General features: G+C 34.4%; 4 protein-coding genes across 5 annotated transcripts; 1 reads left to right on the forward strand and 3 right to left on the reverse strand.

Annotated features, from left to right (window-relative positions):
- Positions 1 to 3,739: 3,739 nt before the first annotated feature.
- Positions 3,740 to 5,005, forward strand: LOC122304252 (FCS-Like Zinc finger 13-like). Its single transcript, XM_043116411.1, has 2 exons — positions 3,740 to 4,488; positions 4,589 to 5,005. Exons 1-2 carry the CDS (start codon positions 3,893 to 3,895, stop codon positions 4,746 to 4,748), a joined length of 756 nt encoding a protein of 251 aa, XP_042972345.1. The 5' UTR covers positions 3,740 to 3,892; the 3' UTR covers positions 4,749 to 5,005.
- A 900-nt stretch (positions 5,006 to 5,905) lies between these two features.
- Positions 5,906 to 19,600, reverse strand: LOC122304254 (oligouridylate-binding protein 1-like). The gene is made up of 12 exons (XM_043116412.1): positions 19,244 to 19,600; positions 17,557 to 17,618; positions 17,091 to 17,193; positions 16,782 to 16,858; positions 16,646 to 16,707; positions 16,449 to 16,536; positions 15,112 to 15,187; positions 14,980 to 15,010; positions 14,090 to 14,209; positions 13,837 to 13,922; positions 7,212 to 7,385; positions 5,906 to 6,537 (listed from the first exon to the last, which is right to left on the reverse strand). Exons 1-12 carry the CDS (start codon positions 19,328 to 19,330, stop codon positions 6,253 to 6,255), a joined length of 1,251 nt encoding a protein of 416 aa, XP_042972346.1. The 5' UTR covers positions 19,331 to 19,600; the 3' UTR covers positions 5,906 to 6,252.
- Positions 19,601 to 36,584: 16,984 nt separating this feature from the next.
- On the reverse strand, positions 36,585 to 39,813 carry LOC122304255 (protein TIFY 10A-like). Its single transcript, XM_043116413.1, has 5 exons — positions 39,457 to 39,813; positions 38,710 to 38,902; positions 37,325 to 37,629; positions 37,157 to 37,214; positions 36,585 to 36,913 (listed from the first exon to the last, which is right to left on the reverse strand). Exons 1-5 carry the CDS (start codon positions 39,608 to 39,610, stop codon positions 36,799 to 36,801), a joined length of 825 nt encoding a protein of 274 aa, XP_042972347.1. The 5' UTR covers positions 39,611 to 39,813; the 3' UTR covers positions 36,585 to 36,798.
- Positions 39,814 to 53,386: 13,573 nt separating this feature from the next.
- Positions 53,387 to 62,834, reverse strand: LOC122304256 (probable polygalacturonase). 2 transcript variants are annotated; one of them, XM_043116414.1, is made up of 5 exons: positions 62,076 to 62,831; positions 59,901 to 60,021; positions 56,272 to 56,520; positions 55,551 to 55,704; positions 53,387 to 54,220 (listed from the first exon to the last, which is right to left on the reverse strand). In XM_043116414.1, exons 1-5 carry the CDS (start codon positions 62,499 to 62,501, stop codon positions 53,695 to 53,697), a joined length of 1,476 nt encoding a protein of 491 aa, XP_042972348.1. In that variant the 5' UTR covers positions 62,502 to 62,831; the 3' UTR covers positions 53,387 to 53,694. The 2 variants fall into 2 exon arrangements, with proteins under 2 accessions (XP_042972348.1, XP_042972349.1); XM_043116415.1 differs by lacking the exon at positions 56,272 to 56,520 and having other exon boundaries at positions 62,076 to 62,834.
- Between the last annotated feature and the right edge of the window lie 9,255 nt (positions 62,835 to 72,089).

Raw genomic sequence — 72,089 nt, forward strand, 5'->3', positions numbered from 1 at the left:
TCAACAGATGAAAGATATAAAGAAATCCAAATACGAGATGGGAAACTTTTGTGAACAATTTGGCCTTCCTCCTATTGCTCCATCTGTGCAATATAGAAAAAGTTCTAAAAAGTTTTCAAAACCTCACAGGAACTATAACAGATCCTGTGAGGAATTTTACAAAAAACCTATTTCAAAACCAGTTTCGAGAAAGAAACCATTTCACAAAAAGGTTTCAAAAACCCCTGCAAATGGAACATGTTTTAATTGTAGCCAAGCTGGACACTATGCGAATAAGTGTACAAAGAAGCCACAAGGTTTTAAGAAAAAGCTTAATGAGTTAAATGTTAATGCCGTTGATCAAGAAGATTTGTTTCGTTTACTCGAACATAGATCTCTTACATCTTCGGATGAGGATGAACTTAGTTCTAGTGACTCAAATTACCACTTGGACTCTGATCATTCTAACTCGCCAAATATTAAGCTTGGATGCAATGATTCTTGTTATATTTCTAAAGTTAAAACAATCAATGTTTTAGACGAAGAAAAAGAACAAGGACCTGTTTTGAGTAGAGAATAGGAACATGAAAACATGCTCCTCTCTATTATCTCCCAGATTCAAGATCCTGAGCTAAAAGAGAAATATCTCAAGAAGCTTAAGGAGACAATGACTCGCAAAGAGTCGTCGTCCTCCAAGTGCAAGATTTCTTTTGAAGAAACTTTGGGACGTTTTCAAAAACAAAAACCCAAAGATTTTTCATTAAAGGATTGCATGAAGTATCTCTTGTTAAAAAAGAGATTACTGAACTCAAAGAAGAGATCAAAACTCTCAAATCTGAAAATGCTTCTTTTAAACAAGATTTAGCATGTTTAAAGTTGGATAAAGAATTTGATCATGAATGTCCTTCTGGTGAAGAATCAAACCAGTCAGACCATGCTAAACCCTCTAATCCAACTAAGGATATTTGCTTGATTCACCATTCTATTCCGCAGAAATGGTATTGTTTGGTAGAAATTATTGTTAATCATGAATACAAATTCTCTGCTATTGCTTTGATCGATTCAGGAGCAAATCTTAATTGTATCCGAGAAGGCCTAGTCCCTACCTCCTATTTCAAAATGTCCGAAGAGAATTTATTCTCGGCAAACGGATCTAAGATGAAGATTCGTTATGAGCTAAACACGGCTCATGTCTGCTAGGAAAATATTTGTTTTAAAATTCCTTCTGTGCTTGTTAAGAATTTAACCCATGATGTTATCCTTGGTATGCCTTTTCTTAACATGATTTATCCATTCCTTTTTGAAGCCGATGGGATCACTACCGACCCCTTTGGACAGAAAGTTAAGTTTAAGTTTGCTTCTAAATTTGAACGCGATACTACTAGAAGATCTATGTTTTTGCTTTCTGTAAAAAGAAAACACTTAGATTTTCTTAAACAAGAAATCAAGTTCAAACGTGTTTTTGATAATTTGCATAATTCCTTGCTTAGATCAAAAATTGAAGATTTTCAAAAAACTTTGATTTATAAAGTCTGTTCGGAACTTCCTAATGCTTTCTGGCATAGGAAGAAACATGTTGTTTCTTTACCTTATGTTAAAAATTTATCTGAAAACTTAATTCCAACCAAAGCAATACCTATTCAAATGAATAGAGAAACTTTGGAGTTTTGTAAAAATGAGATCCAGGATCTTCTTGCTAAGAATATCATCAGGCATGGTAAGTCACCCTGGTCGTGTGCTGCTTTTTATGTTCAAAAAAACGCTGAGATTGAGCGAGGTACACCCCGTTTAGTCATAAATTACAAACCATTGAACAAGGTGTTAGAATGGATTCGGTATCCCATCCCTAACAAGAATGACTTGGTTCATAGGTTAAGTGATGCAGTTATTTTCTCCAAGTTTGACCTTAAGTCCGGATTTTGGCAGATCCAAATTAGGGAGTCAGACAGGTACAAGACTGCTTTCACTACTCCATTCGGTCACTATGAGTGGAACGTCATGCCATTTGGGCTGAAGAACGCTCCTAGTGAATTCTAAAATATTATGAATGATATCTTTCTATCATTTACTGATTTCACCATCGTTTACATAGATGATGTTCTTGTATTCTCCAAATCTATTTATGAGCACTGGAAACATCTTAAAACGTTTTTTGAGATCATCAAAAGAAATGGACTTATTGTTTCTGGAAAAAGGATTAAACTATTTCAAATTAAGATCAGATTTAGTATTTTTTTCATATCATTTTTTTAACACTTTTAAATATTTTGAAAAAATAAATTCACAATATAATTAAACAATATTTTTTTAATTTTTCTGTAAAAAACAAATTTCAAAAAAAAAAAAGTGAGTGGGAGAAATTAACAAGATCTTCTAACAGGATTCTTATCATTTTCTTTATTTATATATGACATATTTGATAAGAAAAAAATAATATATAATATATAAAAATAATGAATAGAAATTTATTAAGGATACGTCTCCCAAAAAATATCTCCCAAAAAACACAAGTCGTGAGACAGTGACTGAGGGGACAGAAGGATATATTAGTCATTAGACTCGGCCACAACCCTTTCAATCGACAAAAGATGGGGCCTACAGTTCGCTGCGGTAGTATAGAAATGATTGAGCTTGAAACGTGCCCACGATCCACGGTGCCATTCCCCCTGGAATCTTTTCTTTTCCATTGTCCAAAAACATTGACAACTTTTGTGGGCCAGACTTCAAATATTGGGCCACGAGCATTTTTCTTTTTTAAGAGTAATGATAGTTTTAAAATTCCTTTACCGTTGTTTTAATATTCAGCTATTTTTACCAACAAATAAATTTAATTAAAAATAAATTTATTTTATAATATGAAAGTATTATTACATTGATTGATTGAATTATTTTTTTTTAAATTATAAAAAAAATTCATGTTTTAGAATGTTTAATAAAATTCAAAGAATGAAAGAAAATGAAATATATGGATATCATTACTCTGTTTTAGATGTTTTAGTTAAAAAGATTTTGTAAAAAATCATTTCACTTTATTTGACAAAGATTAAATTATAAAATTATTTTTATTATAAAATAAATTTAATATATTATATAAAATCAAATCATTTTATAGATTTAATTTTACAAAATCAGCCCCTTTTTTTCTCCCTTTTTCTTTTAAATAATCTCTTCAAAAAGTTTTGCCGACAATTCTATTTTCTTATGATTAAGAACTCGTTTGGATATAAAGATGAAACATAAAATTTTTAAAATTTTTCATAATTTCATTCTCAAAATATTATTAAAATAGAAAATATTTTTTAATTTCAAATATTTAATTTTTTTATCTAATCATTATTTAGTCATTATAAAAATATGAAAACCAATACAACTTTTACAAAACTTAAAACAAAATATAAAAATCAATACATGTTTTACAAACTTCAAAACAAAAATAATATTTAAAAAAAATTAAATTTTATAATATTTTTATTCAATTTTTTCTTTTTTTTTTTAATTTTAATAAAATATCTTAATTCAAATCATTTTACTATTCATCAAATTTTAAAATATTTTAAATATTCAAACGAGCTAAAATAATCTGCCAATGGGATCCATTTCTTTTATAATATATTATTACTAGAATAAATAAAATAACTGAGAGATATTTTGGCTCTTTTTTAATTATTCAAGCAATTATCACCCAAATAACTCCAAAAATCAAACCATAGGATTAGTCCAACTACTCCATCATATATTGAAGACGCTAAGCTAGCTTTGCGGACATTTATACAGACCCCCATATCTCCATTTCTTTCCTAACATCTTCCCACTCCAAAGTGCTTTAGCTTTCCCCTTATTTCCTCTCTCTCTCTCTCTCTCTCTCTCTCTCTCTCTCTCTCTCTCTTCCTTTCTTTCTTTCATATTTTTAAGCATGTTAGGCAAGAGATCTCATCCGATGATCGGGAAGATCTCGGAATTATTGGTTTCCGGCAACCGGTCGGGATTTCGAGAAGCCGCCGCCACAAGTCCAAGGAGTCCATTAGACATCAACATGCAATCACCAAGAGGTTTAAAGAATTATGATCTTGGTGGGGTTGGATTGGGTATTGTTGCTGCCCTTGAGAAATCTAGTAACAACGGATGTGGACACGAAATCTTGGCTAAATATGCTGTTTGGAGTTGCAATCTAAATAGATCAAATCATCCCAAAACAGTTAATTCTAACAAAATATGTGAGAGATTAAAAGGAGCATATGAGGAAATTGGAGAAGGTAGCTCGGAGAACTATACTTACGTGACTTGTCATGGACCTAACAAATCCTTCACAAAGGTGCACTGTGATGGAGTTGAATATCGACAAAATCCACAAGAAATAAATGGTCTTGGTAGATGGAACAACTTGGGTATTGCTGGGAATTCCTTGCCAACATATGGGGAAATTGTCTCAGCATATCCAACTTCAGATTTTCTCAGTTCGTGTCATTTGTGCAGGAAAAACCTCCATGGCAAAGACATATACATGTACAGGTAAAACTCTCTCTTTCTCATGATATCATTTTGTTGATGCAAAACATACGACTAGAAGTTTGTGGGTTAGATTTTGAAAGGGTCTATTTTGATTGAACAGAGGAGAGAGAGCGTTTTGTAGCACGGAATGTCGAACAAGGCAGATAGTGATGGATGAGAGGAAAGAACAGTGCAGATCGGAAGCAACGAGGTCTGCAGATGTTTCAAGCTCACCGTACACAAGAGGACAGATCTTCTCAACTGGGATTCTCGCAATTTAGGAAACATTAGAAGATGACTACCAGAAAAAAGGGTTGTCATGAAACGGCTATTCCATACATATACGAGATTTAATCAGCTTAATTCCTATATTCTCAACCAACAGAAGCAAAAATGTAGAAGATGGAAATGAAAGATTTTTATTTTATCATCCGATTAGAAAGTAGAGAGCTTATGTATATGCTTCGATGAGATTCTGTATGAACATGGAAAAGCACAACTGCGATATTCAAATGAGTCTGGAACTTTTGGGTTTGCAGCTTTCTACGTATAAAAAATTTAATGAATTTATCTGTCATGAAGAGGGTTTTTCCTTTCTAATCTTGGTTTTGATGTTCTCTAATTAGGAAACCCACCGAGGTTGTCGTCCTTTAAACCAATAACATTAAGAAAGTAATAATAATAATAATAAAATAATAAAGCGAAGAAATTGGGAAAGGAAAAATGAAGAAAAATAGGAGATATTGAAATGATTCTCATGAATTGACAACGTTCTACACAAATTATGCATCAGAAACTATTTTACAGATTTGAGAGAAATTGTCAAATTAAAATATTTAAATGAAGAAAAATTTAAGATTTGTTTATGAGGTGGCAAAATCACATTAAATAGATGTAAAAGAATTGTACCATAGTTGTAGATCAACAAAAACACGCAACATGACGATGATTAGGGCGATAAGCAATTCAGATTAGATTCAAACGAGTAATGGGTGATCAAGTCCAGTTGTTCCCGAGCTGATCTTCGAGTTCAAATTTGTTTACCATTTCCTTCATTTAAATAAAATAAATTATTTATATTATAGCTTGTAACTTTAATTTCAAATTTTAACAAATAAATTTTTTGAGTTTATAAAATATCTTTATATAGTTAATTTAGATAAATAATATTATGACCACAATGATATTCTCATTACAAAGTTCATTAAAAAAAAAAAATTAAACATGAAATCATTCTAATTCATACGAGTTAAGTAAAATGTTATTTGAACTGTATCATTTAAAAATCGATTGTAATTCTCAAATGAACTACTTGTCAAGCAATTTGCTTATTTTATGTACAAAACGAATTAAGATGATCAAAAGAAAGTAAATGGTAAAAGGTCGAGGGTTCAGCACTTTCATCCTTTAGATCAGGATGGATACAAACCATCAAACATAACCATAGAAAAGCTGATAAATAGTGCACGCAAAGCGTTCAATCGCAGTTTGAGAAGACCATCAACAAGACTAACAAAGCAAAAAATAGAAAAGCTGCCTCTGGAATAATCCTAATTAGCCCAAGTAAATGGTCACAACCACACATAAAACTGGCGACACTATTATCGCACACAAAGGAAGTATCTAACGTAAGTACAACAATAAAACCAGCAATAAAAGGTAGAGAATAAGATTAAAAAAAAATTAATAAGTTAAAAGAGAAAAAGCAAAACGTATATGTAGGTCTTTTAAGATAGGTACTCCTCCCGGAGGCGGTGTATTATGGGAGTACTTCTTCACTTATAGTCACTGGTAATACATGAGCTGCTGGGCTGCTCCTACACCCTGGAAACCACCATCATAGATAGCTTGACTGGCTGCAGCGGAACCCATTCCCATGGCTGCCTGCTTAAGTGCATATTGGCCCTGCTGATGCATTAGCGCTTGCGCTGCCCCCATTTTGCTTAATGCTATTTGTCGTTCATAGGTTGCAATGTCAGCGGCTGAAAGACCTGGCATATGTGCTGCCACTGGTGGGGGAAGAGGAGTAGAACTTGTCCCTGGTGGTGTAGGCTTGCTACCCCATGAGCACTGCCAAATAGAAGATATTAACTAACATTCAATCTAGCTGTTCATATGAGGGCGTCTTCATCCTCAGATAAATGTGTTTGCTGGTTAGAGGCTGAATCTATGGTTCACTAGCCACAACCAATACTAATGAAAGATAAGTTACAATTGTTTTATTTTTAAGTTCTTCAAAGAGGGCGCAAAAGTACTAACGAAAGATAAAATACTTGCAGAAAAGCCCAAACTCATATTATGAGTAAGAAAACCATTTCAAAGATGTAACAAAAAGCACGCATGCTAAAATGCACACAATAATACAAACTTATTCACTGCATGTAGTCAAGTAAATAATAATCTGGTAAAGCATATAATTTAAACCAATTACTTAAGTTTGATAAAGAAATTGGAGAACAGATATCTACTAAATTGTAAATAATATTGGAACCTCATCCATCCGATAACCAAAATCTATGAAAGAGGGTGCCTGATATTTACTTCTTTAAAATACATCATTGCATAAAATTAGCTATCTTGATCTTCAAATTAAAAAAACAAAACAAAAAACAAAAAACAAAATGGAGGCCAACAATTCTTATTTTTTAATAATATTGGGACCTCATCCAACCAATAACCAAATATATGACAAAAGAGTGCCAATTTTTGGGATGGAAAATATAACCTTCCAATGGTGAATGTACCTTTAATGGTTTGCCATAGAGGATCCGAGCATTCCCCTTCTGAATAGCCAGAGCTGCTTCAGCATGCGTACTAAATCTCACAAAACCAAAACCTTTGTCTCTTTGCACGCGAACATCTTCGATGATTCCAGCACCAAGGGCATGGAAATGACGGTGGAGATCAACTGAAGTAACCTGTAGGGAAATTGAAAACGCCAACTAAGAAATGATTTTAAAACATTTCAGAGACTTTCTAACCCTGGATGTGTCTTAATAGTGTTTTGGTGCTCTAGTATATCATTAGAATTTCCAGAAGATAGTACATATGAATGTTTCTTGATTCATTTACAGGGTGTATCATCTGAGAAAAATTAATCAAATGGTACAAGAAAACCTTGACCATATCATCTCATGTCCAAAGCCAAACATTCCATCAAAAAGCTGTCATACACACATACCAGCAGTTTTGAAATTTAGGTTCCTATTTTTCTGGTTTTAAAAACTTCGAATTTCGTCTTAATTTTCATAATCATTCAGCAACTGCTTTGCTGTTTGAAAGATTTAATTGGTTGTATTCAGGTGCTGATTTGTTGCAGACAGCAGACAGATGAAACTTGCCTAATTGGGTCTAGTACAGGAAAAGAAAGCTTAACAGAACTGGGGCAGGCACTAATCTAACCCAGAAATTTCAGGACTCGAGTCCTAAATCAAGGCTGCCATGATTTGAAACTAACCCAGGAAGTTGCCTACATCAAAAAAAGACAAAGTAAGCTTCCTGAAGTCCTAAAAAACCTATTTCAGTCAGCCTGAATGCACCACAAGAAAACTCAAACATTTCCTCATTAAAAATGACCCTGAATCTCATGATTTCAACTCAATCATAATTCACCCTTGATGCTACCCCACTTCAGCCCCTAAATCGCAAAGAATTTCATAAAATTCCCGTCCTCCTCCCTTGTTAGAATTTATATCTGTTGGCCTCCAGTGATTTAAGTGAATTCTTTTCCTTCAATTTCTGAGTGAAAGTCACCGCCTACCTTCCAGCAACTAAATCAGTGATAAACTAAGTTTTCAACTTTACCCTCCACAGCATCCTAAGATGAATCCAAGGTAAGTTGCATCGGGTCTTATCCCTATATTAAAAATTCCCCCTCTTTGAATCTAACATATTTCTTACTGTTTTTTATGTCAAAACAAAGAATTCTAGAGCTAGAAGAGTACAAGAATGCAGCTTTTAAGCAAAGGAAACTATGTGGACAGATTCTGTTCTTCAATGTTCCTTTAGTACACGGCTGTAAAAACTTGTTCGAGCTTGGTTATGAATTGTTAGCATAATCCTATGACAGATTGGTAATTGAAAGAAGATTTTTAGTGAGCACTAGATTTAAAGATGTCGAAGAATGAAACAAAACAGTTTTCTTGTGTTCTCAATCTTAAAATCTACATGTTAGCACGTGATCAAATCAATCATATAGGTAAGGCCCTTGGTCTTAGTGGTATGCTCCCTCCACATCTAAGGTTCGAATCCTCTTGGTGCAAACAATTTATAGTGGCCATAAAATTACACAAGGTGCACTTGCAGAAAACTCATATTGAGGGCCAGCGCACCGCCAGAGTTAGTCAGGACTTCGTTCTCAAACACCTAGAATCAATCAAAAAATAAAATATCAAATTCAAGCTTGATGCATAATTATGTGGTGTAATCCATCATCCATATTAGTTAATTGAGAGATTTGGAAGACTGCAACAGTATGACAGCTTCTAAGGGCTGCTACTTGGACGAACCTAATTGGCCACTTTTGGATTTAAATCCCACGACTTTAACACTCAATGAATCATCCCTAAATGACCCATCATTCATGAGTATGAAAATACCTAGGAGTTCCAACAAGTAATGTGGTACCCCATTCTGAGCAAGTATAAGGATGTGGTGAATAAAATCTCATATTGCTTGAAATGGAGTTGTTCTTGCTCTTTATAATGATTCAAATGGACTTAATCATACTTTACTTGCCTTTTAGAGCATGGACACAATTGTAGCTTGTGCTTTTCAATGGATTGGTACAAATAATCAAAGGGCAATCCCAGATATTAGAGACTTAAGCGGGCAAGAGTGTGATACCCTGTACTAAGTATAGGAAGGTGGTGAATAGGATTCCACATTTTTCCACATTGCTTGGAATAGAAAAATTCTTACTCTTTAAAATGATTTCAGGAGGCTCCAATGCAATTCAAACGGGAATAGGGCATTCTAAACCAAAGACAAAAGGCTCGAAATCAGGAAGCTATCTAGTACACGAACAAAGAAAAGATTGTAACCTTGACTAATCCTTTTGGAGTATAAGCCCATATAAGGGTGTTGGCGATCTGGTCCAGTCCAGTGATGGACCGAAATTCATTTTCCCCAGACCCAGCTGGATCGAACATCCATAGAGATCAGACCGGAAAAGTAGGATTAGTCCGGTCCGATCGGTCCAATCCATTTTTTTTTCCTTCATTTTTTTGCCCCAAATAAATTAATAAAAAAATTTTATTTAAATTACTAAATTAAAATTAAGTGAACTATTAATGTAGATTATGTAACTAACTTATTAAAATAAATATTTTATATAGTCAATGATAATAAATTAAATGAAAATTACATCATTAACTTATATAATTACTATATAAAAATAATATATTAAATTATTAAAAATATTTTTAAAATATATATATAGGAGTTTGGTCTGGTCCGGTCTGGTCCAAAATTTATAGACCCCGGAACCAGACCAAATGGTTTTGGTCCACATTTTTTAGGATCGGGATTGGAAGAAATGGTTTCAGTCCAGTCCGGTTGGTTTTTTCAATCCGAACCGACCGATGCTCACCCCTAAGCCCATATGTGATTTGGCCTTTTTCTTTTATTGGTTATAATGCAATTTATAAAGATGCAAGGAAGGCCCAAGTCACATTTGGGCCCATGCTCCAAAAGGATTGGTCAATGTTACAATTGAAGATCTTTGAAACCATTATGGACAAGACTTCTTCCTCCCAAGTAATGTGGGATCTCATTCGCCACCTTCCTATACTCAATCTAATTTAGGGTATTACACAAACAAATGAAACCATACCTGTTTTCATTTGGAGAACCAAATACAGAATGGGATTCAAACCTTGGCACGAGTAAAAAGGATTTGATAGCAATGATTATGGGTGTTTTCCCTAGGTTGCAAAGAAAATTTTGATAATATGTAAATTACAAAACAAGGTCAGTAGTATGATTGTGCCAAACTGCTGTAAAATGTTCTATTTGCTAACTGTTTTTTAAGTTATATGCCACTATTGACCATTCATATAAGCCCTGTTTTATGCACCTTCTATAGGATACCATGAAAATCTAGTTTGAAAATTATTTAATGAGATGCATGTGTAACAACCCGATCCAATATTATTCATGATGAAATTTTATTAGGCCTGAATTAAGTTAAATGGGCCATATTGGATAAGCACACTAGCTATTTATTCTTTTGGTTGAATAAGGATTTTAATTGGGCCCAAGAGCCCAAAAGTTTATTATAATGGGACAAAATTTGAGAAGCACAATTGAGATTTATTGGATAATTTTGAATCGGTTACGGTCCCAGAAATTATTATGGTAAATTATGGGATTTTTATTGGGCTCAATTATTAAGTTTAAATTCAATAAATTTTTATGGATGAAGTGGGCCCTATTTAATTGGTGATAGGCTTAATTGTTATTTTAAAAGCCCAAACGAGTTGGACGTATTTTGGACTCAAACCCATGAGAACTAAGGTTTGTTTATATTCTCCAAGCCCATGAATGTATTCAATTTCAAACACTAGGCTCATGCCAAACGGCAAAGCATATATACCTACATGCACAATCTGATCCTCTCATGCACAGAGAAATTCCAGTCGCTACTAGGGTTGTTGTCGACCCACCTTCTGCCAAGCCTCACGGTGTTGCCATCTCCTCCAGTCCACCAACACCCTCACGGCCTCTCCTCAACATTTGTTGCACGGAATAGCAGCCTCCAAGTTTCGAAAACCACAAAGCCACAAGCCACTAAACACCACTATCCCGCACGATGCCAACCAACCCCTACGTCCCTCTACAAAGCATCTCCACACGGCCACCACCCACTTAGTCTTTTTGGTTGCTTCCCCACAGCCCACTGCAAACCAACAAACATGCAACCGTTCCTCCCATCCAAGTGACGCTGCAGTCCAACGTCCCTCCACGTCAAGTCCCCTTTGAGGAACCACCGTGAAGACTTCGTTAGTGAACTCTTGTGCACCATAAAGAACCGAACAAGCCTTTGTTTTCCAACCAAGAAACCAGAGCATGACCCTTCCACCAAACACGACAAAACAACAACCCTGCAAGCCTCAGCCATCCAAACTCCAGAAAACACTGCTCCAACCTACAACATCACAGTAGCCTTCCCTGTAAGCCACCATTGTTGTCTATCTCTTGGTAATCTCTCTTTTCTCCCAACATCAAGCCCTCTCTCTCTCTCAGTTCCTCCCTATCTCCACATAACTCTCTCTCTACCCATGTAAATCTCTCTCTCTCTCCCTTCCTGCCTCCCTCCTAGAGATGCTAGAACCATGGGTGTTAATATACAACACACAGGTCCGGGAAGGAGAAGTATCACTTGATGAGTTAGAGCCTTGTCAATTACAGGCTGGTAAGATATATTTTGTTATGGGCTATGAAATTTGAAATGGGCCATGGGGTTGGACTTATGTTTTATGAGTTTAATGCGAAATATTATGAGAGAGTGGGCCCACAAAAGGTTAGACTGATTTTCGGGTTACGAGGATTTTAGGTGTATGGAAATATAGGTTATCTAAGCATTCCAAGTTTAATTACAACGTATGTGTTTAATTGGAAATTGACGTATGTTACATGCCTATTTTATAGGTAACCAGCTTCTCCCCAAAAATATTGGATTAACAATACAAGATAAGTAGCATGATCATACCCTTACACATATGTACAGTAAACAATAGGTCTTTTATAAAAGTATTATGCATGTATGCCCTCCATTGGAAGCTCCTTTTTACGGACCCAAGTCATGAAAGAAATGATTTTGATTGACATGATAGACTCATAAATGCCATGATTTTATGCATTGAGTTTCATGTTAGTTGCACTGTTGCATGACACATGCATCAATTTTTTTTTTTTTTTATTGGAACCAAGTGTCCTAAAACAAAGTCCCAACTAATCCCGACGGTGAACAAGCCCTCGACAAAAAGTTTCACGCAAGTGCGGCTCGGGTAATTCAATGAGAAAATCCCCCGATCCAATGGCCCCTAGATATTTTTTGCATCCAAGGGGATTTGAACCTTAGACCTAGGGGGAACATACCCCCAAGTCTTTACCACTTGAGCCAACCCCTAGGGGTCCACATGCATCAAGATATTTTATGAGAAGCCGTAAATTTATGTGAGAGTTATGCATCAAAATATTTATGACAAGTCATGATTTTATCTAAAGAACTATGCATGAAAATATTTATGAAAGATCATGATTTTGTTATGTAAGGAAACATGTATCACGACATTTTATGAAAGATTATGATTTCTTATGAAATTTATGATATGATGAGGCACGATTTCATTTGAAATATGTGGCTATAATAAGATAACACAAGATATGACAAGAAAGTATGCATGTATGATTATGTTGAAGTATGAAGGTTCAAATACATAAGGGCCTATATTATGATATGAAGACAGTACCATATGTTTATGGGCATATTGCTGGCGATGTACATGCAACTAGTGCACCCAGTGTGTCTTCCTTATATATGGATTCCATAACCTGCGGAATGTAGTGGGGGGAATATGGTGTGGGTTTTTGGAAATTTATTCGAAAGGGATGGCAGAGTTTTGAGAATCAAATCCGGTTTGTGGTGGGCGAGGGTACACGAATCAGGTTTTGGCATGATGTTTGGTGCGGTGATTGTGCTCTTCACAGGGCATTTCCAGCTTTGTATCGTATTGCAACTAGCCGTGAGGCTTCAGTGGCAAAGATGCGGGTTTTTTCCCATGGCTCTTAGCAGTGGAATGTTCGCTTCAACAGGGGCATTCATGACTGGGAATTGCACATTGTATACATGTTATCACATTCATGTTATCTGCGCATGTAACTATGAGTATACATGTTTTCAAAGGAACCCTATGTTAATACTATGTTTACTGTATGATGTGTTGCTTATTGAGTATTCAACTCATTTTTGTATGTTTTTATGTTTTAACCTCCCCAAGTGATGATCTTTATGAGGATGAAGTGCAGGACAGGACTTGGACCATGGAGGTGAGGTAGAGGCCTAGACAGTTTATGACATGCTCAGTTTCATGACTTAGTCAAGCCCTAATTAGCGTCAATCACAAGGTTTTTGATTTTAAGTTATAACTGCTTAAAATTTGTTATATTCCACCTTATCATTAGTTTGAGTTATTAATATTTATGTATATCTTATTATCTGGTGCTATGTTAAATGTAGCATTCCTAGCCTTACGAGAAGGGCAAAAATAGCTGTCCACCTCAGATTATATAAATAACCTCCCCAAGAATATAGATTGAAGAAATAATTATATGCCAGAGACAACAAGTCCAAAAAAGTTTCCTTGCCTCTGGAGCAAGATTGCCCACGTAAACAGTTGTATACTGAGGATTGTTCTCTGGAGCATCATCATTAGACTTCTCCTGACCATCGTCTGCACACGCAACAGAAAGACATACATGTAAATCAAGCATTTGTTTACCGGTTCCAATAAAAGAAGAAAAGGGTGGAAAAGCATGTAAGCAAAGACAATGCCACTTTACTTTCACAAGTAGGTTTTAAGCCAGAAAAAACTACAGTTTCATTTTAAATTTATGGCACCTGATGTTCCACTTGTTAGTTCCACAACACTTTTTAAGTCTGAACTCTGCTTGTCATCACTGGCATTAGCACCTTTTGCAGCCCAGTTGCATCGTATCTGTCGGCTTCCAAGCCACTTTCCTGGAATATATAAGCAAGGTCTTTCACTTATAAAATAACATAACATAAAATCAATGCAAGGTCTTCCACTTATATTTGTAAGAACTAGTGCGATACCAAGAGAAAACAGGGCTTCTCACATGTACAGCATCACAGATAGAACAACATTTTGATATTTCCAGGGCATACTTTTCAATAATTGACAAGGAAATCACATCAGAAATGCAAGCAAAATATTTTCCACCCTTCCCACCTACCTTCCTTTCCACTGCTTTCCTATCCTACGCAATAAATCTCATATTGTTTTATAATAGTAATTGCACTAATTAATCCAAGAGACCTTCTGGAAAAAGGTTTCATAAAAAATAAATAAATAAATAAATCTAAATGAGACACTGACTTATTTTCCTCTGACAAATTTTCACAAAGATTTTCAACTAGTTCGCAAAATTTTACCTTTCATATCTCACATTATTGAAAAGTTAGTTTTTGCGTTTCCCATGTCATTTCTCCAGTTCCTAGTCCAGTTACCATGATTCATACCACAGAGGATAGCATATTGAATAATAACTAAGTATAGGAACCCAGTTACCATGATTCATACCACAGAGGATAGCATATTGAATAATAACTAAGTATAGGAATTAATGTCTTAAGAACTTGTAATCATAATAGCTCTTCAAAAAGTTTTAATTACAGCTTTAAATTTTAGCATTGTATTACATGACACTGTTATCTCCCAAAAAAAATATAAATAGAACGGAAACAAGACTTGGAATAAATATTCATACCATTTAAGTCATTTATTGCACTCTGGGCTTCCTGATCAAAATATGATAAAAATACAATCATGACATGAAAGGGGGGGAAAAAACAACAGATACATGAAACTTTTTAAAAGAACAATAGAATAATTTTACTACCTGCTGATTCCTAAAAGAAACAAATCCAAAACCCCTTGAACGCCCAGTTTTCTGATCCCACATGACCCTTGCATCTCTGTATCCAGAATGTTGGTCAAATTAGTCTCAAGATATATGGTGCCTGTCTACCAAGCACACAAGAAAATTAAACTACCAGGGTCCAAAGGGCCCTGCCTTGGAGAGGTTCCCCGACATAAAAAAATAAAAAATAAAAATTAAACTACCACCAGAAACACATTGGCTCTGACTGAATATGATCGGTGTGGGTGAAAGTGCTAGGAGTACTTAAGCACAAAAAGCGTAGGTAAAAAGCACTAAGCGCAAGTGGGTGCCAAGATGAGTAAAGCACACATTTTTAAAAATGATATAGATATATATTTTTTTTATCTTCATAAAAATGATATATAACAATAGAAAATCCATAAAAACAAAATGAGAGGTTTAAAAAACAAGATAATAATACATTTAGCCTATTAACATCATTTATTAGAGTATGATGCAACATGATAATTTAGTAATCAAATAATTATATTAAAAAATTGATAAGTAAACTAATTATAAAAAATTTAAACACAGTATTTTATATGATCCTCTTACTAAAGAGCTTTGCTACTCATCATCCCCATACACTACACACCACACTTATTTTTATTTTTATTTATTTTATTGTATTTTATTCTTCTTAAACTAATTGAATTCTTCTACTCATTATCCAAACATCACATATTTGGTGAGAGAAAAAAATTAAAAATTAAAAAATTATGTGTGGTGCATAGTGTGAGGATGATGAGTAGAATTTCTCTTACTAAATATACACATTTATCATGCTTAATAGCCATAATCAAATTTAAGTACATGGTTGAACCAAAATATACCAAAAAGTCCATGACCTAAAAAGCACAAGAATTGTAGGTATTGACTTCCATGCTAACATATGCAAATCAAATATCAATTCATCTAGAAAGCTAACTTGGACAACTATATCGGGCTTAGAAGCATACATATCACTTTTTTTTTTTTTTTTTTTTTTTGGGATAGGTAAAAGCTTACATATCACATGTGACAACATGTGGAGCCATCATACGTAAATGATCTTCAATATCAACTAAATACTGAAAAATATTTGTTCTTTGGGTCTTGAATTGATATTTTTTTTTTCCACAAAAAATAAAATTACAAAAGAGCGATTTTCTGAACTTTAAGCTCACAAAAAAGAGTGCCAAATAGATTGCACTGCGCTTTTTAGTACACAAAGCGCCTCAACCTAGGCGCTTTGTGCTGATTTGATATGAGAAGAACATTGTAAAATAAATAAATACAAGGAAAATGGAGCTTACGAACAACTGGGGTATACAGAAAAACAAGCATATAATGTGGCATCAGTAACTTCGGGGCTAAGATCACCTACAAAAATATTGAAATGACCTGGATGACAAAAATACATCATAAGCTATCGAAAATTAATATACACGACACACTCACCACAAAATTATAAAATAAAATAAAAAGTAAAGATGCTAATGAGTATATAAACCTGATGTATCCTCTCTTTGACTACTTGCATATGCCCAATTAACTTTGATAGGCTGCCCTAACCTGTACAAACAATCTTAATGTGATATACAACAAGAGAAAAACAGGAACCAAATCTAGTTAAGGTTGACACTTACAGATGCCTCCCATTAAGAGTCACAATAGAAAGCGCAGCTGATCTACGGTCAAAGTAGTCCACAAAACCATATGATGACTGCATAAAAAGATAAGTTAAGCTGAGAAAGCAGCAAAGAAACCTATAAGATGCAAATTGAAAAGAGGTGAGGTTGTTAAAACAATAGCACAAAACTCAAGCAGCATAATTATTTTCCATGTTCTCACAGGATTGGTCATATTCAGAAGATGGTATTTTTCTGTTGTTAGCCATCAAAACCAAATAAAGACGTTAAAGAGAATACTAAAAATAGGTGTAATGCTATCCCCACCTTCTCTTTCCTGATGAGCTTGCATCCTTCAAGTGGACCAGCGGTAGCAAAAACTTCTTGAAGGAGGAGGTCGGTAACCTGCGGGTGAATGTTTCCTACATACCTGCACTCGCTCATAGACAAAAGTATAAGCCTATTAAACAAATACATGAAAAAATAGTGTACCTACTTGGAAAATGAATTACACATGTTAGATACTCATCAAATTACAGAAAAATAACTACTCCAAAGGATAAAGTGCTATGAGAGTCTATGTGCCAGAAATACATTACTGACGAATTACTTATTGCATTTAAGAGACCCAAAGAGAAGCTAACTTGGCAAAAAAGCCACAAGTTGCACCCACTTCCAAAAGGCATCCTATGAATTTTTTTTATTTTTATTTTTATTTTTATTTTTATTTTTATAGAGGGGCAAAAAATGAAAAAAAAAAAAAAAGAAAAGAAAACATCTATACAACACTCACACACTGCGGCATGTACTTGAATCAAACCCAGGAGGCAGATTTCCACTCAAGATAGGCTCTATCTGCAAAATAAAAATGTAAAAAAGCAGGAAACCAAAAAAGAAGAAGAAGAAACCCTAAAGAAAAATATATCCACTCCTCTCAAGAATTTTCTTGGGTATATGAAAAATATATCAAGAACTAAAGAATGAAACACGCAAACAACTAATGAAAAAACATGTAACACTCTAACTTGAAATGCGCATCAAAACCAAAAAAATATTTAAAAAAAAAAACAATAAATACCCCTTGCATCCTCAAACTGACATCCCTTTAGCAGTGTGGTACCCAATCTACCATTTGGACATATTGTACCCTCAAATCACCACTACTTTTTTTAATCTTTCCCTCTTTGTTAGGTAAACACCACTCATGCAACCTTCCTACTTGCTTAAGTAAACAAATAAAATCACTAACATGAAAGGGAAAAAAGGTTAGCACTAAACGAAGAATACAGGTGAACTGTTAGGCCCCGCTTGGTTATACAGATGAGATGAGATGAGATAAAATTTTTTAAATAGTAATAAATAAAATATTGTTATAATATAATTTTTGAATATTAATTTTGTATTGGGATTTGAAAAAGTTAGATTGTTTATTATATTTTGTATTGGGATTTGAAAAATGTGTAATGATGAATTGAGATGAGATAAGATGAGATTTTTGGTTTTGCCTAACCAAACAAGGCCTTAATGTTCTTAGGTCTTCTTTGAATCTTTGGGCTCATGATACGCACCAGCATAGAACTACATAGTTATGTGCCTGACTTGAAACGGGGTCATTTGGTGAAGCAGTTCTTCTCAACCAATAAACAACACAGCATTTCATTAAGAAGCAAGGGTACAAAAGGGAATCAGGTGTGTTGGTATCACGGGACGCTGCCGTTTAGGAGGAATTCTAGAAGTAGCAATCTGTCGTAGTAATTTCCATTTTTTTTTCTTTATTTTTTCAATTCTGTTATGGGAACTTTTCGGTTATTTAAGTGTGGGAGCGGGAAGAGAGAGATTATCGTCTATCTTGTATAACCCTGAAAACCCTTTTGGAGGTTGGATTGCCTCGAATCAATCCCAAGCTTATGAAAGTCAATGAATCTTTTTCGATTCTTTTCCAGCTCTTGTTAAATATCCTTTGAATTTTTACCATTTTCCGAGAGGCTGCTTACATACATCTAGCGATAAATAAACAAAAAACGGAGGACAGCAACATAGAACAAGAGTCTTAAAAGTATGCAGTCCATTTATTAAACTGAAATTAATATATGAAATTCTCAGCCTGTGCACGCCCGGATTAGTCGGAACTTTGTTCATACTCGGTCCCAATAAAAAAATATATGAAATTTTCCTGATTAAGGAAAAAGAAAAAAAGTTTCTTTGGCTTTCCACGTCTGAGGAGAAACATGTCATGTACCATTAAATCCCTCCAGATAGGGAGAAAAAATTTGTAAAAAAAAAAAATAATAATAATAATAATAATAAACTAAACAGTAATTAATTTTTCCTGCAAAAAGAAAAAAGCAAACGAACTTTGATGAACGAATGATGCCACCTAAACTCAAATAATACTATATCCCAATCTCCTATGTGTCAATTAAAATGAAATTTATCAAAACTAAGAAACCCCAATTAGGAGAAAAGGATATAAACGGAACCTGAGGGGCTGTGGCCGCCAAGAGTGCAGGGTGGTGGTACAGTGACTGCTGCATCATCGCCTGCTGTTTGAGCCTCTGCGGTTGCATCTTTCACAGGTGGTTGGGATTATTGAAGGTTAATTCTAGGGTTTGGGTTTCGATCGAACAAGAAACAACAAAAAAGGGAAACAACTTAAAAAGAAAAAACGGAAGAAGGTGAGAAAGAAAAACGAAAAAAAAAAAAGGAAGAGGAAAAAGAAAAACCCCCGAAAGAGAGGGCGAGAATGAGACAACGACGAAGATAATAGGGGGAAGAGACCGGAGAGTCCCCGATAGAGCTTTGAGTAAAAAAGGGGAGCCACGGACACGGGTTGGGTTTCACTGTTTTTCAGCAATAAATATTAAATAATAAATTTTGATCATATTTTAAATCATTTTTATTAGTATTAATTAAATAAGAAATTTTTAAAATATGGTTTAAAAAATAGCATTAATATTTCATGATAAAAAATAAAATTAAAAAAAAAACATAAATAAGTAAATTGTGTTTTTTTAGGTCATAATTGAGCTCTTAGGTCAATTATAATTGAGCTCTTAAGACCATTAATGCGCTCTTTAAGCCAACTTCTAGGCCTTTTAAACCCAAAATTGTGTTCTATTAAACCTAGTTTGTAATAAATATGTTTTAAAAAGTTTTAATTCTTGACCTTTTAAGCCCAATTAGAATAAATGTAAGCCCAGTAGCTGAATAAGTTTTGGGTTCACAAGTTTTAAGTCTAAATCAAGACTTGTCAGCTCATATTTACAAGTCAAGTATAAGCCCAAGACAGCTCATATTCACCCTCTTTCGGATCGAGTTCGGACCAATTAGTCCTTTAAACTAAATTGAACCATTAGCTATAGGTCCAATTCAGTCTAAGCTAGTACAAAATGGGTCAAATATGTAAAAAGTCCAAAATCATTTTTAATGTATATTTTCGATCCATTTATATAAAAAAGACTACAATGTTTATACTTTTAAACATAAACTATTTATTTTTATTTGCACATTTTGTATTTGAAAATAGCCTAAAAATTTGAAAAATTTATCAAAAATATTCATATTCATCCATGAGAATTAACAATCATCGTAATAAAATTAAAAACAAAAAATAGAGAAATGAAATTAAAAAATACAATATCTACCAAACTCCAAATACATATGGTCATGGTGATAAGTTAGATAAAAATTTACATAATTGACTTATACAATTATTATATAAAATAATATATATATATTTAAAAACTATATATATACTTCGATTAATTTGGTCTAACCCAATTCAAAAATACCACACCTGGGCTGTGACTAGACTGAAAATCGAAAAAGCAATTATATGGACCGAACCATTCGGTTTGGTCGGGTTTTACTTACAACTTCTTAGCCATTCATTCTCGACAAAGATTTTAGATTTCTCAAATCTTGTCAACAAAGATTTTAACTATGATGCTCTCTTTTTCACATGGCAAAATACCATCAATAATAAACCTTCAAAAAATAAAGTAAAAAAAAGAAAAAAGTCTCATAAAATTAAATAGAACGTGAGTTAAATTATTATTGACATCATCATGATATATAATCCCTTACACCCTTCTAACTTTCCCATGTGCCCAACAGACTTCTCTATAATGTTAGACACAAGGATTCAACAAAACCTGTCACCTCAGCAACAAATTAAATACAAATCTTATAGACCATAGCGATAATATAGCATGTGAGATAAGGATTATCTAACATTGATATATAAAAGTAGATGGCAACAGTCCATGATAAGATTGATGGATTCAAAACTATAGTTATCTCTTGTAACTTATATCTCGTGACTTTCACAAGCATCAATACATTTCTCATGAAAATCCTTCATATGTTCAACCTATAACATGTGATCATTATATTTTCAACCTACCATGGAACAACCCAGTAGGGGCAAAAATACAGTAAGTAGACATAATTTCAAGCGTTCTTCAATCATCGATCAATCTATATTATCAACTCTTCTTATTTATGCTAAAAGCTAGGTTTTGAGTCAGTGAACAGTTTCTCCGCATCAAGGCAAGCTCTGGAGGCATAAGAAATAATATTTTGGAGATTTAAGCAAGTGTGGTGGCTCTCTTCAAGGAGCTAACGGGCTCTCCATAAACGCTATTCGCAGGTCTCCGGCCTCCAAGAATGAGCCAATATGTTTCGCATTAATTGCCAAGTAGGCCCCTAGCTCCAAGAAGTAGCATACGGGCTCCACAGCGCTGCGAATTTCGATCTCTAGGAATGAGTCAACAGACTCTGCAACTGTCAAGCCAGGCCTCAATAAGGGAATGTTAGGAAACATGATTTTTTTATTTAAAAAAGGGGTTTTGTGATCACTTACGGTTGTCTCCCCTATATAGCACTTCGCCACATTAAAAAATTATAAATAAAAAAAAATGATGAGAGGATCACCACCTTGCATTGCTAAGAGGGGAGGGACAACCATTTGTTCTAATATTTATTTCTCATTTTGTAATTTTTTTCTTTTTTTATGTAGCTAAATGCCAACTTAAACAACCATCAATCCACAGTATTATTAATTCATATTACTTATTTGACAAAAAGATATAGCGCGATGTCGAATTGGTATGTCTTACTTTTTATTTACAGTTTGTATATAATTATGTAGAAAAATAATATTATTTTAAATTTTATTTTGACTTTATTGATGATTTGATGTGTTTAAATATAATATAAAAATATTATTATATTTAAAATTGTTTATAGATTATAAATGAATTGGTGGTATATCATTATTCATGTCCAAAACCATGTCAAAAAGTAAAAGAGTATGGGTACCTATTGTTTTTAATTTCTCTTTAAATAATATATATTTTGGGTGGTACATGTTAGAAATGATAAAAGAAAAATACTAAAGTAATTCAACATCAGTCACACACAAACACAATATTTACATGGGTTGACAATGTGCATATGTCTATAGAGCTGCAAAAGATTCTTTTAAGTTGAAAGTAGAATACACATTGTGGTAGTATAGCGGCCTTATGAAATAATACTATATATATATAGTGAAATCCAAATTAGCAAATAAATCCTAATTAGTGGGTCAAGTCAGATCGATTCAGGGATTTTATCTTCTTATTCAAAGTTGTTTTGGTAAGCTGGAACATCTTCCTTCCCCCACTTCCGGTGTAGAAACAAATCGATTCCATAAACGGCGCCAACTATTAAGGTGCGTTTTGTAATCACCAAAACCGGAAAGGAAGAGAGTCAATCCTAGCCCACGATAGTGACTTAAGGTGTGTTTGTAATCACCAAGTCGATTGAAGCTCATGAGGGCAGTTAGGGGCGACGGTACGTTATCCATATGTATGTCCATTGCAATAAATAGAAAATAAATACAACAAATATAAATAGAGATGGAGACATACAAATTTACGTGGTTTAGTAAATGGCCTACGTCCACGAGTCATTTGAAGGGAAACTACAATATAAATGGGAGTATTTTACAGTCTCTCGTAACTTACTATACAAATAGGTTCAGTGACCCCTACTGCATGAAGAAAATAATAAAACTAAAGTTCCCGTCTAGATGTTGAAGAAGTTCTCACATCCAGTTGCTCAAAAGTCACCCTCTCTCAGCCGACATGATCCATTTTAATGGCCTCTATCTGTGGTAGAAGAAGAACTCGGCTTATGTCACTTCATTGTCCTCTTTTGCATCGCTGGCCCACTTTCTCTCTCTTCTCTCCCTTTTTGTAGTCACTTCTCCCTTTCTCTTTGACTTCCCCCTAACTACCCCCTCTCTATTGTCCCATGCTTGTCCCCTGACCTCCTCTCTCACTTCCTTTCTGATGAATCCCCTCATTTGGGCTAGGCCTAAGATGCCATATAAGCTAGGGATATTTTATCCCTTCTTTTTACCGCACGATTCTTAAGTTCATCTTGCTCAACAAGAAAGCATTAAGAATCTTCAAATCAAGCTACATGTTGAAAAATAAACTTCAAAAATTGGTCATTGGCCTTCCACCTACCGAAATGATGATGATCCCTAAGCACGAGGTTTGGTTTGTAGAGCTAAGCACGATTCTTAAGTTCATCTTGCTCAACAAGAAAGCATTAAGAATCTTCAAATCAAGCTACATGTTGAAAAATAAACTTCAAAAATTGGTCATTGGCCTTCCACCTACCGAAATGATGATGATCCCTAAGCACGAGGTTTGGTTTGTAGAGCTAAGCAAGAGATGACTCAACTGTGCTAAGTGTGGGCGTGGAGCTCAACTTGTAGAACTAGGTGGAAGATCACTCGACCATGTTAGGTGTGAGCGCAAAACTCGGCTTGTAGAACTAGGTAGGAGATAACTTGACTACGCAAGATTCGAGTGTGGAGCTCAGCTCGTAGAGCTAGGTGGGAGATGACTTGACCTTGCTAGGTGATGAGTGTTTGCTTGATAATAAAACGATTGGATGGTCGTGCATGTCTATTTGACGTTAACGATGAGTGTGCATTCTTGTTAGTGTTTGTTGGAATGAGTTGTTGTTTGATGTTTTCCATTTTGGCGTTAATGTTAGAGTTTGTTAGCGATCAGGGAGCCTGTCGACCCCCTAGGTTCATCTTAGGCAATTGTCAAGCCCATCGACTCATTCCTAAAGAAAACCTGCATGAGGCAGTTGTGGAACTTGGAGGCTCATTACTGGAGGTAACTTGCTACCGGCAGTTGTGGCTCTAGTGTAACACTCGGCAGTTGTACTGGCATTGCTATCTAGATGCGAGGGCTGAGCTCAGCCTTGCACCAAGCTAAAGGTTTTCTCGACTACGCTGGGTGACAAGGAGGCCCTATGTAACAGCCCGCTAGAAATTCAATTGTGAAATTTCTATTAACTTTAAGAATCTCGTGAAAACCCCATAAGTTTTCATGAATCCATTAATCGTATAGGTTTTTGTCTAACTACATAGTTAGTGTTATTATTTACTATGGTATCATAAATGTGTTTTTGATTATTGGAGATAGTTAGAAGTGTCAAAATGTATTATGGTTTGTGCCATTAGACTCGGAGGGCTATTTAAAGTCTTATGGTGCAATAACATTTTTTCATATTTTCGGACAAAACGTCTGTTCAAAACTGTAGATATTATTGGATAAAAAGAAATATCTTGAGGTAATTTTCATGAATATTATTGGGTAAAAATATTTTGAGTTGATTTTTATAGATATTATTAGATAAAAATATCTTAAGTTGATTTTTTGTAGATACTATTGGATAGAATATTATGAGATAATCTTTTATAGATATTTTGGGTAGGAGAAAACTACACTCAACTCTCAACTCCAGCCTCATCTCTTCCATATCTCATCCATAATTATCTCCAGCCACCTCTCCCCACGAAATTATCTTCATTTACATTTTCCATTGAAAGAATATCAAACACTCTCTCTCGGACAGCTTTTAGGAGGTATTTTGCAAGCCAATTTCGAAGCTGTTGTAAGTATTTTATCATAAAGTCTCCTTCATATAAGTTGTTCCTTTTTTAGTCTAGTTTACATGGATATCTTATTTTCCCCATTTGAAGATCATTTGGTCAGTCAAATATTGTATAAACTATAGAAAGGTCATTCTGGGAGGTAAACTGGAGAATATGTTATAGTTTGGAGTTTTTGACCAAGCTAATGGATAGATATTGGTCCGAAATTTTTATGGAGTATTGTTAACATGTATATATGACTATTGGTTGAGGATTTTTGCATGATTAAAGGTTTTGATGAAAGATTTTCTTAGATTTAGAAACTTAGAAACTGGAAGAGGAAAAACAGTTTCTGTTTTGAGAAAGTTTAACTCTTTGGTGGTCTAAACCTATTCTAATGACTTTGATAATTTTATTGGAGGATCCTAAACATCTTATATACATGTTATATTATTATTTTGAAGATATTTGATGTTAATTTCAAAGATATGAAATTTTATGCAAAGAGATATTCAGATAAGCCAAAGTGTGGATATTCTTGGCTAAATTTATGTTTTGATTAATTTCTAACCATGTGATCTTGAATTAAAAGCTTGTATATGTTTTAGGACATCTTTTTAAACCATGTAATGGTTTGGTTTGAAGATCATATATTTATAAGTCATAGATCAAGAGATTTATCAAAACTAGTTGAGGAAAAAGTTTTTGTTTTTGGACTAAGTGTAAAACCAAAAAACTCCAAATGTTATTTTGTGATTTTGGTGACTTTAGTTTGATGATTTAAAGCATGGTTGATGTTAGGATGATATTATGAATATGTTAGAAGTAAGATTTAATTTTTGAAATTCTTGGAGATGTTTTGATTTAAGGTCAAAACTTGTGATTCAAGTGCTTGGATCTTTTTACAAAAAAGTTTGGTTTTGATTATTAGCTTTTTCTAAATGGATGTTTTAAGTATGGTTTTGAACTTAGGATTGGAAGATGTTTGTTGCAAAATTTTGGTTTAAGCATGAGTTTTGAAGTTGGAAGGAATTGCAACAAAAATAAAGGGAAATGGCCTATGGATGTTTCAACCATAGTGTGTTCTTCATAGTTGTGTTTTGTTTTAAATTTTTCTGAGTTGATATTTAAGTTTAGGACAAAATTTACATGAGGAATGTAAATTTTAGAAACTTTTAGAGTTAATATGCAAAATCCTTAAGTTATGGGTAAAACGGTCATTTTTCCACATGTAGAGAGTAAAATGAAAATTTTACTCTTTAAGTTAGTATTTTCCATATTTCAAATATTTAGTGATTTAGTTCTAACTTTTAGAATCACTAATTACAGTTCCTCGTGGTCGTACTTGAAGTTTTATAAGAAACGCGGAGATCGAGGTAAGTTAGCTTTTAACTTACTAGCAGTCTACTGTGTATGTGCGCTAAGTAAAGGAACTACAATGTATGTATGTATGTTATCATATATGTCATGCCATGCCAAGTTATCACGTAATTGTCTATTATACAGAATTTATTCTGTCATCAATTTTTATTTGTTACATAATATATTCTGTCATGTATTACTGTACATTACAAGTATGTCATGTTAAATATGTTGTCTATTATATATTATGCCATGTTACGAAATGTTTCTATCTCAAGTTGGTCATGTATTTTAAGTTATGTTCAAATCACGTTATGTTACGTCAGGGCTCCAGTCATTTCGTTTTCCAGTCACGTTTCATCTTGAATACATTCAGTTTGTGTAGAATACATGGGGCCACAACAACTATGGACTATGTATTTACACGTAGAATACATGGGGCCACAACAACTGTAGAGTATGTATTTTTCATGTTAAGTCAAATTTGTGTAGAATACATGGAGCCACAACAACTGTGGAGTATGTATTTACACGTAGAATACATAGGGCCACAACAACTGTGGAGTATGTATTTTTCATGTTTAGTCAAGTTTGTGTAGAATACATAGGGCCACAACAACTGTGGAGTATGTATTTACACGTAAAATACATGGGGCCACAACAACTATGGAGTATGTATTTTTCATGTTAAGTCAAGTTTGTGTAGAATACATGGGGCCACAACAACTGTGGAGTATGTATTTACACGTAGAATACATGGGGCCACAACAACTGTAGAGTATGTATTTTTCATGTTAAGTCAAGTTTCAGATCAAGTTCATGTCAAGTCAAGTTCAGTTCATGTTTCAATTTAAGTTATGTCAATTATGCTATGTTGTACGCCAAGTTATGCTTTAATTACTTATGAATTTGATTATGCATTTATGCTTTTACTGTCATGCATGCATCATTAGCTTGTGTAGAAGTTTTTTGTTAACTTACTGAGATTTGTAATCAAATCTCACTTTGGTAGTCCCAACTACCATTCCCCCCGAATGGTAGATCTTGTTACAGGACCTGAAGGATGATCAGGAGCTGATCAACTAAACACAGTTGACTAAGCGATGGTGCGACGTCAATGTTAATATAGTAGTTAACATAAATTACTACTTGTACAATGGAGTTGCATCTTTAGTATTTTTTGGATCATAACCATTTTGGACTAGTGTTGTGATCTACTCAATGGGTCTTTATGTATGAAGTATGTTTTAAGCATTTGGGATATTTTCAATTTGGTGCATATTATTGCTAAAGAAAAAAATTATCCGCTGCGAATATTACATAATGTTAGATGCATGTTAGGAACATTGCATCTTATATGTCATGAACGGGGGCAGGTAACCTTGTGTTGCATGTCTCGACGCTTCAAATGTCCGTTCGATTCCAAACGGAATTTGGGGGCGTCACACCCTAGGACACTTGGCACAAGTATTCTCTCCTATGATCGTCAGGGTGCAAGCGCAGAGCATTGGCTTATGGCAAGAAGGAAGTGGGACACTTGGAAAAGGTATTCCCTTCATTGATTTCCTGGTAAGAGCATGGAGCATCGGCTTATGGCAATGGGGGAGTGGGACACTTGGGAGAGGTGTTCCCTCCGTTGATTTCCAGGTGCACGAAGCATCAAGTTTGACGGAAGATGGACTCGACCAAGTTGAGGCGGGGAGGGACTGAGACACTTGAAAGGGGTGTTTCCTCCGTTGATTGCTAGGTGCAAGCACAGAGCATTGAATTATGGTAAGGAGGAAGTGGGAAACATGGGAGAGATGTTCTCCCATTGATTTCTAAGCATAAGCACAGAGTATCACCTTTGATAGGAGATGGACTAAGATACTTGGGAAAAGTATTCCTTCCATTGATTGCCAGGTGCAAGCACAAAGCATCGACTTATGACAGGGAGGGAATGTAACACTTGGGAGAGGTATTCCCTCCGTTGATTGCTAGGTGCGAGCACAGAGCATCGACTTTGGTAGGAGATGGGGACTAGACCACATTGAAGTAAGGAGGGATAGGGACACTTAGGAAAGGTGTTCCCTCCTTTAATCTCTGGGTGCAAGTGCAAAGCATCCACTTAAGACAGGTAGGGAGTGAGATACTTTGGAGAAGTGTTCCCTCCATTGATTTCTGGATGCAACAAAAGACAGAGCTCGACCATGCTGTTGCAATGAGAGATGGAGCTCGATCATTCTACTCCTTTGGGAGATAGAGCTCAATCGTGATGCTATAGTGGAAAACAAAGCTTGAAACGCTGCTACATCGAGAGTCAAAGTTGAACCTATAAGGTGTGTGGGAGACGGATCTCCACCACGTTGCTATGACTAGAGACAGAGCTCAACTGCACTAGTGTGTCGTGAGACAGAGCTCAACCAACCAGGTGAGGTAGGAGACGAAGCTCAGCCACACTACTACAAAGGGAGATAGAGCTCGACTGCATAAGGGATTTTTCACAAAAAGCCAAATGGGTCAACGAAGATATTCCAAATTATAATTTTGGAATGTGCAAACCTAAGCCACTTCGCTTGAGTGTGATGAGATGTTAAGGAACCACAGATGGTGGCACCGTGGTGTGCACAAACCATGGTAGCTAACACACGGCATGCACAGACCTATGGTGTTCCCTCCATTGATTGCTAGGTGGGAGCACAAAGTATTGACTTTTGGCAAGGAGGGAGTGGACACTTTAGAGAGGTGTTCCCTCCATTGATTGCCCAGTGCATGCGCAAACCATGGATTTATGACAGGGAGGGAGTCTAACAGTTGGGAAAGGTGTTCCCCTCCGTTTATTATTGGGTGTGAGCGTATAGCATCGACTTTAACGAGATATGGACTCAACCACTTTGATGCAAGGAGGGACTAGGACACTTGGGGGTGGTGTTCCCTCCATTGATCACCATGTGCGAGCGTGAAGAATCGACTTGTGGCAGAGAGGGAGTGGGACACTTGGGAAATATGTTCCCTCCATTGATTGCTAGGTGTAAGTGTGGAGCATAAACTTTGGTGAGAGATCAACTTGACCGTGTTGAGACAAGAAAGGACTTGGACACTTGGGGGAGATGTTCCCTCAGTTGATCGTCGGGTTCAGAGAGCATAGCATCAACTTATGGCAGGGAGGGCGTGGGACACTTGAGAGAGGTGTTCCCTCCATTGATTGTGTAAGCACCCAACCCAATAATTCTAAAGTTGGAATATTGATAATTTTTATTGGGTCTAAATTATATTTGATGGGCTATGTTGGATAAGCCAACGAGCGATAAAGTATTGAGATTGATTAGGAGTTTTAATTAGACTTAATAATTAGGTTAAATCATATCTATTAGTTATTGAACGAGTTAGAGTCTTTTTATAATTTAAAGATCGACTATTAGAAATTTATTTCAATTTAAAGTATTACTGATTGAAGTACCCTTAGCAGTCTTAGTCACTACCAATTATACATTGAATGATCTACTAGAACATGTTTTTAAATTCAAACTCTTTTTTTTAATGATCGCAACTAAGTCCAACTCGAACTCGAACTCGTCGGCACCCTCTCCCAAATGTCTCTATAAATATCTTCATTCCATGTGTTATTTAGAAAAAAAAAAAATCATAAACCTCTGTAAGTTTAGCGGCCGAACCCAAAATACCTAGTCCAACACCATAAGTGTCCCACGTTCACCACATCAATAACCGACTGCTTCATTCCTCTAATAACATCTCTCACGTTTTCTCTCTCATTTTATTTCACGTGATTAATCTCATACTGAAAATATTGGATTAACGCTACGAGATAAGTAGATTGATCATAAATTTCAATTAGCTTAAGTAAGTTAGTTATATATATTATTATAAAAGCCAATTCTTTGGAAGTTTATGTTTACGTATCACCCATGTCATGATATTTGCAAACACGTTATTTATCTTGTTTCATTTTACATATTATAGTTATGTATGTATGATACATCTTACGTTGCATAAGACACATAAGCTTTCATAAAATTAAGTGTAAGATAAATTTAGAATAGTTAATCAAGTGGTCATTTAAATGCATAGTACCAATGTGATTTATGGGTAGACGTGTAAGCCACGGACGTAAGTATAGTCCGTTATAGTATACTAGAATACTATTAGTGGCTCCCCTTGCACCGCAAGTAGGGGTGGCAATATGTCACACGATCCGTTAACCCAACACGAACACGACACGATAATAACGGGTTAGGGTTTTGCCTTAATGGGTTTGGGTCAAAACGGGTTGACTCGTTAAGACACGATTGCTTAACGGGTTGATAACGGGTTAACCTGTTTTGACCCGTTATGACACGTTAAGAAAGTTAAAGTTACAATTATACTCTTATATCTAAAAATAAAATTGTTAGAATTTCAATTTCGATATTTTTATTATTTAGATTGTAGTTTTGGACTTATAATTAGTTTTATAATTTTTATAGATATTGTAATTTTAACATTTATATAAAATTATGCTAAATTTAATCAGGTTAAAAATGTTAATTTCAGGCCTATTCAACTCATTTATATAAATAGTTTAAAATGAATTGTATTGTGTCGTATTAACCTATTTCGTAATATTTTCTTAATTTATTTGTTTACTTATAAAAAAAACATATTTCGTAATATTTATTAATGGGTCAAAACGAGTTGACACGACACGACCCGTTATGTTAATGGGTCGTGTTAGGATTTGAGATTTTGACACGATAAGTTTAACGGGTCGAGTTAGGGTTGACCTATATGACCCGTTAACACGATTTGACACGACACGAACACGACCCGTTAACACGATTTGACACCCCTAACTGCAAGATGTGGGGCTGGTATACAAATTTGCACACATGGTTAAGTGTGTGGACTAGTACGATAAATCTTATAAGTATGTTTACGTTATGATGAATTTCTTACTGAGTCATTGACTCATTTTAGTTTGTTTTAATATTTTTAAATCACTTCAAGTCAGAATATTTATAAAGGTAGAACTGCAAGACTAGACTTAGTCTAGGAATGTGTGACAGTGGCTTAAATCATATACAGAGATTTTAACTTATGATTTTTATGATATGGATTTTGAAAAATTTTAATAAATGCTTCTGTGCACTCTCATTATGATTTCAGTATTTTAATACAAAACGATGCTATTTATTATAAGTACTCTTTGTGCTTGGTGCTTCCTTTATAAAAAATATATATATATTTTTAAGTTAAGTTCAGTAATAGCACTCTGGTTTCGCCAAGAATTTTTAAAAGTAATTTTATTCTTAAACCTGGGGAGCGGGGTGTTACAGATTGTTAATGCAAAGGCAGCGTATCGACTTTGGCTAGAGATGGATTTGATTGCGTTGAGGCAAGGTGTTACGGGATATTTGGGAGAAGTGTTCCCCTCATTGATTGCTGAGTGTGAGTGTGGACTATAGACTTATGGCAATGAGGGAATGGGACACTTGGGAGAGATGTTCAACCTGTTGATAATCCAAACTAAAATTTTAAGATATGCAAACATGAGCTACTTCACTTGGAGTGTGGTGAGATGCTAAGGAACTTTGTATGGTGGCACCGTGATGTGCACAGACTGTGGCGGGTAACACACTGTGGGCAAGTACTCGTTGTGGGTAAATAACATGCTATGGCTAAGGTGTTTCATGTCGTGGCGAGGAAGCACACTGGCAGCAAGCCCATGATTATAAGGAAGCCTATGAAGGGTGAGCAGTTCTTAGCTTGCCATGAGAGTGGCGAGATGCAATCCGATGTGACCTACTAAGCATGTTGCTTGGGCCATGCAATGTATAGCGGAGCACGAACTTGCTCCTCGTGAGCACTAGGTGTATGGAAGTTCAACTTGTCACACACTACCGTCATGTAAGTGTGAGAGTCGTTGTCTTGGAGTATTGTTGGGGATGGGATCACCGCACGAGGATGCCCCGCTTGGGGTGGCGATGGAATCCACTGCTTGCCCTCTGTGATGATGATGCCAATTGGGTAGGCAAGGGGATGTGGTCGATGAATTGTGGCCAAGAAGGATGGCAAAGAGTTTCCTTTTAGGGGTTGAGGACCTTCTATGGCCAAGCAACTATCATTTCCCGTCATAGGACTGGGCAAGGACCTACTGGGCCGAGGAGGCACCATATCGCGACAAAGGAGCTTCATGTGGCAAGCAGGTTTAGTGGGTCGTGGCGAGGTGGTTACACCACCCCACCAACCCATGAATGCCACAAGCAAAGGCTCCAATGGGTGCACAACGAAGTGGACCCACTACACTTCTCGTGCACAATGTGCATGTCACCCTTGTCGGGGCCACCTCTACTACGATAAAGGTCATCATGTCAGAACCCCAAGAAAAGTAGACTCCATGCATCGACGCTGCCCTTAACAGGCCATGACATGCCCTTGACACTCAGCAGCGAGGCTAGTGGCATGCCTCAACAGGCATGCCATCCAACGTACAGTTCCAGCACGTGCCTTGCAGGCAAAGCTAATGGCACATCCACCAGGCATGCCATCCAGCGCACTGCTCCAACTCGTGCTATGCAGCACCAACGCCCAGGCCACCCACCTGGGCCATGTGGAGTCAATGCCTAGGCCACCTGCCTGGGCCATGCAACATCAGCGCACGGCACCATGCCGTGCCAAGCAGTAGGCCAATGCATGGCACCATGCCATGCATGTCCGTAGGCCATGCACTACACCATACTATACCCACCAGAAACCATGAGCCAAACCAATCTAGTTGTGGGCCATGATTCACATTAGGCCATCCATGGGCCATTGCATGCCACGACCACTATGGTCTATGAAAGTTTATTTTACTGTTTTCATTTATTTTTAAATATTTTTTTCTTTAGTTATTTTCTAATGGATTTTTTGGGAATTTTCACTTTGTAATTTTTATAAATAGGACCCCTAGTAATTTCTTTTACATCTTTTGAGAATTTTCCTAGAGGATAGCTACTTTGTTCTTGTTCTTAGTTGCAATGCTTATGCACTTGGACTACTTGGGTGCAACCTGTGAACCTCAATGAGAGGATCACTACCTTGCAATATATGAATTAGGTGTGATTCATTTTAGTTAATATATGAGATGTTTCCTTTCAACATTGTGCAATTTGTGAATTGATGTTGAGTTGAGTTTTATGTTCTTGCTTGTTCATGCGTGTTCATCAATTTTCTTTGGTGTTCATATATTTTCTTGCAAAATCTCATCTCCCAAATACCATACACGCCCACCATGTTGCCAAACCCTACCTTCCATATTTGGATCACCATAAGTCAAGCCATATTCCAATTCCCCAATAACCCTAGCCGAATTCACCCACTTTCCATATAAAGATTCCTAAACTTTAGGAATCCTAATTGCCTTCCATTACTTACCATATTCCCTTTTGCCAACCGGTCATACCCTCTATAGACAATTCCTTAATTCCAAGAACATTCTAGAATTACTCATCCATCAATCAAATCACCCTCATCTTGCCATAGCCAAAACCCATCATCTCCTTAATTGTTTCCTACAATTTAGGAAACGCCCTTCCATCCAAACCTTAGCCTCAATCTTTCATCCAAACCCTAGTTGTACCACAAGTAGCGCCAACTCCAAGAACTCTCATTCTAGTCGTGCCTCTTACTCAATTCCTTGAGTTCATCATTTAGATTACCCTTTTACATCACCATCATATACGATTCCATCACTAAACACCCAAACCTCTATTAACCTAGGGACTCATCATTGATACGATTTGATCAAGACCAAGCAAGAGGGCTAGCATCTTTGGTCATCACAAGGAGAACCAAGGCGAGAGGGCTTAATGTTTATGGACTAGACTGAGGTCCCTGACACATCGGCGGTTGACACGGTGACTGTCGACATCCTTGTTAGGGTCACGGTCGGTCGCCATGAGCCTCTTGGGTGCAAATTACATGCACGACTTCCATGGCTACCTCGACATGCACAGTCGTAGTGGTTGGGGACCACTGCGGCGGAGACAAATGATGTCAATGGTCCACGGTTGGTGGGCGAGGGGGCTCCAACGGCGTGCATGTTGCATGCACGTGGTTGTTGAGTAGGCGCTGCCTCTATGGTTTAGGACCACTTCAACTGCAACAGAAGTTACCCTCAGTCCACGTGATGGCTGCCAATGTCTGTGCTTGGCCCACAAAGGTTGGACGATGTCTCCCTGGGTGCACGTCATCGTACAACCATACTGCACCGTGCATGGCACTATGCACAGTCGGGATGCTCTCGTTTGCATTGTGCACTTTAAGTGCATAGTGCATGCCCGACCTCTACCCACACATTGTGCACTGTGTAAAGTGTATAGTACATGGTTGGGCTTTGGATTCTCACCCCTTAGTTTTCCAACAACAATATTAATGAAAATAAGAAACTAAAAGTTGAGAACACTTAACTATGAGGGATTTTATCTACTCATTTAAAGGTGTTTTGGTAAGTTGGAACGTCATCCTTCCTCCATTTCTGGTGTAGAAGATAAATCGATCCCATAGACAGGGCCACTAGGCCTAAAAGGGAGAGAGTCAATCCCAGTCCACGGTGGTGACTCAGGCCTTGGTCAATATCATTTGAAGCTCATGAGGGTGTTTTGTGATGACAGTACGATGTTTATACGTATGTCCATTGCAGTAAAAAGAAAATAAATATAACAAATATAAATAGATAGATAAACAGATTTAAGTGGTTCAGCATATAGACTACGTCCATAGGTCATTTGGATGTCAAGTCCACTATAAATAGAAGTATTTTATAGTCTTTCACAATCTCTCATATCCAGTTGCTCAAAAGCCCAGTTCTCTCAACTCATACGATTCATTTTATTGGCCTCCAACTTTCCTCTAACTTCCCTTGTCTCGTCCTTGTTTTCTTATCCTTCTCTCTCACTTTCTTTTTGACGAATCCCTTCCATTAATCTAAGCCTAAGATGTCATGTGGGCTATCAAAATTTTATTACTTTCATTTATATATAATTACTGTGGGTGTTTAATTTTTTAACAATCTAAACAGTAAAAAATTGGGTAATTTACCGTGTCAATCTTATCGAAAAACTTTGATATTACACTTTTATCTTGGTTTATGTGCCATAAGCACGAATGAAATGGAAACCAACTGAATTGGCCGCATACAGACCTAACACAACGTTTTTGATGAAAAAAAGGGCTTCTTAAACCCCTAGCAATTTTCCCGAGAATCAAACTAAAACTCAACGAAATTATGCCCTAGACCACAAGACCTAATAATAGGACTTGGTTCCCTGTATTAATGGGCAAGTATGGATTCATCACATAGCTTAGAAATAAAAACCTAATTCATTTTTAATTTCTTGTGATCGTAAAGTGGGTAACCAAAACAAGAGAGAGACAAAAAAATAATAGGTCAAAGGAGGACCGTCTCGCCACCTACAAAATAGCAGCATGTGACATCGACACGCACGACCCGATTAAAAATCAACAAATAAAACCAAAACCACTTTGGCTCCTTTGTTGGATTCCTCCTTTTGAAATCAAATGCACTGCATACTGTTTAGGCTTTTTAATACTGAGAAATAATTGCCTACAAAAAGTATAAAAAATTATTTTTTATTAACAAAACCTACTTTTTTTTACAATATGAAACTTATCTAATTGATATTTATACCTAACATTACTCTTTTATATATTAACAACGTGTTGTTCACATAATTATAGAATCAATACTTTGAGTTTTTATGTTTTTGCAATTTAAAGTCTCAATTTAACTTTTACAAAATTGATACATAAACTTAAAAGAAACTCGTAATTATGTTATTCCGTCAATTTTTCCTTAGAAAACTAGTGAAAGGCATATGTCAATTTTTTATTGGCTGATGTGTGACATCTAGACCCACGTTAGCCAAACGAACGCCAACCTATGGTATGCTGATGCCACATGTTAATCATGCCAGTAATTTTCTAATGGCAAATTAACTGATATATCTAATTACGAGATTCTTAAAACGCTGGAGGCTACCGACACAAAATCAATTAGCAGGAGCCACCCATAATAAAAATGTACATGGTCTATCATTTCTCCATCGCCTGTCACTTTATGGGGTTGACTATTCACCAGTGGTGCTCTCATTGCGGGTCCGAAAATGGAGCCATTTCAATCATCAAGTTGCATTCCAGCCGAATTATTTGACTTGTTAGGAACATTTTGGATTGAGATTCAGAGAAAGAAAGTTTAGGGTAATGATAGCTTTGTGATGACATTTGGAAGGGCTTTGTGATGACATTTGGAAGGAGCGATATCATATTCTGAAAGGTACATAAAAGCACCATATTCACACTGAATATAGGATGTTTTAACTTACCGTCCATTTCATTTCAGGCACAACTTCTGTGAGTGAGTAAATATGGCATATGATAAGCAAGATGGAATGTGACAAAGTTTAAAATTAAGTATTTTCTTATAAATTACATTTGTTTTAAAAAAAAAAAAATTGTTACATCCACCCAAATCATAAATAAATCAGTTTCATTCATTCAAAATTATCATTAACCGAGATGATCATATCAAACATAATTACAGCAATAGTTTCATCAAAAGTTAGGTCTAACAGAGAGACAAAAGTGGAAGCTAAAATAAATAGTATAAGCAGGCACAAAACCCACCAAAAATAAAGAACATCAGGTTCAAATTATAATATAATTTTCCTAAAACTGAGTATGATATGACTACTTTGGTGACTGAGCAGCCAACCCGAGCCATGGCTTGTTATCCGCTGGATTGGTGGAGGCTGCTGCTGCTGCCGCCGCGTTGCCTGTTTGGTATGGTGCTCTTGCTGTGACCCTGAAAAAATTGCCATAAAGAGAATAACCAGAGATCAATCATTGAACCACAATATACTGACACTGTTATTCAGCTTTCTAAAATAAGTATAGCAGCAGATGGCACTGAAAAAATGGGAGGAAAAATAAAAGGATTGATAAAAGCAACCCCTATCACCAAGATCACTGGTGAACCAGTTCTTTGATACATCTACAGCTAAATTTTGTGACATGTTGAACAAGCAATTTTTCTAAACATGCATACCTATCTTTTCTCTTCTCCAAGAACCGGTGGAGGGAAGCTCTCCTTGCAATTGGTAACTCTGCCATTTTGGAGAAGATTTTAATCAGAAACATATCCAGAATAACGATCTGAACATTCCATATTTTGTACCAGAAACATTCCATAGTCAAAATCACAAGAAATAATTACCACAAGCAAGGGGTTGAGCTGGTGGTTGAATTTGCTCGTGAATTGTTTTGTTTCCCAAGTTTGGAGGAACAACACTGGAGCTATTAGCAATCGAACTGCCAGAATCAACTGAGTTCCTGGCCAATTTAGAAGCAACAAGGGCATGTTGGTTGTTGGTGTTGCTCTGGGAGCTTCCCTTGCTTGCTAAAAGCATGACTTCCTTGGCCTTCTCAGCTGGAAAATCGTTAAACACAACTACTTGCCCAGCATAAAATATTGTCATTTGGGCTTTTTCAGGCTCTGCTGTGGCAGACTTGTTTCCCATGCTGCATGATGAACACGTTTCAATAAGATAACCAGAACAAATAATTATCTCCTTGCATAAACACTGTTAAGACAAAATATAAATAATTAAATCTATTACTTCTTATCGGCTTAAACTTTTAAGACAAATGGTAATTTTACATCATAGATTCTTATTCGAACATTGGTTCTATCCTCCATCCTATTTAATTAAGGAGTTGTTTGGATTGAAAGAGTCACTCATCTTATTTCATTTCATCTCATTATTATAATTTTTCCAAAGTCTCATACAAAATATAATAAACAATTTAACTTTTCTAAATTTCAAAATAAAAATAATATTTTAATAATATTTTATTCAATTTTCAACTTTTATCTCATCTCAACTCATTATTCAAACCTCCCCTAATGGATTGTTTGCGAATAGAAATGATTTCATATCATCTCATTTTTTTCCCATAATGAGTCAAACACACACACTTTTCAATTTTAAATCTAGAACCTTTTAATCTATTCAACCTTTTTATCTATTCAACCTGATCATTACAACTTTATCAAACTACCAAACAAAATATAAAAAATAATTTAATTTTTTCAAATCCAATAACAAAATTAGTATTAAAAAATTATATTCTTATAATATTTTTATTTAATTTTTTATCTCTAATTTCTCAAAACTTAATAAAATATTTTAATTCAAACTATTTTATTACTATTTACAAATCATTTTACTATCTAAAAAATCTCCTAAATATTAGTGTGCTCAGCATACATATTGAGAGAAAGTTTAACGCACACGTAAAGGAGTATTAAGACAAAATAAAAATAATTAAATCTATTTTTTATTAGTTTAAAAACAACTGTGGTGACGGACATAATTTAAAAATTCTTCCTTTGAATTAACAAAATATTTATGCTAAAACTTCATCTTCCCTCCCGTATTAATCGAAAATCATTAATTAGTTCATTTACTGCTTAATCAAGAACTATAGAAAATCTTTATAATCTTTATCCAATTTCAACGAGACATTAAATATGGGTATTCAGGAAGACTCTTTTTTTTTCCCCCTCTTTTATGGCATGAGCATAGTTACTGAGCTCACCTAGAGTCAGCGGCAATCTTTGAGGCCTCTTCCTTAGGTAAGGAGGCAGCAAACCCAACTGGTTGAGGGAACAAATCCCTGGGTTGAGGGTTCCGACTTGCAGCCACGTTTTGGGTAGAAACATCACTCAATTTCTCGTTGATCGGAAACAAATTCATCGTTGGTGCTGTCTGACGGTACATCTCAGCTGTTCCTGTTACAATCCTCTACATCATTTTCCAAACCTCAAAGGGAGAAAAAGATTAAAAAAAAAAAAATTAAGAAGAGTTTTTATTTTCTAGAGCCCAAGACCAAGTCTCTTACTAAAAGAAGAAGAGAAATAATCTCAACAGAACGTACCACGGAAATTTCAACACCCAAAAAACAGGGACAAGAGCCCTTCATTGTACTTTTTTTCAAACAAATAAAAAAAATAAATTCAAAAGTCAGATTTTGAGTGTTATGAGGAGAGAATCAAGGCATGTTCCATCCGTATTGAACAATTAAACGGAACATTGATGTTTTTCCATCTTTTTTGGATTTGGAATTAGACAGTCAAAAACTCAAAGAAACAAAAAAAGAAAACCTTACACAGATCTAAGCTCTGGGTTTTCTTAGTTCAACCATCGACTAGACACGACAAAAGACCAAAACCTCCGGAAAACACAGCTTAAGATTGGAATATATATATATATATATATCTGCAACTGACAAATGGAAACACCCAGGGAAAAGAGAGAAGGAAAGAAGAAAAAGAGCAAAGCGCACCGTTTCCTTCGATGTTGCATATCATCCCGAGGCTGAGATCGCCGAATGACCCCTTCTCCTTCAGGTACTGACTCAGAAGGCTACACGTATGAGAGAAGCTCGGCCTCTCTTGCCTCTGCCCGTTAAGTTCAAAAAACTCAGGCGAGTTGGACATCTTTCCCGGCCAAAATAAGAAACAAACAAGAAGTTTTAAAAAAACCAAACGCTTCAGAAATGCTAAAGTACGCTGGAGCTTCAGACTTTCAGAGAATTATATCTAACGAAATCGAAGTCCTCGATGTGTGTGCGCTCAGAGATTGAGAAAGGAGAAGAGAGAGAAACTATATGAGCTTTTGTCGACACCTCCATAGTCGGCAATCTTCTCCGTGACCCTTTTATCTGTACAAAAATAATTAATAATTTTTTTTAATAATAATAATTATTATTATTATTCGGGTAATATGTGGTTGGTTTAATTGGGCCCCTTCACTTCCCGTGTTAAAAGGCACGAGGAATATATGGGTGTTTGTTTTCGTTTTTTTACAGGTTGTTCTTCTTCGTCCTCTCACCTCCTGCCTTCGGTCGCTTTAACTTTTATTATTATTATTATTATTTTATTTTAATGTTTATTAATTCAAACACGTGTTCTTTCCATCAGAAATGAGAAAACGGCATATGGCATGCCTGGCAACTTGCTTGATTGCTTTACCATCTTTGTTTCTTTGTTTGGGTCGACGGCTCGACATCCCACGACGCACACGGTTTTGCGACTTTTTTTATTTTTGCCCCCCACTAACTACAGTTACCATATTGCCCCCTTTGTATCTCTGTTCCCCATGGCACGGGCAGTACGTGGTTCTCACAATTTAGATATTCTATTCTCTCTCTCTCTCTCTTTTTTTTTTTTTTTTTTAATCAACGATTTAGATATTCTAATTTAGGAAATTATTGACACTCGAATTTAGTTAGTATTTTTTCTTTCCAAAAAAGAAATTAAATATCTATATAAATTTTTAATTTGTGATTTGGATAGTAAGTTAAAATAAAATAAGTTGAGATAAAAATTGAATAAATTATTATTAAAATATTATTTTTTAAATATTATTATTATTTTAAAAATTAAAAAAATTAAATTATTTATTATATTTTATTTAAAAATTTAAAAAAATTATAATAATAAGATGAGATAAACACTTTTATTATCCAAATGGGGCATTAATCACACCTTTAATTCTATTAAATATTACTTAAGAATTTGATTTTTTTGTTATTGATTTTTTTATTCTAAATTTTGTGATTTTAAAAAACATAAATAAATTGATGTGATAATTTATACGGACTTTTCATTTAACTATCCATTAAATAATGGCAAATACTTTAGCGATAAAAGAATTACATAAAAGTAATTTTAAAAATTGATGTAACTTATGGAGTTTATTAAATTGAAAAGTACTTTTATTATAAAATAGATCTAACAGATTAGATAAAATCACGTTAGTTTGTGAGATTATTTTATATAATTTTTTTGTAAATGTAATAGTACTCTTAAATAATATAAAATTTATGGCATATATTTGCTTTATATCTCTTATATCATGATTTATGTCCGTTTTTCAGTTTATTTTTATGAGATAATTTTGTAGAACTAGAAATTATCATACTAAATTCATGGTTCACTCACACTTTGTTACGTTGATGTGACATTATTTATTAATTTTTAAATCGGCTATTAATCTTTTAAAACGGTTTAAAAATTAAAAAAAATAATAAAATAAAAATAAGATAAAGTTATTGTTGAATATAGATTTATTCTTACAGAAAAATCAAGGATAGTTTTCATTTCCGTTTTAGGTCTAAAATTATATTTGGTGTGAAAGTATTTTCAAATCATATCAATTTATAGATTTATTTTTATTATTAAATTATTTCCATTAAAAAAAATTAAAGATGTTGCTTTATAAGGAATGAAATATTAATGACCACAATATTAATGCTTTACAAAGGTCTTCAATATTATTTCTCTTTCATTTGATTTATACTCACATATTATACATTATGTTTAAATCGCTTCTCTCTCTTCAATATCAAATTAGCATTTAGATTCTATATTTCCAGGTGCCAATAAGACTTTTAAACATAAAGAGCATTAGTAAAAGTTTAGCCATTGTCAAAATTAAAATTGGGCTAAGAGTAGATATTTTTGCTAAAGTCGAAGTTATTGAACATATAAATCTCCGTTAGATTATCTATTTTAAAGTTAAAATAATAATATAATATTATACATTTTAATAAAAAATTATATTTTATAAATGCATTCCATATAGTAATTAGTTATTTAATTTTTCTTTTAAATTATTATTTTGTAACAATTTTTATTCCTCAAATTTCGAATTTTTATACTCAAGATCCAATCACATAAAATTACAAGCAATGCTACTCAGTTTTATGATCCTTAATCACAATGACTAAAGTAGTAAAACGAAAAGAAATTGAAAAGTAGTAGAGGATACGGTTGGTGGAACAAACATTGGCTAGCTCAATTCTAGTGCTCTATTAAGTTAAATCTTAAGTTAATGGCACGTTTTTCTTGAGTTTTTTAAATTTTTTATATTTATGTATATTAGTTTTAAGTAATACTAAATATAATTTTAAAATATAAAACTCACTTTTAAAAAAATATTTTTATTTAAATTTCAGATTTGCTCATTTATAAAAAAAATAAATAAATACACAACTTTTACAAAAATCGTTTCTAGTCAATTATAAGAAGATGGAAAAATTTAGTTGAGAATACAACTACATATTAATATGTATATTAATTTAATATAATTAGTCAAAAAATAGATTTTATTGAAAACAGTACTAATTTAAATTTTAAATATGAAAAAATCAATATTAATACGTAAATTAATACGCAATTTTATTTATATGTAACAAAACTCTTATAATATTAATACATCGCGAGAGTTAGGAAAATGTTGCTCTTACTGTTAGGAGTGAGGGCTCCTGTTGATATTTTTGTTTGTTTTTTAATTTTTTATTTAGTTATTAAAATATATTTTATAATAAAACTGTGAATTTTTTATTTTTTTAAAATATTTTAAAATGTTAATAAAATACATATAAAAAAATAAAAATAAAAACATTTAAAATATGCTAGAGAGACGTTTCAGCGGTGGCTACAGAGCCGCCGCTAGAGTTAATTCATGCCGAGCCAAAAGAGGTGAGGTGAGGTCAGGTGGAGGTGGACAGTTTTGTAATTTTATCTCGGATTTGATTGGTGTGACTCGGACTCCTCCACTGGCTTGGACGGCGTCTGAATTAACGGCGTTGGGTGCTTTGTAAATTGCTTGTTCATTAACGTGCCGTCCTGCAGGTTAGCAATACGACCAAAGTGGGCACCACACTCCCCCGTGCTTTTGCTTTCGTTGAAATTATTAAAGAATAAAAAGGAGGAAGCGGCAAATGCACGTCTTGTTTACCAACTATAAACAGACACGTGGGATGTTAAGGAAACTCTCGCGTGGGAAAATTCCATACCCACGAGGTTGGGCAGCCAACTAATGAAGTTGAAGAAAATAAACGTTTTAATGAAATTTAAAAAAAATTATTTTATAAATAAGAGATGATATTTATAACTTGAGAATGTCTAAATACAAATAGTGTTATGTACAGTTTTTAAATAGAGATTGTAATATAAGTTTAAATAATTTTATTTATAAAATTTTTTAAAATTATAAAAATATCTCATCTCATTTTATTTTAAATAATAATTATAATTTTTTTAAATTATCACATAAAATATAATAAATAATTTAATTTTTTAAAATTTTAAAATAAAATTAATATTAAAAAATTATATTATAATAATATTTTATTCAAATTTCAACAAAATATCTCATATCATCTCATCTAAACTGTATAATCAAATTAGTTAAAAATAAGAATTTTCTTACCTTCATTATTCCCATTGTAAAAAACCCTTTTCAAACCAAAGTAACTCCACCAAAGTGGAAAAAAGACATCCTCAAGCCAAATCAAGATTGGTTACTACTTAATTTTGTACAATAATTTTATATTCCACTGCGACACATGTTTTGAAAATAATTAGTTGTAAATTAATTATTCAATACTTATAGAATACAAAAATTTTTAGAAGATAATCGCAATGTGATGCATATTATAAAAAGAAATGTTTTAATCATACAAATTTTTTAAAAATAAATTTATAAATTAAAATGATATATTAGATTATAAATTTATTTTTATTATAAATTAAATTTAAAGTATTACAAAATTACGTTATAACGTGATTTTTGGGGATTTTTTTCTTATAGACGTGACGTGAGAAAATGAGATGGTTTCGGTGGGATGCAGAGAATGTCTTTCTTTTGATAACATCGACTGAAGTAAAGTTCTACTTCTGACACTTCTGGGATGTGAATATGTGATTGCATGCATGATGCACTTCTGACACTTTTTTTTTTTTTTTTTATTAAATATGACTTTTTTTACATAATTTATAAAAAAAAAAAATTCAATCAATTAAAATAATCACGTAAATTAATTAAAAATAAATTTTATTTTATTCTTTAATTAATTTTTAATTAATTAACATGATTACTTTTAATTAATTTCTTTTACACTTTGATTAATTTTTAATTAATTTATATGATTATCTCAGTTAATTGAATTTATTTATTTTTAGATTATATAAAAATATCATGTTCTATAATTTTTTACATAGATTCAAATAACAAAAGGAAAAAAATAATTGAGTTGTTAAACAGTAATAAGAAAGGTGTAAGCACTGTAAGGGCAGCATTACAGAAGAGGAGGTGAGATACTTTTGGTGGGATATCGTTAAGAGTACTCATGATAATCATACAATATATTTAAAATATATTATAAAATAAAACTATCCCTTATTTTAAAATATTATTGTGTTATAAAAAATTATTTATATATATAATTTTTCTTTCGATAATCTCCCTTGATAGTCAAATCAATTAACAATAGGAAAAAGGAAGATGCTTGTTTGAAAGCTAATACAATATGGTAACGGTAAATATAATAATATAATAGAATAATGTTACGTAAGTATCATGTTGTCTTTTAAAAAAAAAGTGAACTCTATTATTAAGAAATTAATTTTTTTATGTGACTCATATTTATTTATTTTTTGTTTTAAATAAGTAAACGGTATGTATATATTCTATAATTATAAATATCATTTTTTATAATTATAAATATCATTTTTTATAAAATTATATTAGTTCACGTTGGATATTTGGATACTTCTTTTATTTCATACAAAGCGAATTCCTTGACACATGTTAGTAATTAGGGTAATTCTACGTAATATCATAAGTTGTGTAAGCGTTGTATATTTATTTTTAAAAACATTAAAATTCACTATTAAAAAATTAATGAAACTCATCATGGTTAAAAGGTGAAACCCATCATTATATATAATTGGACAATAATACACCCCCCAATTATATTACAACTCAACTACTCCTACTCATTAAAATATTAATATTTTTTCCTTTAATTCAAAATTTTTGTACTTGCAACAGTCAAAATAATAATTTTTTTAATACATAATTGTAAACAAATTGTAGTATATATAGTTGTTCTCATATCATTTTCTTATATAATTGAATGATGTATAAATTTTGTGCATTTATTTAAAAAAAAATTGAAACCCATTATTAAAAAGTGAATTCATCTACATATATATCTCATATTTATTTATTTATTTTTAAAAAGCATATGCGACTCGTGAAAGTTACACATACTAAAACTTTACAAGTCATCTCTTATAATAATAATCTCATATTTACTTGCCAAGTAGCCATTATTTTATGACAGGTCACTGGTTAAATATTACGTGCAAGATGAAATATAAGTTACCCGCATTAAAAAAAAGAAGTCAACTTTTTTGTGGAAAATGATGGTTCTTGGTTATTTTTATATGTGTATAATTACTATATATTTAGAAAAATAATTGTGATACATGGATGGATGGATTGATATGATGATAAGAATAAAGACTGATAATGAAAGATAATCATGCATTTTCATTACACGTTGGACAGCTCATAACAAAACCTATCCTCCGGGCCCCATCTTTTTAAAATGATTAATCTTCAAGAATTTATCCCAATCTTGACGCAAACACAACAAGAACATGGTGTTTGTTTATACATATATATAACTCTACAAGATGATTATATATACAATAAAATAAAATATATTATAACATATAATCTCCGTGTGGAAAACGCATTAATATAAGATAGAGAGAGTTGGTGGGGGTTGTGGTGGAGAAGGTAGTGTTAAAAAAGCAGAAGAGAAAAAGGAGGAAACATTGCACCGCCACGACACGAGTAAAGGATCACGTGGCGAAAAAGGGTTGGTTGGGAAAAGAGGGGAAAGCATATTTTCCTCGTGATGGTGACCAGGGTGTGCTACTCTGCATTTTTAATCTAATTTTGTTTTTGATTTTTCTTTTTCATAAATATTCCTCTGACCATTCATAAATCAACACTATGACATAGTGTTCAACAAGAATACACTTGTTACTAATCTCTGGACTATCTTCCAACCATACAATATCATTATCAACGTTCAAAGCATGCTTAGCAGTCTGATTAGCAGTATTGTTTTCTTCCCTGGACGTATACTGTAATTTTTAGCTGCTATAATCAGAAAAAACCTTCTTAATGTCCTCGATAACGTGACCATACTAAGAACAATTTTCTTCAAAGCATCACCTTCAAATATAACTTCGCTTAATCCAGTTTCCTTACAAAAAGAGATGACTCTTCATAAGGCATTGAGTTATGTTAACATATATAGGATGAGGTGAAAAAAACTAAGGCATACATAGAGTAGCAATTAAAGTACCTTCACAATTTCTGATTACAACCCCACCATCCATCTTTGCATGATTCACATCCAAAGCTGCTATTTTTGTTAGTGTTACTATCTGGTTGAACATAGTTTCTTGATGAAACTTGAGTTTTTTTTTTTTTTTTTTTTTTTTTTTTCACTTCTCCAATTCAGTTTTAACATGATTATAAATTAAGGTAGGACTCTCGAATTTTCTCATAAAAAATATCCATATCTTTTTAAAAAAGCAAGCTATTTTCTCTAATTCAATCATTTTCGAATAAAAAATTTAGTTAAATTAGGCACTTGTAAATTCCATATGTTCTTCTAACCGGTTGTAGCATTAACATATTATGGTTGTTCACCCTTATGGCCTTTCAAACTGTCATCTGCCAAACAATAGGCACTTCTAGCTGTAAACAAACCATGTTTACTAAATCTCTAGAACATTTTATCCTCAGACCCCACTTGACTCAAAGGAAGCTCAAAAATAACATCAGCTTCATCTTTATTCAAGATCTCATGAATTAGCTTAGAGTCACAGCGGCCTTTAACTTGGTCTATAAGTTCACTCACTGTCGAATCCTAATGAAGGACTTTGAGAGGTAATTGAACTTTATAAGAATCTGGTATGGGCAGCTATTGATCACCCAATATCTTGACTTTAAAATCATTGCCAACTCTCCATCTTAGCCTTTTCTGAATGGAACCCAGATACTCTTCTATATATACGAGAGACCATTTCCAAGTTTAGCAAATAAAATATCACCCTTTTTAGCAAAATAAACAAAGTAATACATGATACAGTTTAGTCTAGGCAACTTGTGTAATTTTTCTTTAAAAAAAAAAAAAAGAAATAAGAAATGATATTTATAGGTTTAAAAGGTATAAACTTTGTACATTCTTATGAAAAAAATAGTTAAATTTGAAATATATGTGAAAAAATTATTATTTTAATAATTACTTTTTTTTTAAAAGAGTACAATCTAAAACTGTATATAGCATTATATTAAAATAAATGTATTGGTTTCCACATTCATCCACATATACTGCATGCGTGGTCATTGTGTTGGGGTCCTCGGTCTAGATCCAAAACACCAAGTCCTCCACGCCAATGATGGCCTTGTGATGACCGAATCTTAGTTCCTCTCTTCCTTGGCTCACGTGCGAGGGTGGTCAATATGACCACTTGGGGATAGTGGAGTTAAGTGTTTAGACTAAGATGGGTGTATGGAATGATGGAAGATGAAGGGTTGTGTGGTTCAAGGGTGAGGGGCGCATGGCACAAGTGTGTGCTAGTGTAGGCGCCACTTGGAAGATGATTTAGGGTTTGGAAGTTGTGTTTAGGGTTTGGAAGATGTAAGATGGGTGGCTAGGATGGAAGATGAGTGATGTGGAGTGGGCAAGCTAGGGTTGGCCAAATTTTTGGTGATGGAGGGATTTTAGGAAGTTTCCTAAAATCTTGGAAGTCAAACTTCCTTGAATCTTGGAGATGACCTTCCTAAAATCTTGAGATATGATGGAGATATGAATGGCTGATTATGCGAGTAATTTTAGGGATCAATTATGATTCCTAAATGATAGGAATCTTAATTGGAAAGTGGGGTGGTCGGTTAGGGTAAAATGGATGAAGCAGTCAACTATGGAAAGTTAACAAACACTATGGTGGGCGATTTTGAGGGGTTGGACGGATTGAATGAGCCAAATTCAATAAGAATCACCTCAAGAACAAGGATGAACATGCATGAACACAATGAAGAACATGCATGAACAATGAAGAACAAAATGAAGAACACTCAATAACAACGAAGAACACTAAAAAATAATAGCAAAATACTAATGAACTTGAATGAACAAACACATAAAAATGATAATCAATACTTGATTCACGGATTGCACAAGTAATGAATAAACCTCATAGATTGCTAAACACAACTTGGATTCACGAATTGCACCAAGTTGCAAGAACAAGATAGATTGAATCACACTTATTCACGAATTGCAAAGTGTGATTCTCTCTTTGGGATTTACGAATTGCACCCAAAAAGCCTAAGTGCAAAGGCACCAGTTTGTGATCTCTCAAACAAGAGTCTTCCCTCTAGGAGTTTGCCAAAAGATCCTAAAGCAAATGGATGAGGTCCTATTTATAAGAAAAACAAATTGGAAACCCCAATAGGTCCTTAGAAAATAAATAAATAAAGCAAATAAAATAAATAATAAGATAATGGCCATGGACCAAGGCTAGCCGTGGCATGCATGGCCCATGGTGGGTTAGGTGGTGCACGGTGGTCAAGTTGGTTCATGGTCAGGTGGTGCGGTCATGGTTTGCTGGGTGGTGAGCCATGGTGGTGCGCGGCATGGCTGGCTGATGGTGAGCCAGGGTGGTGTGGCATGGCTAGCTGATGGTGAGCCATGGTGGTGCACGACATGGTGGACATGGCTTGCTGAAGGTGAGCCATGGTGGTGCACGGCATGATGGGCATGACTTGCTGAAGGTAAGCCATGATGGTGCACGGCATGGCCCAGGCTGGTGGCCTGGGCGCTGAGTCTGCAAGGCATGGGCTAGAGCCATACGCTGGATGGCATGCCTAGTGGGCATGCCATTGACCTGCTTCGCAAGGCATGGGCTGGAGCCATAAGCTGGATGGCACGCCGCGAGGCATGCTACTAACCTGCTTTGCAAGGCACGGGCTAGAGCCGTACGCTGATGGCGTGCCTGTGGGGGCACGCCACTGACCTTGCTAGGTGGTGTGGGGGCACGCATGTATGCGCGCAGATGCACGCTCAAGGGCACGCGCAAGTCTGCATGCATGGTCTGCGCGCGGTCAGTAGCCTCCATGCTCGCCTGCTGCGTGTCATGGTTTGAGCCAAAGTATGCAAATAGACTAGCCATGTAACTGTCTTGACCCTCCATAGGTCGTGCCGAGGTGTGGTTCCGGGCAAATCTCCTGGGGGCTGTGACACATTGATTGGGATGTCTTTGAACAGATTTTAGAAATAAAAATAATGTTAGATATAATTTTAGAATATGTAAAATTTTTAAATTTATTTTAAAAGATATAAATGATGTGAATGTTATATTTATTTACTTAAAAAAACAAAAAATTCGAAACTTGGGAACCTTAAAATTGGAAATATGATTTCTCTTTTCTCTTTTTTATTGTTTCGGCCTTTCTTAGATGTAGGTTTTATTGCAAACTTTATGTGAGATAGGGTGTCAGGTAATAAATACTTTATGGTCGTGTTATTTAAATACTTTACATAGGGAATAAATTTTAATAAAAGACTAAAGATAAAAAATTATAAAGTATAGTATTATAAAATATATATTGTTTTTATAAAGACAATGGAAGGAGGTTCACGGGTGTGATGGCGGACTGTATGGTGAAAAGGAGAGGCGTTCCTCCCAAGATCCAACCACCACGTGATCTTCGTGTTGTCTGGCGAAGGTTGCACCCGCCCTTTTCTCCTTAACAAAATCACCATGCGCTTCACCTAATTGAACTTAAAAATTAATTTTAAAATTTAAATCTTGTAAAAGTAACGTAATATACAATTTTAAAATATATAACCCCCGTGTATATATATATATATATATATGTAAACTTTACAAATATATTCTTTTTAAACAAAATAAAATCTATTATTAAAAAAATAATTTTTTTTATAAATTTTATATTTACTAACTTTTTTTTAAAAGAATATGCGAGATTTGCACACTTAGGTCTTGTTTAATTATACAGTTCAAATGAGATGATGAGAGATATTTTATTAAAAATTAAATAAAATATTGTTATAATATAATTTTTTAATATTAATTTTATTTTGAGATTTAAAAAAGTTGAATTATTTATTTTATTTTATATAAAAATTTGTAAAAATTATAATGATTATATAAAATAAGATGAGATGAAGTAGTTTAGATTTAAGTGTCCAAACCAGCAAATTTGGAGGTGCCATCCTTCTTTTATTAAAAAGATTAAAAAAAAAGAAAATAAAAAGTATCCAAAACAATTTTAAAACTGTAAATATCATTTACATATTCTTTTATTCCTATTTCGTAATTAGGGGGAGTGGAAGCCATGGAAGTCATTTCTTCAATTTTCGCGAGTCTAAAACGCCAGCAAGGAACACATGCTACCATCGCGGAATGTCATGTGCAGGCCTATAAATTTGATTTAATTAAATTCGAATTCAACTCTATTTAATTATGAAATATGTTATTCGTGAATGAAAACTACAACTCGATTTGAGTCGAGTTCGAATATTTAAAAATAAAAAAAATTAGTCAAGTTCGAGTCGAATTAGAGCTCGAGTTTAATTTTTTAATAATTGAGTCGAATTTGACCAAATATCATTTATGCGAATTAGCCCGATTACATCCCTAGTCACATAAAATGCTTCCAAAGTTAAAAAATAGATAAAATATAATTAATGGCGTGTTATGTTTGGACTTTGGACCGTTGATGTTCTTCCCTTATTTTGCATTTCTTATAAAGTGACGGCCATGATTAGTTATAAAAGGTCCTGACTATTTCTTAGAATATTTTGTTGTGAGATTATTGCTTATTGGGTTTTAAAAAATAAGAGAAAACTTTGGATAATTATTTTAAAATGAGTTTTGTATTGGATTAATTTAAGAAAGTGAATAAGTAAAGTTTAAAAGATGTGTGAATATATTTTTTAGGTGTACTTGAAATGGTGTTTTTATTTCTTAGATTTGAAGATGGTTGGTTTGAAATTAATTAAAAAGCCAATATTTTCTTCTTGGTAATTAAACAATATGACTTATGATTCTATCTTTATTTCTTTAAAAAATCAAAAGGAGTTACATTATTCAACATCTATGATTTGTTAACTGAATAATAATAATAATAATAATAACTTTTTAATAATTTAAGATGGAAAATAATTAAAAAATGATAGAATATAATTTTAAATTCTTAGAGAACTGTACATTTCAATTCCATTTAACTCATGATAAAGTTGTGATTGCGATGCTGATCATCCACTCATATGATTTAGGTATTCATGGCAAGTCTCTAAGGTAAAAAGAAGCTGAGGTCAGGAATTCATTGGTGCTCTACCACAGCAACCTGAATCACTTTATCTTTCTACCCTATCAACTACAACAATGATTTGTACAGTCATAGGTGTCCAAGTTCTATATACTTATTTTTAAAAAAAATATGATTTATTATTAAAAAATAATTTTTTATATCGATCTCATATTTATCTAATTTAATAAAAAAGAGTACGTAAAACTTACATACTTTAAAGTTGCAAATATAATTACTTAATATATATATATATATAATGCATTAATTTTTTTTTTTAATTTTTGGGTGGGGCTAGGATTTGCCATTACATCAAATATAATCGGAATGTTTGGTTCAAAGTACAATCTAATGCAAAAGAGAAAAAAAATGGCCACATTCCAGTAAGGTTTTCAAATGATCAAAGAGGGCATGAAGTGATAATCCACCTAACATTTTTGGCAATCAAGTTGGGAACACATGAACATCATCATCATATTATCACACCAGTAGCGAACAGTTTATTGTTTGTCCCTTCCTACCTTTACCAAGGAGGGAAGTGACCCTCTCCACAAGAAAGTTTATTGTTGATCTCGGGCGGCTAGAAGGATGGTGGACAGCCACTTCAAGAGAATGATTGAGATGAGCCGACCACCCCAACCACCTCATTGGTGGCTAATTTAGGGTCATTTTAGTTATGAGTAATGCTGCTTATCGTCTTTTTATCATTTTATGATGTGATATTAGATGATTAAAGACTATTTATTATATTTCATTTGTGAATCTATAATCTAATACTGTATCATGAGATGATGAGAAGATGATGATAAGAAAGTGGATAATGAATAGATTTTGTTTTAATTATTTAGAAAAAATTTAAATGATTTTTTTTTTCCCTTACTACATGACATCTATGGCACATGGATTGCCACATTAATTTAGGGACTAACATGAAGACTATCTCATAACTTTAAAACCCTTGGAGCAAAATTGTTTATGAATCTAAGACCAAGGAATTTAGCATAAGCCTACTGACTACTTACTGCATGGAATAAGCAACACTTGACTAAGAATTACTCCTTTTGACTCATTATACAATTTGAAGTATAATAGCATTCTTACTTTGTCTGGTTCAAGAAAATTTGCAGATAATGACCTCTTAAGGAAACGTTCACGAAAGTCCCTCAGAATTATATATATATATATATATATATATATATTTTTTTTTAAGATCTTGAGACTCCTTCAACTTCATCTGGCTCTTCTTGCCTTTGCTTGTGTTTAGCTACTGGTCAAAGAATATGGCCGGATCAGTCATACGACCAGGTCTAGCTTGAATGTACAAGCATGATATTCATTTCACAGGTTGGCGTTTCATTGGACCACCAAAACTAGATCGAACCTGCTCCAATTGAATTTAAATGGAAGCCAACTGGCGATGCCAGAAAAGAGTCTTTTGTCTGGGCATTAAAGATAAATTGCAGCAACCAGGGTCCTAGGGAAATCCCAAAATAGATGAAGATTATCAAATATCCGAGGGATCATTCATTCGGCTAATCTTGTTTATGTAGAGAATATTTAGTCTTTGTTGAGTAGTGGAGATTTTGGAATCACATTGTTGCAGGTTAACATACCATTATTCACTCTTTTTAACCTTTTTCTAAACATTTTCAATGGCTGGTCCAATTCTCGCACACAAAGTCAAATGAAAAAAGGGAGCAAAATAAATATAGGGAATCCTAACCTGATCTTCCACTAAATTATTCAGCACTCAATGTCCACATCGTGTATTCTACGGAGTTAACACTAGTGCTGTGTAAATTATTATTCTGTGCCAAAATAAATATGGGATTTATTATTGTCACTAAAACAAGCCTACTTCAATGAAACTGCAATCCTCCATGTTTATGGAGTTGGTGCCCTCACGTTAGTTCTTCTAAGATATGGTAATTTCAAAACCACGGTAATTGGATTTGAAGTAGATTTAATGGTAAAAGGATTTAGACATCACACCAAAAGGCAAGAAAGTATCAGCAATCTCATAAATGAATAAGCTTGTGAAACTTTTGGTATATACAACTCCATGAAATCATAAATCTCTAAGCAGGGAAAGCCCTGCTGGTTTCATCTATCGAAGTTCTTACCACCCTTTCTCCTGCATATAAATGGAGTGAAGAAAAAAGGTGAGAGGAAGCTGATGAAGAAAGGGAATAACAAGAGTTGCCTCGGCTTCCCCCTCCTCCCAAACTTATCCACCCAAACCATTTCATACAAATATCCATAATGGAGTCAAGATGAGTCGTGGAGATCGAGATGTGCCACTTTCTCAAAAATCATAATCTATATCTGTTGCATTCTGGGTGGATGAACGTTTAACAAGCCGTTCTTGCTCATCATACTGATCCAGATTATCACAAGGAGCAGGGAAGATGGTCCCTATCACACGACCCTCAACAAAGGCACACTGGAATATATGCTTCTTCTTGTATGTTAAACCTACTGACATATCTCGAAACGTTATATTTCTAACTGGAATTTCATCGCTCCCATGTATACGAACAGGCACACGAACTCCCTGGCCATGGACGCTAGTGAAACTTATGTCCTCAATCACTGGAAGGGCCTTGGGATCAAACCCCCCATCAGGGTGTTCATTGTAGTCTGTCTTGATGACAATTCCAACACGGACGTTATCAAATGTAAGATTTCTGTACATTATGCGTCGCACGTATCCACCTCTACCGGGGGCAGTCTTGATACGAACAGCACGCCTTGAGTTCCAGACAAGGAGGTTTTCCACAGTGACATCTGATACACCACCAGACATTTCACTGCCTATTGATACGCCAGCGCTGTTACATTTCAGAGCAAAGGAAGATCTCAGTCACTATCTGAACATGTCACACTATCACATGCATGTCATCAATCGACCAACCAAAATAAAAGCAAAGATCACAACTACAGTGAAAGCTAGGGCAGCAGTTGGTTTAACTGGTAAAATCTATTTAAGTTGCATAAGAGGCCTACAATCAAATCAAATCAAATCAAATCCAAAATTTCATCAAGTGAATTTCTAAATGGGAACTAGCTCCGGGCGTATGGCACATCTTAATTTATTGGACCCCACTCAGCCTACAAAAAGGTTGAAGATTGGCCTCATTTGGTCGGGCCACATTCGGTACAGTACAGAACCAAATGTTGGGCCTAGAAGCCATATGGGTACAATGCCTTACTTTCTTTGCTCAAACCTCACGAACAAGCAGCAGATTTATTTATATCAAGCAATCTCCCACAACTGAATGTGAATCCTTAGTTCCCACTTTGAGCTTATATGGTTACAAAATTTCTTGCAACATATTGGCTTATCATTGTAACAAAACGTCAAATGATTTAATAGAAGATTCAGCAGGCTGCAAAATAAACAAAACTTTGTTCATTCTTTAAAACACAATTAATAATTGGAGAAGGAACCAAACCACACCCCAACCATGAAGTCCTCATTGCAGTGTACAGAGAAAAACAATGATTAATTTTTCATCGCTTCCAAAATTATGGTGAGACAGAGCTATAATTCAATTATCTCTAGACAAGAACAATTAAATACATATGTATATAATAATAATAATAATAATAATAATAATAATAATAATAATAATAATAATAAAAGGAAATATCCTTCAATATTAATAGTAGTTGTACTCCCTACAATTCTACTGCAAATTTAAACTTTGTTGTGCAGCATTTAGTACTGAATTGGGTTTCTACGATCTCCAAAACACAACTTGAGTTGCCATCACATAAACAGAAACAAATCGATTACTGAAAGCTACATACTCCAATCACTACAAAACCAAAGTATATAAAAGAAAAGAAAGAAATCCAAACCCATTACCGCAGTAAAATCTTTCCAAAATATATCTTGAAGTAAACCATTACAGAAGTTTTCGACCGAATCAGTAAGAGACACACTGCATATCAAACTTATTCATGCATACAATCAAATTTGCAACTGCAGCTAAAATGCAAACATGAACAGAAACATCCAAAAATTTCATCTGTTAATATATCGTGCATGCAGATGATAATGTTAAATATTTTTAGATGCCATAAGTACTAAAATGTGGTGAAAGAGGAGGCCATGATGGCACCCTAAGTTAGACGCAAGATTTCTACGAGTCTCACCTGACCATGGAGCGAACAACGAGGTTTCGAATGAGTATATTCTTTGAAGGCTGTCCATAAGCAATTCCATACTGATCCCAGCCACTCTTTATTGCAATTGCATCATCCCCAACACTTATGTAACAGTCCTCAATTACCATATCCTCGCATGAATCTGTTTATGCCACAAAGAATTGGAGTTTGTTGATTACTGCTGTATAACCAGGAAAAAAATGTGACTAATGAAAAAAAAAGAAAAATGTAATGTTGACCTTATGTCACAAGGTCATGACATTTTTGGTATCATTTATTCATAGATGAGTTGTATTTCATGATGCTACATTCCAAGTTAATCAATCCAGCTTATATGATTCCTCAATTTCAAAATTCAGTTCTAGCCGCATCAATTACCACCTCTTTGAAACCCAGAACAATATCTTCCAAGTCATCAATTTAGCCTCTTCAGTTGGTTGGAAAGACTGGAAAAGAAAAACCTGGATGGAGGAGCATTGCTAATATCTAGGCTGACCATAATTAATACTTTTCTGCCTTGTATCTACTTAATAGTGTTTAACGGTCCAATGTTTTACTCATGAACAAATGTAGGTGGTTCGTCAAGATACTCATCAGACCAACAAAGTACATCATGGTAGGGTAGCACTGAACAACACATCCTATATTAATATAAGAATGTGCGCGCGCATGCTGCATTAGTAATCATTAGTTATCAGAAAACATTTACCTGGATCTATTCCATCAGTGTTTGGAGCTTTAAATATGGGAGCCAAGATTGTAACATTTCTGATGGTTACATTCTTGCAGTCATATGGATGAAGTGTCCAAAAAGGAGAATCACGCAAAGTTATGTTAGTGATTAGAATGTCACTTGACCACATTATCTGAACAAGTGGGCCCCTAGTATGGTTAAGGAGCTTCTGGTGATACTTTGTCCACCATGTTTGACCCTGTCCATTTATGGTACCATTATGCCCTGCAGAATAGTAAGAAAATTAATTAGATCAAGTTAGAAATTAGAAAAATGATTGCCCATTTGACAACTATATCTAGGGGTGAGCACAATCCGGTCCAGTCGGGTCCCCCGGGGCGGCCCCCGGGGGGGGGTCCATCATTTTCCCCGTAGGGACCGGTAGCTATCGGTCCGGTCTGGTCTGGTCCATTTGGTCCAACCTTTTATTTTTTATTTGTTTAAAATCGATTAATAAAAAAAATTTATTTAAAATATTAAATTAAAATTAAGTGACTTATTAAATGAAAATTACATAATAAATTGTACAATCATTAATATATACTAGTACTATATATTATAGTTATACTTTAAAGAAAATAATAATATATTGATCTAAATATATATAGTTATAGACTTAGTACCAATACTATAACTAATAACTATACTAGTAGTATTACCAATATACTATATGTTAGTGATAAATTGGTAATACTATACTAAATAATACTCTATGTGGTTACTAGTTATAGTGATTTAATACTATCATATTAAGTTAACTATACTAATACTATTATAAATTTATACATATACTATAATTTATACTATAACTCTTATAATATGTTAATATATTAATATATACTAGTACTATATATTATAGTTATGCATTAAAGAATATAATATTTATGTAATATTGTGATATATTAATAATTAATTATATACAATTATTTATATAAATAATAAAAAATATACATATTTTTTCATTCTGTCTAGTCTGGTCTAGTCAGTTTCTCCGGTCCAGACCGGCCGAATCTCACCCCTAATTATATCTGACAAATGGTATGTATGCCCCACAGGATCCTAGAAATTAGCAATTTGCACAGATGATTAGCACAAAGGCTTAATTCCAACCATAATTATGTGGCTACCAGTCATCCACATACATTCTTTTATGAACTCACACAAAAGTTTAAAACCATTCAAATCATGAAACTTATAAGGCTAGTGGCACAGAGATATCCACAGTATGATGAGTTGATAAGGATGGTTTGCAGCCTTGTGGTCAATATTTTGTAAATAAAACAATAAGCAATTATTCTAGTAAATGTTGATATAGAGGAATTGTAGATATCTATGTATACCTACATGTTAGAGAAAAGAGAGCAAGGGTCCTTCCTTATCTGTTGGAATTGCTTAGTTAGCTTACACTCTCAATTCAGTTTTCAATTTTTTAGTGTCTTCTTTTTCTTGGCAATTTGTTGATATAGAGGAATTATTCTCGGCAATTATTCTAGTAAATGTTGATATAGAGGAATTGTAGATATCCATGTATACCTACATGTTAGAGAAAAGAGAGCAAGGGTCCTTCCTTATCTGTTGGAATTGCTTAGTTAGCTGACACTGTCAATTCATTTTTCAATTTTTTAGTGTCTTCTTTTTCTTGGCAATTTGTTGGTTTTTTCTTCAATTGCGATAATTCTACAAGGAGATGTGGTTCAGGTAACAAACAGAAGCAATTCTTACCACGACATAAGATGACAGATGACCCCTGGCATTATAGGTAGGTCACAGCCAGTTCAGGAACAAGCTCTTCCATACTCCTCTTATGATTGACCTAGGACAGTCAATTGCCACCCATTTCCCAAAGTAAAATTATACCGACCGAGTATTTTATGGTTAAAAGAATAGCATTTATCAGCCACCATTTCCACCATAGAACACCTTTTGTATTAGAGAACAATTTGGAATTCCCACTAGAGTAATTTCTAAAAAATACCTTTTTGGGTCAGCATGTTACGGGGGCGGGGGGTGGTGGGTTTGGCAGGGCTGTTGACGAACTTCCTGACCTGTTTTTGGTTTGCTTCACCAATTAGCTTCTGTTATGAGTACTTAGGAAGTAAGTTCTAACTATAACAATTGGGCCATTGAAAGTTGCAGCTATGATAATTGGGTCTGTCATAGCCTACTAGATATATCTATATGGCCTCTTCGTAATTCCATCATAATTTAATGAGTTTCATGGTTGATAAAAATAAAAAAAACTCTCATTTAGAATCGGGTCTTCACTTACACCGGTATTTTCAATAGGACCAAGACTATCCATTGATTTACTTAGCCTACACCCGTAGTCTAACTCGTCTTTGGCCAACATTGAATTGAACCACCCTTTTTCCATAAAGCATTTTTGCCCATAGTTACATGAAATACAATAGATGAATAGTCATTCGATAAAAAATCATTTGAATATCTTATTTACTATCAGAATATGCATATAAATCCAATTACTAGGAATGCAAATTTCAAAATAGGGATCCCATAAATTGGGACACTTCCATGAGTTCACTCTTGCAAACTTGCTGCTGAGGCCATGGTCAGGTGGTAAGAGCCTTGGTGTAAGTGTTGGTCTTGGCGGTATGCTCCCTCTAGGTCTAAGGTTCAAACCTTAGGGCATAGACAATTTCTAAGGGCCATCAGAATGGGGAATGTCCCCTTGAATTACTTGAGGTGCACTTGCAGGAAACTGGTAAAGCACCCCTAAGATTAGTCGGGTGCTTTGTTCTGGACACCCAGTGCCAACAAAAAAAATTAAAGACAACTAAAAATCTTGAGTTGAAGGAGGTCTTAAACTAAAATTTCATAAAAAAATCAAGGCATATTTGAATATACTTGGAACTCACACTCAAGTCAAGAGCCTTTTCATTGAATAAAATGCCACGGCTCATGGAAAGAACTAGCCACATCTGTGCTATAATCTCAAAAAGACTAGTCAATTTGATATTTCACAAGAATCACTCATTAAGCCTTGTCTCACATAGTAAGTAGTCAATATGGGATTTAGCACCCATGACTATCATTATAACCTACCACTCTATGAGGGTTATATACATTCCCAATGAGGGATTGAGGTGTACAAACCCTCCTGCTTAAAATCCCCAAGGCCCTCATTAGTCATATCATGTTGTGCTCCAGTATCACACGGTTGGCCTTACTAGGTGGCTCTATACCATATGTAACGACCCAGGGAAACCGGTTAGCCACCTCTGTGCTATTACCCCAAAAAGACTAGTCATTTGAAGCTTTTAGAGAATCACTTATGCAACCCACTTTCACCCAGCAAGTAGCCAATATCAAACTTAACACGCATTGCTACTTTTATAACCTATCCACTCTATGGTTTATTCATATTTCCAATGTGGAACTGGGTGTTACATAAAAAATAGAATTTAGTTTCAGTTAGAAAAGCAGGGAACAATTCTAAGTAGCCAATATGGGACTTAATATGCATGATTACTTTTATAACCTACCCATGCTACGTGGATTATTCATATTTCCAATGTGGAATTCGGGTGTCGCATAGAAAATGTAATGTAGTTTTTTGGCTTAGAAAAGCAGGGAAAAATTCTAACCAGTAATAACAACATCTTTGAGATTTTGACCATGAATCAAACTCCCATACCGAGGTCCAATATGCTCTCTCCCATACCCATATGAAGGCAAAGGAGGCATCAGCGGCCAGTACTTCTCATCCTGTTATACATTCACATAAGAGGACATAAAATTGGTAATTAACAACTAGCAATGACAATAGTAAAGGGAGAAGGAGGGAGGGTTCAGTAGCCACAACCAAGACAAGATAATTAGATCAATTTTTTTGTGAAAACTAGGATAATTATTGAAGCGATAAACATAATGTCTGTGCAACTCAGACATTATGCTTAGAAATATAAAAAAAACCATACAATGCATGTTATCCAAACCATGTAAAAAGCAATTTCTAAGAGCACCCCCAATGCTTTTTGCATCTTGTTCTCTAAAATATATCACCAAAACTCACTTTTTCTATTTTACCTGATGACTTTTACAATCTACCATATATCAACTTATCTATTTAAATTTCTTTCATTCATTTTAAATATTTCCTTTAACTACCAATGAATTGGCAATATCCTCATATCCTTTGATATTTACAATATTTTCCATATACAATGTCATATAATTATGTCCTATACACACAAAATAAAAATTTATAAGCCAAGCAAAAATTAAAAATAAAGTAAAAAATATAAAAATTTGAGATTATATTATAAGAATATTAGAAAAGTACATGTACCTCCCACTCTGTGTACCCATCTAATGCAGAAAAAAAAAATATATTTTCTTTCTTGACTTCGTATTGATTACAGATACTTATAAATCCAAATTACAAGGAGTACGAACTCTTGTAATTTATGAAAATTAACTCTTTCGTACTCCTAATGCCTAGGGATTGGCTCGAGCAATAAGAGTTTGGGTCTTGATGGTATGTACCGTCAAAATTTAAGGTTCAAACCCTTGGGTACAAATAGTCTCTAGGGGCCATTGAACTGAAGAACTTTCCCCTTGAGGTGTTCATGCGGAAAACTCCTTGATGAGGGTTTTGCACCACTAGGATTAGCCGGGACTTTGTTCTCAAACACCTAGTGCCAAATCAAAAAACTCTTTTGTACTCGTATACATTGTCCTAGTCCACAAAGAATTCCTCATGAATTTTGCATGGTAGTATAACCTAGGAATAGAATTGAAGGAGATTCTTGTCCACATCATGATGCTTCAAGTCCATACCAGAACAAGACTGGCATAATGTTTATTAAAGCCTTGACACTATTCAAATTATTGGCCAGTTTGGAAAAGATGAGATAAGAATTTTGTAAATAGTAGTGAAATAGTTTGTAAAAAGTAATCAAATTGTTTGAGTTCAAATGTTTTATTGGATTTAAAAAAAGGTGAGAGAAAAAGTTGAATAAAAATATTATAAAGTTATATTGTTAAAATATAATTTTTTAATATAATTTTTATTTTGAAATTTGAAAAAAGTAGTATTGTTTGGAAGTTTGAAAAAATTGTAATGATTAGATGAAAAAGTTAAAGATTTGAAATTAAAAAATGTTTGTGTTTGAGTGATGTTCGTGAAGAAAATTATGAGAAGTTTTAAAATGAGATGAGATAAGATCATCTCACTTTCCAAACAAGCCTGTCCTTTCAAACGTTCGATCACAGTCCTTATTGACTCCAAATCAAGTAGCAGCTCATGAACTTAAAATATCCATCCTGACCAGAAGAACCAATTTTTCCTATCATTGTCAAATTAGAAGTTGTGAACAAAAATCTCAGACACCCACATAACAAATAGTGAAGACCCATATGAAAACCAACCAATCCCCGACTGAACTACTGGTCGTCTGGTCCCAATATCAGAAATTCACCATTTCATACAGAACAGAAATATTTCAGTAAAATGGAAAATCACTTCGAGTAATTACTGGACTGGTTTGGTTATAAACTCTCTCGTCTCGTCTTTATCATTATAACTTTTTTAAACTCCTATATAAAATATAATAAATAATTAAATTTTTTTAAATTTTAAAATAAAAATAATATTATAATAATATTTTATTTAATTTTCCAATTCTCATTTTATTTAACATTCAAATTCTCAATTTAACTGCCTAAACAAAACGAGGCCTAAACAATATCAAATCAACCCAAACAAAATATAGTAATCATTGAAAAATAAAGATAAAACAAAAAAACAAAAAACTTGCCTGAATTCCTAGTATTTCAGCATCCTCAGCAAGGAACAAAGTCATATGACTAGTGAGATTAAACGGCGCCGTAAGCCACCGGCCGGGAGGCACGTTGAGCTGGGCACCACCTCTCTTTCCCAACTTGGAGATTGCCGAGACTGCCCTCTCAAAAGCCTCGGTGTTCACAGTGACCCCATCACCGACCGCTCCAAAGTCTGTCAGGTTAAACGCTACGGGCCTCAGCAGCGGCATGGACTTCATCGGGGCCCGCCGGAACACCAAGAATCCGTCGACAATATTCCTCTGCCACAAGAGAACCGAGGCAAGGGCCGCGATCCAAAGCACCGTGAAAAGGGTCCTGTGGTTGGACAAGAACGCGGGGACCCACCGCCTCCATTCCAGCCTCTGGTGGTTGGACCGCCCGACAGGCAAGGTCTCCACCATCACTCTGATACAACTACAACGAAGAGAAGAACCGAATTCTGTAAAAGTGAAGCCAAGCCAGTCACAAGTAGGTAAATGGGTGATCCAAATGGTGCGGGTGATCGAGTTTCACCATGTGGGGTTGTGGGTTTTGTTTTTTTTGATTTATGGGAGAATCTAGTACTCTATATCAAATCGAATTTTGAGTATGGGAATGGCGAGAGCGAAAGAGAAGAGGCAGACAACTTGTCGGAATCAGGTTTGTTCTGTTGTGTATGGGGAATCGATGGAGTGCATTTAAAGGGAAGGTTTTTCCGGGTTCGTTGATTTTCTGGGACACTGGCGTCTTATGTTGGACGCGTGTTCACGGTGTCCTTCTATCGAGATAACTACGTTTCCAACAATTTAAGATTAACCCTACAGAATTTGGATCTAATTCGGACTTTCTACTAGATAAATAATTTATAAAAGATAAATATTTGAAAAAATCTTGTAATTATGTACTTATATGTGTATTAATTTATTGTGATTATTTATAAATATTTTAACAAAATTTTTTTTAAAAAAATTTATATATTAATTGATATAATAGATTATAAAATAATATTACATATAAAATCACATCATTTTACAAATTTATTTTATCCATAGCATTTTTCATATATTAAAAAAAAATTATTAGTTTAAGTCTCTCAAATAATATTAAATAATTAATAAATATTATGAACAGAAAATTTTTATACATGCTTAAAAATGTTTCTTTTTATCTACAAAAGATTGCAATTAAATTAGTTTCACATGCCAATGCAAACACGGTTAACCGCAGCTAGATATCTTGGTTTCGACTTCAGTAGTAGATAGACACAAGATAGAATCGGTTCAAAGATTTCTTAGTTTCTTAAATTAGTTCCACCAATACTAACGATATCATACACGTTTGATTTCTTTCTCAATTTTATTTATTTATTTTTATCTTCTTGATTTCGACAGTCTTGAGTTTTTAAATTTACTTTTAAAAAAAAATAAAATTTATTTTTAAAAAATTAATTTTCTTTTCACGTGAATCTTATATATATATTTTTTTAAATTGATAAAATGACGCTTGTATATTTACGACTGTAAATATTATTTTTCATAAAATAAAGATATTATGATAATAATTGAAGAATAAACGAATTATAATTCGAATTATATCTATCAATAACAGACTTGCCCCCACATAAACAAGTTATAAGTTCTTAAACATTGAGTATACAAAAATTCTGGATCTGTTGGGTGCATACAAAGTAAAATGCAAACCATACGTCTATATTGAGTAACAGTTGGGCAAAGATTGGACAAACATACCGACGGAGTAGGTGAAGTGGTGGGATGTCAAAATGGGTCCAAATTAGTAGTCCCAGCAAAAAGCAGTTGAGGAGCTACAATCATCACATACTCATTATTGAATCATTAATGTTCTCAGCTGTTAGGGCAGTTGACCCAATCCAAAATGAACACCTATTCACGAACCAACTCAACCCCTCCCCATTACCCAACATTCTTAACATGTTTTTTTGGGAATTGCATCAGGTTGAAGCTGAGAATAATCCAACCATTTGGGAACAGCATCTCTTCGAATGGTGAGCACTCACATTTGATATCTTGTTAGTTTTCTTTAACTTTTTACCAACTCATGGCCGGGCGTCAGTGTTTAGGGATGGATCTCGTGTATGCGTAGTGGATATTAATTATTATAATATCCCATATTCAACTAATTAATTGTGATATTCAAGGTAAGAAAAATATCAAATTAAACTTATAATATCACTCCATAGTACCATATATCCCTTCATAATCAACAATTCAATAAACTCTCGATAAAGTATCCACATCCCAATAAATCAAATCAACATAATATCAATATGTAATCTATTGAATAAAATCCTCCAATAATCACAATACCCTTAAGTACTCAATCCACTATCCTTAACTAACCTTTGCCCATACTTCCTATTCTTGACTCCTTGCTGAATCCTCAAAATCATCTGGAAATATTGAAAGTGATTGGGTGAGTTATCAATAAGCAGTGAATATATACTAGTATGTAAACATGAGTCAATACATAATGCAAATCAAAACTGATTATCAAATTATCATAGTGAACTTCAGAAAATATTTATATATAGCAATAAAACATATACAAAACCCTTTGGCATAATCATAACTGAACAATATTATAACAAAACGTATTTCATGTTTAACCCTCGTGATAAGGTTGTGCAAATCCTGGCGGTTAATTGAGCAGAAACAGAATGTGAATATTCCCCTTATTATTTTTGGAGCTCCGAGTATGTACATAGGAAAGACCATGCAGAAAATCACTTTGTTTTCAAAGTGAGTGCACCAGAAACAAAGATGTTGGTATTAACATTATAACAGAGGCCAAAATTTATACATGTGGTAATGTCAGGACAGAAAAAGAAACAGAATGTCATGCTAGAGGTTTTTTTTAGATGCAACATCATCTTATAACAGAGTAGTACTAAACAAAACCAAATAATCTTCATAAAATTATGTAAAAAATTTCATATTTTATACAACTGAGAATAAAATACCAAAAATCACTTATGTCTACACCAGTCATGACAAAAGATGTTTTTCTTTTCTTATATGGATATCATGACTAATGTAGATAAAATGACTGAGGTTGTGTTCAAGTTTTTCATAACAAAACAAAATTCATGCTTTTATAAAATCAACATTAGTCCATTCCTTTTATGCAAAGTCTAGTATAGGAGCACCACTTACTTGATTCTTGCTATGTATTATTTTAGCCTTGGGTCCGACCTCTAACAGTATCACAACTTAAAACTATAACACATTCACTAAAAAAAAGTTAATAACCTAAAAAAGCATGCCACTAACTTTACTAACGAACCTCAAACCAGCATAAAACCAACTTCATTATGAAAATCCATAACTTGAGCTACATATTCAGCGCACACAAATTACTCACATCCAAAGAAATTCACTACCTTAGGAAACTTAGCCCATCCTCATATTTGCTTAACCATTTACCACAAACTTACTATTATTTCCAAACTCATTTCGGACATGTTATACAAATAGTTCACATATTTAAACACAACTTAAAATCAACTTTTCAAACAAATAATAAGCATATTTACTCCCTACATGTTGAACTGACATTACCAATAACATTATAGTTGCTATTAATTCTACTCCGCACACAATACTACAAACTTGAGACTCCTTATATGTCAAACAACCACCCAAACAACCATAATTTCTACATGTCCAACACAAACAGTCCACCATCACAACAAGTTCAACACAAATGCCAATAGAACTTCTACAAACCAACACCATAACTTCACATAAAATGATAGATTTATCATAAAAAATAGAATACTCACTTCACATAAATCTCCAGTAACACCAATCATCCATGCCACAATAGTACAATGTGAAATGCAAGACAAAATACTTGAAATTACTATTACTTAATTTCATGTGATGACCCGTCAAATTTAGAGAGCAAGACGATGTTGGCTAAGGCTGATTCCAATGGCTTGTGATAAGGCAGTTATGTTCAAATAGAATTTTAAAACAGTTGTTAATACATGACAGAAGGGACAATTTTTGAGCGAGGTAAATCAACCAGGACATACCTTATGGTGAGAGGTTATCTATGGTGGCCCTTCGTCTGTCTAGTTCAAAACAAAAAGACATATGTTCGTGTGAGTGAGAACCCAAGAGCTTGCTACACATAATTGGCTCTGATACCAATTGTAACGTTCCATACTCGGAGGTCCAATGAGTTAGTTCTTGTTACCTAAATTATCTCCCAACAATACAATATATATATATATATATATAGATACACTCCGAAGGCTTTATAAATATAAATTCATTCGTTCATACTAAGTATAGGTGTTCCTCTACAAAGACCCCAACATAATAATCAGCAATTCACTAAGTCTTGATAAAATGTCCTAAGCCCAATAAATCAAATCAACATAATATTAATATCCAATCTACTGAATCAAATCCTCCTATAATCATAGTACCCTTAGGTACTCAATCCACTATCCTCAACTAAACCCTGCCCATACTTCCTATTCTTGATTCTTGGCTGAATTCTTAAAATCATCTAAAAATATTGAAGTTGATTGGGTGAGTTATCAACAACTCAGTAAGCAGTGAACATATACTAGTATGTAAACATGAGCCAGTCCAGAATGCAAAACAACTGATGATCAAATTATAAGAGCAAACTCCAGAAATATTTATTTACAACAATAAAACATATACAAAATGCTTTGGCATAAACACAACTGAACAATGTCATAACAAAATATATTCCATGTTTAACCCTTGTGGTACGGCTGGGCAAACCCCAACGGCCAACTGAGTAGAAATAGAGTGTGAATCTTATCCTCATTATTCTCGAAACCATGAGTTTGCACACAGAAAAGATCACGCAGAAAATGGTGCACATAAAACAGAGATGTTGGTACCAACATTATAATAGAGGCTACAATTTTACACTCGCGGTAAGGTCTCGAAGGAAGCATAATTAGAAAGTCATGCCAGATGATTTTAGATGTGACATAATTTCATAACAATATACTGAACAGAACCAAATAATCTTCATATAATTATGTACAAAATCTCATATTTTCATAACGACTCTATTTTATACAAATGAAAACAAAATGTAAAAAATCGCTCATGTCTAAACCACCCATGACAGAAGATATTTTTCTATTCTTATATGGATATCATGAGTAATGCAAATAAAAAGACTGATGTTGTTTTCAAGTTTTTCAAAACAAGAAAAAAAAAAAGAGAGCATGTTTTCATATAATCAACCTTAGTCTATTCCTTTTTTTTGTATAGTCTAACATAGAAGCATCACTTACCTGACTCTTGCCACATATTATTTAAGCCTAGTGTTAGACCTCTAATAGTGTAACCTAAAACCATAACATATTCATGAAAAAAAAAATTAATAACCCAAACAAGCATGCCACTAACTTTACTAACAAACCAGAAACAAGCACAAAACCAACTTCATTAACAAAAATCCATAACTCGAGCTACATATTCAGCTTGTACAAATTACTCATCACATCCAACAAAATTCCCTACCTCATTAAAATTAGCCCAACCTTGTCTTTGGTTAACCATTTGCCACAAATTCGATACCACAAACTTACTTAACCATGAAAATTAGCCCATCCTCATAGTTGGAAGCTAGCCAGTCCATCCCTAATATTACATCGAATGCCAACATTTGGAATACCACTAGATTAACTAGAATTAACCTCCCTTTGATAGAAATTAGGCATCAATAAAGGATCTTATTACGTGTCATCGAATTCCCCATCGCGATGGGTTGAGACTAGTAATTCTAACCCAACTGTTCAACTTCTAAAATATAGAATTTGGCATAGTCCATTGAAATAAAGAATGGGTAGCCCCATAATCAAACAAAATGGTAGCTTTCTTGGAGAAAAGAGTGAGGATACAGGTGATTAAACTTGATATAATCCATTGAAATAAAAGGATGAGTAGCTCTAGAATTAAACGAAAGGTAGCTTTCTTGGAGACAAGATGGGATATATGTGTGATTAGATCATTCTTGTTGTCAGCCTCTCTAGGCGTCAGTGCAAACACTCAAGCTGGCATAGTTCTACGTTGATTGTTTACTTGTGTCATTGCTTGAGAACCTTGAGGTGGGTTGGGGTTTTTGTTGTCCTCCAATAGCAATTGACATTCTCTAATGAAATGTTCGGTTTTATCGCATCGGAAACTTACAGAGATTATTCAGTAGATTCCCCTACAATTGCCTCTAACTTCAGCTGCTCCCATCATTTCTCTTCTTCCACGGTCCTTGATCCATACTGGAGTAGGATCCTTGTGAAGTAGCTTTCTTTCTCCAATCTTGCAGTTCTGTACTTCTATTGAGGCTCTGCTTAAGTATAGTTGCGTTATCCACTAGCTCTGTGAAGTTATGAATCTAAAAAGCCACTATTTGTTCATATGTTTAGTTCTTCAGACTTTCCTCAAACTTTCAGGCCCTCTTCCCTTCATCAGGAATCAAATAGTAAGCGAAATGTGACAGGTCTACAAATTTTGCAACATACTGGTGGACTATCATAGCTCTCTGAACGAAGCTAGCAAACTCCTTGGCTCTCACATCTCTAACTGATCTGGGAAAGAAGTGATCGAATAAAATCTTTTTGAAGTAGGGCAATGTGACGACTCCTTTCCCATCAGCTTCACTGATGGTTCTCTCTGCAATCCATCATCATTTTGCTTCACTTGTCGGTTTGAGGTGGATTACAATACTTTCTACTCATTTGTGCAGTTCAAGACCCAAAGTATCTCCTCTATATCTTGGATCCAATCCTCTTCCAGGGTCATCTTGCCTTTCCCATCAAATGAAGGAGGGTGCATCCGATTAAATTGTTCCACTGTATGGCCCCCTTCATTACTACTGAAATTGCGACCTGGGGAATTCTGAGTGAGCTCTTCTATTAATTGTTGCGTTGTTGCTCGGAGTATTTTATAAGAACTCAGATGATCTTCTCCTTCCTCATTAGTCGTGTTCAACTCTGAAAGGTTTCGTACACAATGACGAGGTGGCATCCTAAAAACTTAGATTTAATTAAATGTTTCGAAATAAAGTATTCATGTGAAAATATACATATAATTGTAACCACAATATATATATATATATATAATACTTCAAAAATATTAAACTACATCTAAAAGTGTACACGTAACTATAGTAAAAATATACACAAGATTTGTAAACACAACTAATATACATATGGTAATTTTTTTTTTTGTTTTTTTTAACCCGTTCCTACCCGTAGCTTATACCAATTTAAAATAAATATAATCCAAAACCTTACATTTCACAAAACTCATGCCCTAAAGTTTGCAAAAGTATAAGATTTAAGGTTTGGTCAAACCTAAGTATCGAAAGCCACAGAATTTGAAACCTCAAAACATATCCCAATCCTCTCTTACAAAGACATCGAGTCAGAATTCCGTACATCTTTAGGATCTAAACCTTATATTTGATCAATTCATATATTAAAGTCTACAAAACCTAAAACTTAGCAATCATTCAAGCTTATGTTCTCTAAAATTTAAGCCTTAATTAAATCTTATCTCAATCCTCATATGTCATAAAATTAGTTCTTAAAATCTACAAAATAAAAAACTTCAGATTGAGTAGGACACATTCCCTAAAGTTTGCAGATTCTAAAACCCTAAATATCAACAACATTACTCTTTGACGTCTATAGAATTCTAAACATCAAATCTGAAAATTATTTCCCTCCCAAAACCTCATATATTGAAGTTTGCAGTATCTCAAATCTGGCTCTGATACCAATTGTAACACCCCAATAAAATACCCACATCCCAATAAATGAAATCAACATAATATTAATATATAATCTACTGAATAAAATCATCCAATAATCACAGTACCCTCAGGTACTCAATCTATTATCCTCAGCTAAACCTTGCCCATGCTTCATATTCTTGATTCCCTGCTAAATTCTCAAAATCACATGAATATATTGAAGGTGATTGGGTAAGTTATTAATAACTCAGTAAGCAGTGGACATATATTAGTATGTAAATAAGAGCCAGCCAGCACGGAATGCAAAACAAAACTGATTATCAAGTTATCAGAGTGAACTTAAAAAAAAATATTTATTTACAACATAAAACATATACAAAATCCTTTGTAATAAACATAACTGAACAACATCATAACATAACGAATTCCATATTTAATCGTCGTGGTAGGGTTATGCAAACACCAGCAGACAATTGAGTAGAAATAGAATGTAAATATTCTCCTTATTATTTTCAAATCCATGAGTGTGCATGTATACTCCCATACCCCACGAGCCTGGTAGGACGAGCCATTGGCATAGACCTGCTAGGGTTTTCCTATGGGTGCCATTAACACTTCTTCTAGGAAGCTAGTGAACTTGATCATGAAGTCTGTCAGCACTTGCCCTTTTATCACCTTCCTTGGGAGATATTCAACGTTGACCTTGCTCAGTTCGATGGCCCAGTTCAACAGGCGGCCTGGCATGTCTAATCTTTGTAGGACCTTCTTAAGGGGGGTGTTTGTGAGTACCTTCATAGGGTGAGCTTGTAAATAGGGCCTCAATTGCCTGGAGGCTATCACCAAGGTGAAAGCCATCATGTCTATCTGCGGGTATCTCGACTTAACTCTTCTACCAACTCGTGTAGTAGCTAGGCCATTGTTGGTTTTCTTTCTCTCGAACTGGGACTGCCGACACGGCATGAGGCGATACTGATAAATACTCCTACAAATCTTCTCCTCGTTCCGATTGGCTGAGGAGCAGTAGATGAGTCAGATACTCTTTCCACTTATCGAATGCCTGATTACATTCGATGTCCCAGCCTTGTTCATTCCTTGAAGAATGGTAGGCGTTTATCTGTTGAATGATAGATAAATCGGTTCAGAGCTGCTACTCTCCCGACCAACCTTTGCACCTTGTTGATGTTCTAAGAAGGAGACATGTCCATTATTGCTGTAAACATTTCTGAGCTATCTTCAATTCTCCGCTCAGAAACCATGAAGCCCATGAGCTTTACCGAATCCACTCCAAATGCACATTTAAATAGGTTGAGCTTCATTTTATACCATGGAAGGACTACGAAAGCCTTCCGCAAGTCAGCGAAGTGTTGCTTGAGCTCTTTGCTCTTGACCAGCAAGTCATCCACGTATACCTCCACATTGCGGCCTATTTGATTTTTGAACATCCAGTTGACGAATCATTGGTAAGTTGCCCTCGGTCAATGATAAACACATTTTTCTCTTCATCGTCCATACTCATTCTGATTTGGTTGTACCACAAGTAGGCATACATGAAGATGAGCAATCGATGGCCTGCGGTGGAATCAACAATCAAATTAATATAGGGCAGCATGAAGCCATCCTTCGGGCAGCCCTTATTCAAATTGGTAAAGTCTACACACATTTTCTATTTGCCATTCGGTTTCTTTACCAACACGATGTTGGACAACATTCAGGATAATGTGCTTCTTGAGTAAACCTTGCCTCCAGGAGGTGATCAACTACCTCAACTATGGTGCCATACTTCTAAGAGCTGAAGCTCCTATGCTTCTTGGACTTTCTTGGCTTTAGGGTCCACACACAGGCAGTGCTCAATGAACCCGTTGTCGATCCTAGGCATCTCCCCATAACTCCAGGCGAACACACCTTATAGACTCCAGCCTCATTCCAGGTCTCTTTCTGGTTCTAATCTGTACTGTCTGTACTGTATACTTCGGCCTTGTGGGATCTACAGGAACTAACTCTAGGGGTTCATTCAGTTCTGCTTGTTAGAGTATCGCATTGTATGAGTCCAAACCTCTTAACCCCCGCCTCTCAGTTCCTGGGCATAGCATTCCCGAGTAAGTACATGCTCTCTTAACTTCACTAACTCTAGACCGAGTAGGGGACTTCATCTTCAAACGATAGGTCAATATGATTGCCTCTAGGCAGTTCAACATGAACCATCTGAGTATCACATTATA

This window comes from Carya illinoinensis, chromosome 3 (assembly GCF_018687715.1).
Source record: "Carya illinoinensis cultivar Pawnee chromosome 3, C.illinoinensisPawnee_v1, whole genome shotgun sequence".
NCBI lineage: Eukaryota > Viridiplantae > Streptophyta > Magnoliopsida > Fagales > Juglandaceae > Carya > Carya illinoinensis.

Bases quoted from the DNA above. Each gene is read 5' to 3' on its own strand.
- LOC122304252 (XM_043116411.1), top strand. From the start codon at position 3,893: ATGTTAGGCAAGAGATCTCATCCGATGATCGGGAAGATCTCGGAATTA. The intron at 4,489-4,588 runs GTAAAACTCTCT...TTGATTGAACAG, and splicing joins AAAGACATATACATGTACAG to AGGAGAGAGAGCGTTTTGTA.
- LOC122304254 (XM_043116412.1), bottom strand. From the start codon at position 19,330: ATGCAACCGCAGAGGCTCAAACAGCAGGCGATGATGCAGCAGTCACTG. The intron at 16,708-16,781 runs GTAAGTGTCAAC...TTGTTTGTACAG, and splicing joins ACTCTTAATGGGAGGCATCT to GTTAGGGCAGCCTATCAAAG. The intron at 14,210-14,979 runs GTATGAATATTT...TATATATTCCAG, and splicing joins TGCAATAAATGACTTAAATG to GAAAGTGGCTTGGAAGCCGA.
- LOC122304255 (XM_043116413.1), bottom strand. From the start codon at position 39,610: ATGTCCAACTCGCCTGAGTTTTTTGAACTTAACGGGCAGAGGCAAGAG. The intron at 38,903-39,456 runs GTGCGCTTTGCT...GGATTGTAACAG, and splicing joins ATGCAACATCGAAGGAAACG to GAACAGCTGAGATGTACCGT. The intron at 37,215-37,324 runs GTAATTATTTCT...CCAAAATGGCAG, and splicing joins AGCTCAACCCCTTGCTTGTG to AGTTACCAATTGCAAGGAGA.
- LOC122304256 (XM_043116414.1), bottom strand. From the start codon at position 62,501: ATGGTGGAGACCTTGCCTGTCGGGCGGTCCAACCACCAGAGGCTGGAA. The intron at 56,521-59,900 runs GTTAGAATTTTT...ACTATTCTGCAG, and splicing joins CAAAGATGTTGTTATTACTG to GGCATAATGGTACCATAAAT. The intron at 54,221-55,550 runs GTGAGACTCGTA...GAAATGTAACAG, and splicing joins GTTGTTCGCTCCATGGTCAG to CGCTGGCGTATCAATAGGCA.